Source organism: Lolium rigidum, chromosome 6 (genome assembly GCF_022539505.1).
Source record: "Lolium rigidum isolate FL_2022 chromosome 6, APGP_CSIRO_Lrig_0.1, whole genome shotgun sequence".
NCBI classification, from domain to species: domain Eukaryota; kingdom Viridiplantae; phylum Streptophyta; class Magnoliopsida; order Poales; family Poaceae; genus Lolium; species Lolium rigidum.
In genome coordinates, this window is record NC_061513.1 from 349,010,690 (window position 1) to 349,082,778 (window position 72,089).

The 72,089-nt window shown below is 45.8% G+C and overlaps 2 protein-coding genes across 2 annotated transcripts; both read right to left on the reverse strand.

Moving 5' to 3' along the window:
* Positions 1-14,122: 14,122 nt before the first annotated feature.
* LOC124664939 (protein BZR1 homolog 2-like) lies at positions 14,123-16,670 on the reverse strand. The gene is made up of 2 exons (XM_047202353.1): positions 16,407-16,670; positions 14,123-15,179 (listed from the first exon to the last, which is right to left on the reverse strand). Exons 1-2 carry the CDS (start codon positions 16,668-16,670, stop codon positions 14,367-14,369), a joined length of 1,077 nt encoding a protein of 358 aa, XP_047058309.1. The 3' UTR covers positions 14,123-14,366.
* Positions 16,671-26,944: 10,274 nt separating this feature from the next.
* Positions 26,945-30,030, reverse strand: LOC124664940. Its single transcript, XM_047202354.1, has 3 exons — positions 29,711-30,030; positions 27,523-27,640; positions 26,945-27,430 (listed from the first exon to the last, which is right to left on the reverse strand). Exons 1-3 carry the CDS (start codon positions 30,028-30,030, stop codon positions 27,227-27,229), a joined length of 642 nt encoding a protein of 213 aa, XP_047058310.1. The 3' UTR covers positions 26,945-27,226.
* Positions 30,031-72,089: the final 42,059 nt, after the last annotated feature.

Below are 72,089 nucleotides of genomic sequence, written 5' to 3' on the forward strand. Positions count from 1 at the left end.
CAGGTGGCAAACTATTATACCAAGTTTTAGCGTCATCCTTTAATGAGAATGGAAAGATTTTAGCAACAAAGTAAGTACGCTTCTTAACATCATCAGAAAACAAGCTACTCGAGTAGATAACTCAGTCATGTGTTCAACAGCACTTTCTTTTTCAGTACCACAAAAGGGTGTTTTCTCAACAATAGCTATATGAGATAGATCAAGAGAAAAATCATAATCTTTATCCCTAATGTTTATAGGAGATGTGGCAAATTTAGGATCAGGAGACAGTTTATATCTAACAGTATGTTCTGCAAGCAACTTTTTATTTTTTCTTGCATCAGTAGTAGCATTGCATTTTTCAATAAAATCATCATCAAGTTCCACATAATCTTCATCAAGATCATCACTAGAGTATTCAAGTTCAGGTGAATTAACAGGTGTAGTAACATCAGGAGTTTCAGTATTTTCAATTTGCCTAGACCTAGCAATTGTAGCATCTAGAAAAGTTCCCAATGAACCACTATCATCAAGCACAGCAGAAATATTATCAATATTATGAGAGTTTTCAGATTCAGCAGAAGTACCAGCATTTGAAGATTGTGGTGGTGAAACAAGTTTATCAATCACAGATGGTGAATCAAGAGCAGCAGAGGTACTCAGAGTTGTACCTTTTCTTGTAGTGGATGGTAATATGGCGACCTTAGTATCGCGAGGTTTACCCATGATGGAGAATTTGCAGCGAACAATATCAATCCAAGTGAACTTCCAAATAAAGCTATGCTCCCGGCAACGGCGCCGTAAAATAGTCTTGATGACCCACAAGTATAGGGGATCGCAACAGTCTTCGAGGGAAGTATTACCCAATTTATTGATTCGACACAAGGGGAGACAAAGAATACTTGAAAGCCTTAACAACGGAGTTGTCAATTCAGCTGCACCTGGAAACAGACTTGCTCGCAAGAGTTTATCAGTAGTAACAGTTTTATAGTAGTAGCAGTAGTAAAATAACAGCAGCAGAGTAACAAAGACAGCAGTAGTGATTATAGTAAATAGCAGGATTAAAATACTGTAGGCACGGGGACGGATAACGGGCGTTGCATGGATGGGAGAAACTCATGTAACAATCATAGCAGGGCATTTGCAGATAATAATAAAACGGTGTCCAAGTACAAAGCAATCAATAGGCATGTGTTCCAATTATAGTCGTGCGTGCTCGCAATGAGAAACTTGCACAACATCTTTTGTCCTACCAGCCGGTGGCAGCCGGGCCTCTAGGGAAACTATCGGATATTAAGGTACTCCTTTTAATAGAGTACCGGAGCAAAGCATTAACACTCCGTGAACACATGTGATCCTCACATCGCTACCATTCCCTCCGGTTGTCCCGATTTCGTCACTTCGGGGCCATTGGTTCCGGACAGCGACATGTGTATACAACTTGCAGGTAAGACCATAAACAATGAATATCATGATGAAATAATAACATGTTCAGATCTGAGATCATGGCACTCGGGCCCTAGTGACAAGCATTAAGCATAACAAGTTGCAACAATATCATCAAAGTACCTTCTACGGACACTAGGCACTATGCCCTAACAATCTTATGCTATTACATGACCAATCTCATCCAATCCCTACCATCCCCTTCGGCCTACAGCGGGGAATTACTCACACATGGATGGGGGAAACATGGCTGGTTGATGGAGAGGCGTTGGCGGTGATGGCGGCGATGATCTCCTCCAATTCCCCGTCCCGGCGGAGTGCCGAACGGAGACTTCGGCTCCCGAGACGGAGTTTCGCGATGTGGCGGCGTTCGGAGGGTTTCTAGCGACTTCGACTTCTCCCCGTGCGTTTTAGGTCGAGGCGAATAAGTAGTCCGAAGGAGGGCGTCGGAGGCCAGCCGAGGGGGCCACACCACATGGCCGCGCGGGCCCCCCGGGCCGCGCCGCCATATGGTGTGGGGCCCTCGGGCCTCCACCTTACTTGTCCTTCTGGCTCCGTCGCATTCCGGGAAAATAGGCCCTTTCGTCAAAATCCCGAGGTTTTTCCCGAAAGTTGGATTTCTGCACAAAAACGAGACACCGTAACAGTTCTGCTGAAAACAGCGTTAGTCCGTGTTAGTTGCATCCAAAATACACAAATTAGAGGCAAAACAATAGCAAAAGTGTTCGGGAAAGTAGATACGTTTTGGACGTATCAAGGCTTCATCGGAAGCGGTATGGATGAAGAGGTTTATTGTTGAGCTTGGTGTGGTTCCTAGTGCATTGGACCCATTAGTCATCTGTTGTGACAACATGGGTGCCATCGCCAATGCACAAGAACCAAGGTCACACAAGAAGCTAAAGCATATCAAGCTGCGTTTTCATTCGATTCGTGAGTACATCGAAGATGGTGAAGTAAAGATTTGCAAAGTGCACACAGATCTGAATGTGGCAGATCCGTTGACTAAATCTCTCCCTAGGGCAAAGCATGACCAACACCAGAATGCCATGGGTGTGAGGTACCTTACAATGTAATCTAGATTATTGACTCTAGTGCAAGTGGGAGATCGTTGGAGATATGCCCAAGAGGCAATAATAAAGTGGTTATTATAATATCTTTGTGTTTATGATAAATGTTTGCATACCATGCTATAATTGTATTAACCGAAATATTGATACATGTGTGTTATGTAAACAACAAGGAGTCCCTAGTAAGCCTCTTGTATAACTAGCTTGTTGATTAATACTCCCTCCGATCCGAAAAAAGAGTCGGACGGTCAGTACAGTTACGTTTTACATTTACACCCTTCAAAAATCATAAAACAACCCATCAGTTTGACTGGATCTGGCTAATGCCACTACAGCCATGTGCGAAGCATCTTGCACGCATCCGGCGCCGCGCTCCTCCGCCTCCCCCTCCGTCGCCGTCGCCTTGCCAAGCAGACCCACGCGCGTGCTCTCTCTCCAAGCGACTGGCGTGCCCCTGTCTCGCCCGCTCCTCGCCAAGCAGGTCGTCTTCCACCTCGCATCCCTTCGCACCGACGGCGTTGCCCCGCTCCGCTGAGACGTTGCCACCGGCGTCATGCCCCGCCTTTCTCCCATGCCCGGAGGATTCCTTAGAGTTGGCCGAACATGGTAAATCGAGCCACCCACGGTGGTGCTGCTCTGGTTTGTGAGAAGGGGGAAAATCGCGGATGGAATTGATGCGCTGTGCGGACGGCCGGACGTGCGGTTGCTGGTTTGCCTGGTTGGGTAGGACAGGGAGTGCGAGTTGTGGAGAAGAAAAAGGCAAGGTTGTTTTTGTGAAATCACCTGCCAGACACTTTTTCCGGATCGGAGGGAGTAGATGATTATGGTTTCGTGATCATGAACATTGGATGTTATTAATAACAAGGTTATGTCATTAGTTGAATGATATAATGGACACACGCCTAAATAAGCGTAGCATAAGATCAAGTCATTAAGTTCAATTTGCTATAAGCTTTCGATACATAGTTACGTAGTCCTTCGACCATGAGATCATGTAAATCACTTACACCGGAAGGATGCTTTGATTACATCAAACGCCATTGCGTAAATGGGTGGTTATAAAGATGGGATTAAGTATTCGGAAAGTGTGAGTTGAGGCATGTGGATCAACAGTGGGATTTGTCCATCCCGATGACGGATAGATACACTCTGGGCCCTCTCGGTGGAACATCGTCTGATTAGCTTGCAAGCATGTGATTAGATCACAAGAGATGACATACCACGGTACGAGTAAAGAGTACTTGTCGGTAACGAGGTTGAACAAGGTATGGAGATACCGATTCGAACCTCAGACAAGTAAAGTATCGTGTGATAAAGAGAATCGGTATCGTATGTAAATGGTTCAATCGATCACTAAGTTATCGTTGAATATGTGGGAGCCATTATGGATCTCCAGATCCCGCTATTGGTTATTGCTCGGAGAGGAGTCTCGACCATGTCTGCATAGTTCACGAACCGTAGGGTGACGCGCTTAAGGTTCGATGTCGCATAAGTAGATTCAGAATATGAGATGGAGACCGAAGTTTGTTCGGAGTCTCGGATGGGATCCAGGACATCACGAGAAGGTCCGGAATGGTCCGGAGAATAAGATTCATATAAGGGAAGTTAATTTCTAGGTTTCGAAAAAGTTTGGGATTTTCCCGGTGAAGGACCGGGAAGGTTCTAGAATGTTCCGGGGGTCCCACCAGTGGGCCCACGACTCTAGGAGGCATAGCATGGGCCGAGGGGATGCTCCCTAGCCTAATAGGCCAGGGGCACATGCCCCCGAAGGCCCAGTCGGCCAAACCCCTAGGGTTTCCCCAAAACCCTAGGGGGGATCAACTTGGGGGGAAGATTTTCCTCTTCCCCCCACTTGGCCGCCGGCCCCCACCCCTAGATGGTAAAAGGGGGCCACCCCAACCGACCTGGCCCCCTATATAAAGAGGGGAGGGGGTGGCCGGCCACTTCACCCCTTGATCAAACCCTGGCCGCCCCCTCTCTCCCTCCACCATATTGTTGTTCCGGCTTGGCGAAGCCCTGCAGCTTTTCTCCTCCACCACCACCACCACGCCGTCGTGTTGCTGGGATTCCGAGGAGATCTACCACACCTCCGCTGCCTGCTGGAACGGGGAGAGGACGGACTTCATCGACACCGTACGCACGACCGAGTACGGAAGTGATGCCGGATTGCAGCACGGACGATCGACTACATCAACAACGAGATTAATCTCGTAGGCTTTGGAATCTTCGAGGGTTAGTCTCGCGTATCTTCTCGCTGCTTCGATCTTGGTAGATTAGATCTTGCTTCTTCCTAGATTGGATCTTGGTTTTTGTTAATGTACACGGTAGAAATTTTTTGTTTTCCATGCAACGAACCCTTCAGTTAGATAGCATGTGCTCTCACCTCTTGGTCCCATGATTTTTAATTCTCACATCGGTTGGTCCATTGATTAACTTCAGGTGGTCGTGTATCATGTGCATGTCGTATATTATTACTCTGCTGCTAACTTCTTGGTTTAAGCTATTTTTAAAGTTTACCACAAGTTAAGAGGGTTGTGCTATGCATATTTTACCGTGAATTTGTGCATTGAATTGTAGTTTTCCAGCCCCCAGCACGAATGTCACATTTTTTAATTAATTTTTAGTTTGCAAGAAACAAATCATCAAACATTTTTACAACTCACTTTTGTTGCGACAATATTACATTTACCATCGTAGATCCTAGCTGCCGTACCACTGCAAATGAATGGGTTCCTAATCATGCCGAGCACCTTAAGATTTCCATTATCTAATATTTTTTCGATAAATAACATATATTAATATCGCAAAGATATCAATTACACCCAGCATCTGCAACAACGCATTGCTCTAGTAGCATTACGGATGAACATAGCTAGAAAAGGATGAAGAATTGCAATTAAAGAAGAAAGCACTAACACCACCAAAATAACACCAAAAGTTAAAAAAAGTTTTTTTTTTGTAGAACTTCAATACGTAAGAATTTTTCCTAGGGAGGCCCATATGGGCTCAAAGGAAGATGTTACATCCCCATGGGGATTTTACATTTTGTCTTGTATGAATTTCTCCTATTTAGATCGTCTTTTTGCAATCTTCATGCTTTGATTTCTTAAAGTCCTAATGACCTATAGCATACTAATCATCCTATGTTTTTCGCATACCTACATTTCAGAGAAACTTTGACGTCTACTATCCCTTTTACTTTTTGCTAAGGGCATCTCCAGCGGCGCGACGCAAACGGACGCTCAACGACCGTTTTCGTCCGCCGTGACCGGAAATGCGTCTGGGGCCTGTTCCAGCGGGGCGACGGAAAGTAACCGGGCCGTCCGCGGAGACGCAAACCTGGCCCAAATATGCGTCTCGGATGCGTCTCTGAGGACGTCCGGAAATGTCCGCTCGTGTCTGGCGGACGTTTCGGCTGGCCCTCCTGGTAGCGACCCTGCGTCGATGCGTCTTCTCAAACGCGCTAGCGACTGCAAAGCTGCGTCGCTTCGGCACTCTGCGCCGTGTTAATGGCGACGATGCCTCGGCTGCCGAGCGGCCGCCCACCTCCGCCAACCACGTCAATGGCGACGTCACGCGTCCCGCGGCCACCGCATGCCGCCGGCCTATATAAAGGGGCCGCGCGTTCTTCTTCCTCATCCACTCCTCCAAAGAAACCCTAGCCGCCACAAAGCTCGAGCGTAGCGCCGCCTAGGTGTTCTCGCGACGCAGCCAAGCCTGCGAGGAAGTCCATGGCCGATCCCGGTGGCCGGCGAGGCGGTCGAGGCCGCGGCCCCGGGCGCCCCGTGGCCGGGCGGGGGCCGCCGTGGTGGAGCAGCTACGGCCCCACGCTCGCCGTCGCCTGCGCCCTCCTCGTCCTCGCAGGAGGAGCGCTGCTTCGAGTTCCTCCTCCGCATCGACGACGACCCACTCGCCATCAAGCGGCTACCGGACAAGTTCGCCGAGTTCGTCGACGACGTCGAGCCGGCGCACTTGCAGCTACGGGAGGCCAGCTGCAACTTCTGCCGCTGGACCGCGGAGGTCCTGTTCGACGAGCAGGGCAAGATGTACCTGCACACGGGGTGGGACAAGTTCGCCCGTGACCTCGACCTCGAGCCCGGCTGCCAGCTCACCTTCCTCTACGAGGGGGACGGCGAGATGATCGACAAGGTGTTCGACGACAGAGTCTGCCGCAGGCACTACCACACCGACGACTCCGGCTCCGACACCGATAGTTAGAACGTTGAGTGTTCTTTCTTTGCAGCGAATCTAGCTACGGGCCAGACGAAGCCAGTAGTCGAGGTTTCTGGATGTTCGCTTCATCGGTAGAACCAACAAAGGCACCATCTCCTCCCGCTGGATTTTCCAGTTTGGGTGACTGGGTGCCCTTGAATGTTCTTTCTTGGCAGCGAACATACGGAAATCAACACAACTGGCTTCTTTTTTTTAAAATTTTATATTTGTGTCAACCATGGTTCAAACTATGTGTTAGTTTGTAAACCATGTTCCAAACTATGTGTTTTAAAATGTTATACTCCCTCCGGTTCATATTAATTGACTCTAAAATGGATGTATCTAGACACATTTCAGTTCTAGATACATCCATATTGGAGTCAATTAATATGAATCGGAGGAGTATTTGAAACTATGTTTAAATGGAGAAGAGGGAAAAAAGGAAAAAAAATTAAATGCGTCGCCCCGCTGGAGCAGACCCCAGACGCAAACGGACGCGCGAACAAAAACGGTCATTTTTGCGTCCGCAGCGCGACGGAAACGGGCGCTCGCGGACCGCTGGAGATGCCCTAAATCCAAAAACAATGGCCTAGGCCAAACTATTCTGGCTTCTCCTGAATGCCAAGCTAATCTAGGCTATAGGCTGACGGCGAAAAAACAAGTTGCCTGAACACTCCCGCAAATAGCGCCGCCCGCAACGGCAGGCACGGTCGGTGATCCGGCGGCGACTCTGCCGTCTTCACCACAAATACGACAAGGTGCGGTGCAGTGTGGTGTACTCATGTGCTACGGAAAACCCGAATCCCCTCCCTGGCTATCGATCGATCGAGCAATCACTTTCTGTGGCGCGGAAGCGCTCGCGCAGCGAGTCAATTCCCTTTTTATCACCTAGTGTTTAATTGCGTTCACATGTGTTCACACTAACAACTTGTATTACTACTTTGCAAGTTGCATGCAGCCAAGAGCGTTCACACTGCATGCATGCACATGCACAGATCATATCATGGATTTGCATTTAATGAGCCAACTTTTCAACACGCTTTCGTAAGTTGTTGCATGCATACACATAGCATCTCACTCTTTTTCTTCAGACGAGGCAGACTCTCAATTCTCCTTTTGCAATTCCCTTTTAGGTTTTTTCGTACGGTAATTCATGTTTAAGGTTTTTTTTTTGCAATTCCCTTTTTCGGGTCAGTGGTTTTTAAGGGGGAAAATAACGGGTGGGAAGATCCACTTGCAACTCAAATGAACTACCACTTGCTACTCAAATTAAGTATTGTTTTAAGTTGTAAGCTAATAAAAGTTGCTAAAATATTCTAAATGAAATTTACTTTTTTAGGATTGCTAGGTATTTACCGTTGATAAATAACGGGGCACCGGGTTGATAACTTGTAAACAAAAAAAGAGTCACTACATATTTTTAAATTAAATTAAATTTTTAGGGTTGATATATATTTATATTTACCATTGATAAATAGCGGGTCACCGGGTTGATAGCTTGTAAACTAAAAGAGAGTCGCTAAAATATTCTAAATGAAATAATTTTTAGGGTTATTATTTATTTATATTTACAGTTGATAAATAACGAGGCACCAGGTTGATAGCTTGTAAAATAAAAAAATGTTCGCTAAAATATTCTAAATGAAATACTTTTTAGGGTTCGTAGTTATTTATAATTACCATTGATAAATAACGGGACTCCGGGTTGATAACTTGTAAACTAAAAAGAGTCGCCAAAATATTCGAAATGAATTTAGATTTTTAGGGTTGATAGTTATTCATATTTACTGTTGATAAATATCAGGACACCGGGTTGATAGCTTCTAAAGTAAAAAAGATTCACTAAAATGTTTAAAATAAAATTAACTTTGGAGTTGATAATTTTATACATTTTACCGTTGATCACTCAAGTACGGAGGGTTGATTATTCAAAACAGAGAGGATTGATAACTTTTAGTCCGAAAAAAAGTTTCTCGAAACATATCAACATGGGTGCAAGTTTTGAAGATCTCGTCGAGACGGATCTATTGGTGAAAGCGAATCTTAATTTGGAGTTGTCGTTTGAAAGTTAAAACGTTTCGAATTTTCAAATTTGGAAAATATTCCGCTGACATCAGCAGATTCGTTTATTTGTGCATGCATGCAGAACTTTCCCTCAATAGCCTGCACCAGGTTGATAATTTTATATATTTACCGTTGATCACTTAAGTACGGAGGGTTGATTATTCAAATAGAAAGGGTTGATAACTTTTAGCCCGAAAAAAAATATCAACATGGGTGCTAGTTTTGAAGATCTCGTCGAGACGAATTTATTGGTGAAAGTGAATCTTAATTTGGAGTTGTCGTTTGAAAGTTAAAACGTTTTGAATTTTCAAATTTGGAAAAGATTTCGCTGGCATCAGCAGATTGTCTATTTGTGCATGCATGCAGAACTTTCCCTCAATACCCTGCACCAGGTTGATAATTTTATACATTTACGTTGATCACTCAAATACGGAGAGGTTGATTATTCAAATAGAGAGGCTTGATAACTTTTAGCCAGAAAAAAAGTTTGTCGAAACATATTAACATGGGTGCTAGTTTTGAAGATCTCGTCGAGACGGATTTATTGGTGAAAGCGGATCTTAATTTGGAGTTGTCGTTTGAAAGTTAAAACATTTTGAATTTTCAAATTTGGAAAAGATTCCGCTGACATCAACAGATTCGTCTATTTATGGTTGCATGCAGAACTTTCCCTCAATAGCCTGCACCAGGTTGATAATTTTATATATTTGTCGTTGATCACTCAAGTACGGAGGGGTTGATTATTCAAATAGAGAGGGTTGATAACTTTTAGCCAGAAAAAAAGTTTGGCGAAACATATTAACATGGGTGCTAGTTTTGAAGATCTCGTCGAGATGAATTTATTGGTGAAAGCGAATCTTAAATCGGAGTTATCGTTTAAAAGTTAAAACGTTTTAAACTTTCGAATTTGGAAAGATTCTCTCTTACGTCATCAGATTTGTTTCTTTTCACATGCATGCAAACGTACGACAAGCGTTTACTCCTAATCATGTCGGAAACCGATCGCTCGCTAATTTCCTAGCGATCGAGCGCCAGCTAGGGCAGCCCCGGAAAACCTGCAGTAGATTTTTCTGGGTGTTGTGAAAAGGAAAATAATTGTATTCCTCCGGAGGATTCCGTCTCCTGTGCTTCCGCTTTCGCTGCTTGACGTGTGTCCTGAACGTGGCCTGAAAAACCCACCTTATCTCATCGTTCTAGAGCCCCACCTTATCTCTAACCGTGTTCACACCCACCGCATCTTTTCTCCTCCCGTTCGTCGTCCTCTTCACAGAGAGAGAGAGAGAGAGCGCGCCATGGATTTCTTCTGTTCAATCTTTGCCGCCCGCATCCACCCTCCGGCAGCCATTGCTTCGGCGCCATTTTCTGTCGTCCGCCCGCCACCGCCCCGCCGCCATCTCGCAACTTCCTATCCCAATTTCCCGGCCCCCATCTCCCTAATCTCTGACTCCCAGCTCAGAGTACGCATACGCTGCAGAGGGCGGCGCTGTTACAGCCGTGGTAGCGGTGCTGCTCTGAGCGCTGACTTCCGGCGACAAGCCTTGCTAGAAGATCAGGCTGCGGCTGCTACAAGCACCTGCCAGTGGAGCCGCAAGCACCTGACGACAGAGCTGCAATCGACCGTCGGCTGAGCTGCAACCAGCGGCGGGCGGTGCTACAATCTTCTGCCGGTGGAGCTGCAATCGCCTGCCAGCGTTGCTGCAATCGCCTGCCAGCAGTGCTACAAGAAGCCGGCGGTGGAGCTGCGATCGCTTGCTGGCGAAGTTGTAACCAGGCCACCAGGGGCAGCGATGGTGCAATTGCATTGGCGGTGGAGGTGCAACCTGTTAGCGCGAGAGCTGCAAATGGCCGATGCCAGAGCTGCAAGTGAGCGGCGGTGTGATGCTACGACGGCCATGGTTCTCGGAGGAGAGGGGTCGTGGGGCTACCGCTGCTGTAAGCCGGAGGCCGAGCTTCCTTTCCCGGTGAACTGCTATGGCGAACGGTCGGTGGTGATGGTGGTGCTGCAAGAGACTTCCTCGCCAGCGGACGGAATCGGATGCTTCAAGAGGTGAGATGTAGAGCTACAAGCGTTGTGCGGCGCTGCTGCTAGAGGCAGGTGATGATGCGGCAAGGAACATCCTCGCCGGCGGCCGGAATCAAGTGCTTCAAGGGTTGAGGCGCGGAGCTACGAGCGTTGAGCGACGTTGCTGCTAGAGGTAGGTGGTGGTGCTGCAAGGAAATTCCTCGCTGGCGGCGGTCGTAGCTCGCCGGTGACCGGAATTAGGTGCTTCAAGGGTTGAGACGCAGAGCTACGACCGCTGTGCGACGCTGCTGCTAGGGGCAAGGGTGGTGGTGCTGCAAGAAGTTGCAAGGAACTTCGTTAGAGGCGGTGGTTGTAGCTTGATACGTCCAAAACGTATCTACTTTCCCGAACACTTTTGCTAATGTTTTGACTCTAATTTGTGTATTTTGGATGCAACTAACACGGACTAACGCTGTTTTCAGCAGAACTGTTCTGGTGTCTCGTTTTTGTGCGTAAATCCAACTTTCGGGAAAAACCTCGGGATTTTGACAAAAGGGCCTATTTTCCCGGAATACCGACGGAGCCGAAGGACAAGTAAGGTGGAGGCCCGAGGGCCCCACACCATAGGGCGGCGCGGCCCGTGGGGGCCGCGCGGCCATGTGGTGTGGCCCCTCGGCCGGCCTCCGACGCCCTCCTTCGGACTACTTATTCGCCTCGACCTAAAAACGCACGGGGCGAAGTCGAAGTCGCCGTAAACCCTCCGGAACGCCGCCACATCGCGAAACTCCGTCTCGGGAGCCGAAGTCTCCGTTCGGCACTCCGCCGGACGGGGAATTGGAGGAGATCATCACCGCCATCACCGCCAACGCCTCTCCATCAACCAGCCATGTTTTCCCCATCCATGTGTGAGTAATTCCCCGCTGTAGGCCGAAGGGGATGGTAGGGATTGGATGAGATTGGTCATGTAATAGCATAAGATTGTTAGGGCATAGTGCCTAGTGTCCGTAGATGGTACTTTTATGATATTGTTGCAACTTGTTATGCTTAATGCTTGTCACTAGGGCCCGAGTGCCATGATCTCAGATCAGAACATGTTATTATTTCATCATGATATTCATTGTTTATGGTCTTACCTGCAAGTTGTATACACATGTCGCTGTCCGGAACAAGTGGCCCCGAAGTGACAGAAATCGGGACAACCGGAGGGAATGGTAGCGATGTGAGGATCACATGTGTTCACGGAGTGTTAATGCTTTGCTCCGGTACTCTATTAAAAGGAGTACCTTAATATCCAAGTAGTTTCCCTAGAGGCCCGGCTGCCACCGTGCTGGTAGGACAAAAGATGTTGTGCAAGTTTCTCATTGCGAGCACGTACGACTATAATTGGAACACATGCCTATTGATTGATTAGTACTTGGACACCGTTTTATTATTATCTCGCAAATGCCCTGCTATGATTGTTACATGAGTTTCTCTCATCCATGCAACGCCCGTTATCCGTCCCCGTGCCTACGATATTTTAATCCTCGCTGTTTACTATAATCACTACCGCTGTCTTTGTTACTCGCTCGTTGTTATTTTACTATCGCTACTACTATAAAACAAGCTTACTATCGATAAACTCTTGCGAGCAAGTCTCGTTTCCAGGTGCAGCTGAATTGACAACTCCGTTGTTAAGGCTTTCAAGTATTCTTTGTCTCCCCTTGTGTCGAATCAATAAATTGGGTAATACTTCCCTCGAAGACTGTTGCGATCCCCTATACTTGTGGGTCATCATAGCTCGACAAGCTCGCCGGTGGAACGAATCTGGTACTTCAAGGGTTGAGCCGCGAAGATACGAGCGGTGTGTGGCGATGCTGCGACCGGTGGTGCTGCAAACCGGCGCGACCGGCAGCAGCGGTGCTGCAAGGTGGCACGATCGACGCTGCTGCAAGACGGATGTTGTGACCGGCGGTGATGGTGCTGCAAGGCGGTGCGCCCGGCGGTGGCGATAATGCTGCAAGGCGGCGCGACCGGCAATGGTGTTTCCATAGGCAGGCAAGGACCAGCAACAACGCTGCTGCAAGGCGGATGCTGCGACCGGCGGCGGTGGTGCTGCAAGGCGGCGCGCCCATCGGTGGCTATGGTGCTGCAAGGCGGTGCGACCGGGCGGCGGTGGTGCCATAGGCAGGCGACGACCGGCGTGACCTGCGGCCGCACTGCTGCAAGACGGATGCTGCGACCGGCGGCGGTAGTGCTGCAAGGAGGCGCTCCCGGCGGTGGCGTTGCAAGGCGGCGCGACCGACGGCGGTGCTGCCATAGGCAGGCGACGATGCTGCTATCGGGTGGAGGTAGTGCCGCTATGGTTAGCGGCGATGCTGCAAATGTTCACCGAAGGTGCTACCACCAGTCAGTGTTGGAGCTGCAAGAAAGTGACGATGTCACCATTCGAAGTTGGAATGCTGCCGGTGGTGCGCCGGCGAGGAGTTTCACGATATTATAAATCTTTTGCTACAAATATTTTATGGTTTTGCTACTTTAGTATATTGTTGTTGCTACAAGGACTCCGGCGATGTCTCCGGCGAGATCTATTTTTTTATTTATTTCTAGATGAACCGTTTTTTGCTTCAATGAAGTAAAAGTGGGACTTTTTTCGCTGCGACGAAACAAAATGAATAGTCATCATAGCTCTCTTCCTATTTTAATCGAACCGTTTTTTGCTTCAATGAAATAAAAGCGGGGCTTTTTTACTTCAATGAAGTAAAAGTGGGATTTTGAGACAAAATTAGACACAACAATCGATCTAACGGTCCAAATTAGTTTAATCGAGCGGTTGGGGACCCGGAGGCTGGGGCGTTTGCAGCCTCCGAACGATCCTCAGCGCTGCCCTTGTGAAAATGACCTGGACCTTCCGGGTTGTCTGGCCTCCGGACAGCAGGATTTGCGGGCGACGGCTGGGTTCTCTTTTGACTTGGCGCGGCACGACTTGACCAGTCAGTTAATGGAGAAAGCGACGGCAGTGCAGCCAGAGGTATTGACGAAGGCCCCAGTTCACCACCGCCGGCCGGCTCCGGGCAAGACACGGCTGCGACGCCGTCCACTCCTCGACCAGGAACGCCGTGTTGACGCTCCGCCAGAGGACTTTGAAGCCACCCGCCGGGCACCGGCTGCCTCCGCCGTGGCCGACCATGGCATGGACTGGAGCAAGCATCTTTTGAACAAGAACTGACCATTCAAGCCGAAAAAGCTTCGTAATCATGGTGGCATGGAGCAAGCATCTTTTGACCACGCGAGCCAAAAAGATTCGCAATCTGCATGATTTCTCACAATCTCACATGAATTTACATTTGACACATCAACTAAAACAGCGAGCTCACGAAACGGCCCAAGAGAGGTCATCAGCTGTGGAGGCTACATATATATCAGCTGTGAATTTGGCCGAGCACACAAAGCCATTCCCTCTAATTCGCACAAATAAATAATACAATTATCATGACATCAAGTAAAACTATCTGAAGGAACCACACGGTTGGTCTCTCTTTCAGAAACTAATCAACACGGTAAAAGAAATGAGCTACAGCAAGAATCCCTTCCACCCGAGTTAGGTTTTGTTAGCATCAGCAGCTCCGCTTCCTGGAGCTTCCCAGCGTGAGCTCCAGGTCGTCCGATCCAGAGTCCTCGTGGATCCTCTCGCCCTCCCACGCCCTCACCAGTCCAGGGGCCTGCTGAGCGCCGCCGTTGGTGCTGCTTCCGAACGCAAACTCATCGGAGACCACATCCATCATGTGAACGTCCGGGTGCCGCGCCATCATGCCGGGGATCACAGGAGAGCATGTGCCGCTCTGCCCAGGTGTGCACATCCTCGACGAGCCATTGCCGGGGGCAGGGATCGCTTCTTTGAAGACGCTGAATGGGTTAGATGACATGAGGCTGAAAGTAGGCGATGAAGGGCTCGTTGATGAGATCTGGATACCAGCTAGCCAAGCTGGATCAGGAACCATTTGACGCCCAGGGCTCGGTGGGGTGGAGTTGACCACGCACGGACTGTTTGAACCATGCCATGGAGGCTGGATCGGCGGCTCGTCCCAGTCGGTCTTCATGCGAGGGGTGCGCGCGGTCGGTGAGCTTAGCGGAGGAGTCACCGGGGCGCTGATAGAGCCACCGTGGATCATCAGCGGTGGAAGATGAGGGCGCTTGTTTGAATGGTTAGAAGTGGAGAAAGTTTGGAGCCAAGGTAGGATAGGGCTGGCATCGACACCGTTTACCATGCCGTTAGATTGAGGGAGGAACGGGGAAGATGCGCCGCTCGGGAACGAAGACGAAGTAGGGCTCGCGTTGTATGATGCCCGCGGGCTCGGCTGGTAAGAGGAACATGGGCTCGGTGATACGGAGCACCCTATTGCGTCCATGCGTTCTGCAGGTCTGCATCCCTGTGAAGAAAAATCAAGAGTGTGTTAGTTTTGTGTTATCACAAGAGGAACCATGCTATCTTCATCATCTAGCTGAAAGCAAATCAGATGCTATTTCGACAGATTTAGCACAGTAAGTACAAGGCACTCTGTTTGGCACCAAGATGTCCTGAACCAAAAGAAGGAGGAAGAAACGCGCCAAATGAGACGCGACAGCAAATAAACCAGCTCGTACAACACAGCACCAGTTTGCAAGTAGTAGTAGGACTCGTACCAAGTAATGTAGTACGATAGACCGAACTAAAGTAGTAAATGTAGTAGCCATGGCATGGTTCATGGCGCAATGTTAATATGCGATGTGACCGCCGTTTCCTCAAATTCGACCCATTAGATGCATTTCCCTATGATCAAATACCAAGCACAAGATGGTGAACATCATGCCTCAAATGTAGAGTTCCCCACCGCATACTCTGCAGCACACTTAACATGTGACTCTGCAAGTTGGATTACAGCAATGCAGTGCTGTGCACACTATACTAGCTTACTGGCATGAACACACACAACAAGCAATCATCGAGAAGCAAGCAATAATTGAGGAGGAGATTAGAGTAGCTTCGGTTCAGCCAGTTGCTTGCTAAGCTACACATCCTAAAGCCTGTGAATCAGGATCCACCGAGGGGTAGAACAGCAACAGGGAATGCAAGGAAGCAGCTCAGTTCATCGGCGCGCCTGTTCATCCGATCCGATAAGCCCCCAAGATTCTCAGGCAAGCAAGCATCTCAATTATAAACCCAATAGAATCTAGGTAGCTTTTTTTATTTTTTGCCCCCGACGACCGGAAATTCCACGGCCGCGCCTACCACCACCCACCCACCCAGCCAGGCCGAGTCCAGCAGGGGCACCCGTGCACGCACGTCCGGTCCAGTCTGGCGTGTCCCACCATCGGTACCCCACGTGCGACCCGCCCCCGAAAAAAAGGAAGGAAAATAAATTACTCGTAGGAAAGGTACGACCGGACGCTACACAGTTCACACCGTGCCGGCAGCTACAGGCTGAATGAGATCCACGGCGTGCGGCGCCGTTGACAAACGCCGGCGAGCGAGGTAGCTACCTAAGCCGCGGCGCCGCTGGCCTATAGGGGGTCAACCGGTTGGACCCGGAGCTGGAGATCCGGCCGGCGGTGCGGGCAGCAGAGTAGACAGCAGAGCAGAGAGGGAGCTCAGTAGTAGTAGTAGGACACGGACGAACCTTGCGGTACGTGGTGCCGTCCTGCTCGACGACCCAGCCGGCCTCGTTGCAGAGCGCCTTGAGCACCTCGTTGTTGTCGCAGTGCTTGGGCAGCTTGTACCCTCCGTGCGCGCGCAGGCCGGAGAAGATCTTGGCCGCGATGGCGCGGCGCCGGCGCTCCCTGCGCTTGTTGTTCTCGCGCTCCCGCCACGTGGGCATCCTGCCCGCCGCGCCCCCCGCCGCGCCGAACCCGCCATCGCCGCCGCCGCCTCCACCCGGGTCCATGCCCAGCTCGCCGAGGCCGCCGTCTGGAGTCGAGTGGGGAGTAGCGAGAGGGGATCACAGGGAGGGAGGGGGGAAAGAGAGGGAGGGGGTGGGTGGGGGAGCAGTGGCGTGTGCTTTGAAAAGCCCCCAGCTCGGGTGGGTACCTCACCTGCCCCTCGATTTCGTGCTATTTACACTCCTTGCCAGCATGAACTTGGAAGGAGCGCAGATCGGAGCTGGAGGGCAGGGAGGTAATTGCGCGGCCCCCGCGCAGGCAAGGCAGCTGGGTGTGGTGCGGGGGAGGGGGGCAAGCCCACGAAGCGTGTTGCGCAGCGGCGGGGGCGGTCCACGTCAACGAGCGCTGCACGTGGGCGCCCACGGGCCGTGGGACCCGCGCGCCCGGCCCGTGTGGTGGCGGGGCCCGCCGCCGGGGGGCACGTGAGCCTGCTGTTTTTCAGGGCCATGCACTCCAATATTTTTTTTCTTTATTTTCATCCTCGTACGCCCGTTCTGGATACATTTTTTATTTATTTTCCGGCGTGCTCGTGTATTTTATTATTTTAGTCCCGCATCGGCGTGCGGGGGAGCAGTAAAGCTGGCTAGTGTGGACAGAGGCGGAACGGGGTGCGACTGGGAACGCGAACGCGCGGGAATGGATCACGGGTGGGGCTCGGAGGGATCGAAACGTGGCGGCCGAGGCATCTTTTTGCCCGCGTGCGTCGCAGTGGGAGACGGGGAGTGGGAACGGAAACCAGACGGGAACGGGCTACTTTCTCTGCACGCACTCCCTCCCTGTGCGCAAAGTCAGGAGGTACAGCGTGGACTCACGCGGGCTGCACAAAAATACTCCATCGCCATGTCCATATCCATCTCCATCGGCGACCTCAGTATACCTGGGGGCATGGGCAGCCCGGCCCAACCCAACTCGGGCCGAAAATTCTGGGCTGGGCCAGGCCAAGTTTACAAGTCGGGCCAGGCTCGGGCTGCAATATCGAGCCTGACGATCGGGTCGGGGTGGGCTTCACGCAAACAAAAAAATGCAATTTTAGCCGTAGTTGGGCTGGCTTTTTTGGGCTTCGGATCAAGCTCGGGCCTGATTTTGCGGGCCAACAGTTGGGCCTAGGTTTCCAGCTTTGGGCTTTTTTAGGCTCAGCCCGAGTTTTGCCCAGGTATAGGCGTCATCGCGTGTGCCTGTCGAGATCTGTTCGACGGGCAACGCCAGATGTTCGTCCACACCGGCTAAGAGAGAGGTTCGTCCGCGCTTACAACTTGGAGGTCGGTTGTTTGCTGAGCTTCAAGTACGAATGCGCCAATGAGCTCAGGGATAAAGGTGTTCGATGGCAAATGCTTTCGCATGCACTACCACGGCAATAACACCAACGATTTGATAGCGAGGATGGCAAAGTTTAGGTTTTCGGATGTTCTTCCTTTGCAGCGAAGATGGTGAGGGCTAGCAGAAGCCTCTAGTATAAGTTTCTCGATGTTCTTCATTTGCAGCGAAGATGATGAGGGCTAGTAGAAGCCTCTAGTATAGATTTCTCGATGTTCTTACTTTGGAGCGAAGATAGTGAGGGCTAGCAGAAGCCTATAGTATAGGTTTCTCATTGTTCCTACTTTGGAGCGAAGATTTGAGGGCTAGCAGAATCCTCTAGTATAGGTCTCCAGGTGTTCTTTCTTCGCACTGAAGAAGGGAAGGGCCAGCAGAAGCCACTGGTGTAGGTTTATGGATGTTTCCTTCGCAATGAAGAAGGCAAGGGCCAACAAGAACCTTTAGTGTAAGTTTATGGATTTTTTTTCCTTCGCATCGAAGAAAACAAGGGTCGAAAGAAGTTTCTAGTGTTTAAATTTGAAAACAAGGGCTTTTTATGGCTTCGGGCCAAGCTCGGGCCCGATTTTGCAGCCCGGCAGTCGGGCCGGGCTCAGGCCTGATTTTTCGGCCCGACAGTTAGGCTGGCCTCAGGCATAGGTTTCTAGCTTCGGGCTTTTTTAGGCTCAGCCCGAGTTTTTCCTAGGTATAGGCCTCAGTGCGTGTGTGCATGTCGAGATCTGTTCAACGGGCAAGGCCAGATGTTCGTCCACACCGGCTGAAAGAGGTTCGTCCGCGCTTACAAATTGGAGGTCGGTTGCTTGCTGAAGTTCAACTACAAAGGCACCAATGAGCTCATGGGTGAAGGTGTTCGACAACAAATGCTTTCGTAGGCACTACCACGACAATAACACCAATGATGGCAAGGATGGCAAAGTTTAGGTTTTCAGATCTTCTTCCTTTGCAGCGAAGATGGTCAGGGCCAGCAGAAGCCACTAGTATAGGTTTCTCAATGTTTTTACTTTGGAGCGAAGATGGTGAGGGCTAGCAGAAGCCACTACTATAGGTTGCTCGATGTTCTTCCTTCGTACTGAAGAAGGCAAGGGCCAACCGAAGCCACTAGCGTAAGTTTCTGGATGTTTTTCCTTCGCAGTGAAGACGGCAAGGGCCAATAGGAACCTTTAGTGTAGGTTTATGGATGTTTTTTTCCTTCGCAATGAAGAAAACAAGGATCAACCGAAGTTTCTAGTGCTTAAACTTGAATGAAATATAAATAAATTTCACAATTTATTTTACTTATTCAAAAAATTTAGGGATTCTTATTAGGGTCGCCGGTGTGTAACATTTCCCAAAATTGGGGAGCAACTACCGGAGCCCACCATAGCGCACTACCGGCGCACATGTCGGTGCCCATTTGGGGCGCGCCAGCAGAGATGCTCTTAGCGCATCTCCACCGGGCCCCTTAAATAAAGTTTGCAAATAATAACAAATCAATAACGAAATTTAATTGAAATGGCGAAGTACGTGGCGAAGCTAGCCTGTAGCCATAGTGCGCAAGGACCCCTCATTTACGTCGTGCCACTCCAAGAATGTGTGGCGGTCGACGCGATCGTACCCCATCCCCTTCCCCCGTAGGGGCCATAGGTGGCAATGAGTGTCGCCAGAGAAGAGCGAATGCCAGAACGTGATGTCGGTGGCCCACTCGGTGTTCGTGTATGCCTTTTAGATAAACTCATCACATCATAGTACGATATAGTCCGTAGCTCGTTGCCCTCTTGGACAGGTGACACAACGTAACCGTCCCACGTTGCTCCAGCCATCTGGGAGGTGTTGGTTCACTAGCACGAGAACATGGTTCTCGTGGAGGACGAGCGCCTCCCAAGTATAGTGGTTGCGTGTGCAGTTGGATCCGTTGGCTTCATCGTTGTTGCACGCCAGCTCGGGGAGGCCTGGTGGTGATGCGAGAGGACAGGGACGGAAACATGAGAATGTGACTACGAGAGAGATGTGGGATGCCGCGCCATGTACCCGGGAGGTAGATGAAGAAACAATGGTGCCATTAACACCGACTCGGGGGTTTATATCGATCTCTCGCTGAATTGGCAAAGAGGTTATTTCTTATTCGTCTCTTCTAGCAACCTACAAAGCAATGGTTTTGTCTTGTTTCCCCAATTCTGTCGTGTGGTTATCAAGCAAAAGGTTTCTACGCGAATGTACGACTCCCGCAGACACTCGGGAGCTACTAATGTGGGCATACCTAATCGACTACCAACTATTACCATACCAGGTGCGGTCCAACCTAAGGCCCATTAGCCCATGGCTCAATAACCAATCGAAGCGCAGAAACGTGGCGTGCAACACAAGTGCAAGCCCAAACAAGGATAATCGAGCGTGCAACCGACCTAGACTCTTGAGACCTGATCCCCTATATAAGGATCAGGAGCGATCAACGAAGAGAGCAAGACCCAAGACGTAACCTAGATTGTGTTGTTTGCACGCTGAGGAATCCACCAGCGCATGTTTGCACGCTGACGAATCCACCAGCGCATCCTCTTTCCCAAAACCCAAATCTATAACTCATAGGGCATTGTCGTGGTACCCCACGTCAATGACATTAAGTGGTGATCGTCATTCCTCGGTTGACAAGATGGGCAAATTCAAGATAAGCATATCGAGAAGATCATATACTTAAAGTGTGCCATACGTTTGGTGATAATGACATGTTAAGACATGCTTTAATGAAGTTAACCCATAGTGGTGTATGGGAGAACAAATTACGAGTCTTCATCGAAAAAATGATCATGTGAAAGCATTCCAGTTTGAATGGAGTTTAAAGAATTGTCATCAAGATCAATCGGGACGCGCAAGGCAAAGTTATGACCTTGCTAGATTTTCATTTTACGAGTCGCGGGGTGGAATGCCCAAGACGGTGTAATTCGGCGATTTACCCAGGTTCATGTCCACCCATTGGAGGATCTCTACGTCATGCTATAAATATAGTATATGGCATAAAGTACATATTACGAAGATATGTGCTGCGCGTTGAGCTCTTGGATCGTTGCCCTAAAGGTTGTTCCCTAGCTAGTCGGCTTATATAGACGCTGGAACCTAGAGTTAGATGGAGGTAAAGATCTAACCAACTACTACAGAATCCCTTTCTATCCCGGCAAGTATGATGTATCTTGTACTTCAAGTCTTCCGTATTCCCGAACCCGAGGATTCGCGATGCACCACGTCCCGGGCCACCATACGAGACGTTTTGGACGCTTTCGTCGGGCTAGGTGGCCTCAAAAACGAGAAAAAAAAGTGACATGCACCACGGAGAGACCCAAAATCGTCGGTCATGGTGCACCAGCAACCACGGCGCGACTTCAACTTCGTCGGGCATGGCAACTTTTCTTGTAGTGCAAGTATAGTGGTTGCGTGTGCAGTTGGATCCGCTGGCTTCATTGTCGCTGCACGCCAGCTCGGGGAGTCCTGGTGGTGATGCGAGAGGACAGGGAGGGAAACAGGAGAAATGTGACTACGAGAGATGTGGGATTCCTAATCGACTACCCACTATTACCATACCAGGTGCGGTCCAACCTAAGGCCCATTAGCCCATGGCGCAGTACCAATCGAAGCCCAGAAACGTGGCGTGCAACACTAGTGCAAGCCCAAACAAGGATAGTCGAGCGTGTAACCAACCCAGACTCTTGAGACCTGACCCCCTATATAAGGATCAGGAGCGATCAAAGAAGAGGCCAAGACACAAGATACGTAACCTAGATTGTGTTGTTTGCACGCTGATGAATCCACCGGCGCATGTTTGCACGCTGACGAATCCACCAGCGCATACTCTTTCCCAAAACCAAAATCTGTAACTCATAGGGTATTGCCGTGGTACCCCACGTCAATGACATCAAGTGGTGATCGTCATTCCTCGGTTGACAAGATGGGCAAGTTCAAGATAAGCATATCGAGAAGATCGTATACTTCAAGCGTGCCATACGTTTGGTGATAATGACATGTTAGGACATGCTTTAATGAAGTTAACCCATAGTGGTGTATGGGAGAACAAATTACGAGTCTTCACCGGAAAAAAATGATCATGTGAAGCATTCCAGTTTGAATGGAGTTCAAAGCATTGTCATCGAGATCAATCGGGACGCGCAAGGAAAAGTTATGACCTTGCTAGATTTTCATTTTACGAGACACGGGGTGGAATGCCCGAGACGGTGTAATTCAGCGATTTACCCGGGTTCACGTCCACCCGTTGGAGGATCTCTACGTCAGGCTATAAATTTAGTATATGTCATAAAGTACATATTACTGAGATGTGTGCTGCGTATTGAGCTGTTGGATCGTTTCCCTAAAGGCAGTTCCCTAGGTAGTCGGCTTATATAGACGCCGGAACCTAGGGTTAGATGGATGTAATGATCTAACCGACTACAGAATCCTTGTCTATCCCTGCAAGTATGATGTGCCTTGTACTTCAAGTCTTCCGTATTCCCGGATCCTATGGAATGCGGCTTAAACCTTTATTAGTCGGCTTGGGCCTCCATCTTGTCGCAATTGGTCCTCCCGGCTTCACCGATATACATGTGCCACCCAAATGGGCCACTCTAGCTTGCTAGGTTAAACCTCTTCCATGGTGTACCCTATTCGGCATAACCCTTACAGCTTGACGACGCCTCGTGGTCGTTCTTCCCGACGATCTTCTTGGGAGCCATGGGGGCAGGAATGTCGACATAGTAGGGGTGGGCATGGGTACGTAGTGGTGTGGGGACGACGCGTCTCCCGTCTGTCACATTTAATAGGACCCGCCACGGTCGTTGGGTTGCCGACATGTGGAACAACTGGCGGACACGCCGCATGTCCATCTCCGTGCCATGCAGATTCGCGCGGACGAAATGGATTGTCGCGTTGGAGATGGCCGCGGAGAAAAATGTTTTGCTCCGGCCCTAAATTCTCGTGGCAGCGAGCATGCAGCTTGTGAAAAGCAAAAGAAGATGGAAAAAATAATAATGGGACGCAGCACCTGATAGTCGTAGGGAGCAGCGGTATGGTACGCCTAGCGCGGGCGCCCAGGCCTCCATACGCACTCCGAGACACTGTAGCGAGTCCGTCGGAGTCGGATGGTGGGCATCGGTATCCGCCACACATCGGCGCGGCGGACGCGGGGCCCGCGGAGGTGGAGGGTGACGTCGTTGGGACGGGACAGGCACGGTTGAGCGTGCGTAGCGTGGGTGGGCCCCGCGGCGACAGGGGGCCGCACAGTGCACGTGAGCCGTCCCCATCGCGCGCACGGAGCCGCACCGTTTTCCCCGCCGTGCCACCACGTGATCACGGAAACCCGGAGGACGCACGCACATCCCCTGCGGCGCCTCCTCCTGTGTCCTCCCGTGTGGCTCCTCACCTGTACTTGTACTACCAACACACAAGTGCTGGTCAGGTTCAGGAGAAAACAGAGAGCAGTAAACGGCAGACCAAAAAATACAAGTAGTTGTAGTCGTAGCAGTACAAAATACCGTTCTTTCCGCAGGCGGTACGAGCGAGCCGTTCTGCCCACGGTGGAAACAACCGCAAGGACGAACGAGAGGACCGACTGGAGTAATTTACTTGACTACAGACTGACGGTCAGTTTTTGTACCCATGGATGGAAGGACTGCGATACCAATAGCATGATCAGATCAGATCAGATCAGATGCATCCGTGGCTTAGCTTAATTCCGAGTTATTACCGAGTCATGTGATGCTCGTGTCGCGTCAGTCGCTTGCCGTCCCTTGGCTCTGGCTGACGGATCCGCAGTCGCGGCGAGGCCATGCGGACCGTATGACCCACGTCCGATCCAGTCGTTCCAAACTTCCAATCACAAGCCAGCTGGAGCTCAAGCAGCATGCATAAAAGCGCATGTTGTTTCAGCGCATCTTCAGCGACGCCCCTGAATCATAACTGCGACCCAAATTACAGTAAGTTTTATATCTGCTTAGATTAAATTTCAATCACGGTACGGACTATCAGGTCAGTGCTTCCAGCGCCTGACGCGATTCATTTCGTCCGCTTTGGCTATTTTGGCCAACGGTGATCAATTACCAATTATTTTCACGTTTGACACATTGTTATACACAAATATGTAAATCGATAGTAACTAAATAAAATGGCAAACACGTGTCATTTCCCTTCAAGCATGCTAAGGAGTGGCAAGTTTCTCCCAAATATGCAAAATGAGAAAATATCATACAATATGTTAAAAAAATGGGAAGCTTCTCCCAAATGACAATCATCTATGCCATTGCACATCAAACATCGGGAGCTCGAATGATCGCGATCCAAGCCCTTTGTTCGGGGTCGAAGTTGTGTCTAAGTCGGTGAGCATGATCCGGTTTTCCTCCGCTATGACCTTGGCTTCAACATGCAATAGCCTAGATTTGGCATCGACACCCATGAGCTTAGCCTTGGCTTTGGCCTCGAGGAGCCTAGCCTTGGCGGCTTGGCTTTGAGCTTGAGGAGCCTAGACTTGGCATTAACATCTTCCACCTCAAGAGATCTCATATGGAGATCAACAAAGCTCTTGGAGGTGGCCTCTTTCTCTTTGCGTCCCCTCTCTTCCCTCTTAGCAACGGTCCCTTCCTTCTTGACTATCAACTCCCTCGAGGTGTCTTGCAGCGCCAACGAGAAACATTGACGGTTGATGTCAGCCTTGAGGATTTGTGGTCTACATGCCGGTGGGCATGACCACCACAACCAGACCCGTCAGTTATAGGGTCGCAAAGACATTGGCCATCATCGTCAAGGTTGATGGTACCGTCCGTTGACACATTGCCATTGCCCTTATTCTTCACCTCCTTGAGTTTTTTTTCCCAAAGGGCCTAGGTAGTTTCCCACTTTTTGGTATCTTGATCAATATCCAACAATAGCTTAATGTGAAAGCCTTGTTTTCATCGACAGTCTTGAAGTCCTCCAAACCATGAACAACCTACATATATGGGCGACAATCCATGACACATGCCCAAATATATGCAAGATTGCAAGGTATATTGACGAGAGAGGAAAAAGGTTATACCATGTCAATAGCCGAGAGCCCACTTATTTTCCTTCTCATCACCGTCTCCCACGAACCTTCGAACTTGGTACACTCACTTGGATGAAGCCCCATTTATTTGAAAGGGATATATTATTTTGATTATTAATGAAGGGGTTTGGCGGCAACTTTCTATGCTCATGGAAGTACTTGCCCCACCAATAGCCAAGATGAAAATCCCTTTTGCTCGGCACCACATAGTAGATCTTGTGAAATCTCCATCCGAACGCGGCATAGCAACTTGTCCTCTTCGGTGGTGTAGCTCGCGGTACTTTGGCTCACCTTCTTTCCCTCAGCAAGTGTTGCGACTAGTGTCGCGTCTGTGGCCTGGGTGATGCCCTCACTCATGGAGACGCCTTCCTTCCCAAACAATGGCTCATTGTTAATGGAGTAGCCCTCTTGTTGAGCCCCATCTTAAGTGTACAAGCCATTGCCCACATGGCCATCGCCATTGATCATGTCAAGCATGATGCCTTTGTTATTGTTTAAGTAGGTGCTTTTTGGATGGAATAGAGTGGTTTCTGTGCCATAGCGGGAAGGGCCGGGTGATCAAGGGAAAGATGCGCGCGTTGTTTTGCACGACGCATCCACAACCGAAATTTGGTGAACGGATGAGTCAGTCCCCCGCTGCTAAAGTCCCTATCCACGCGGACCGTTTCAAAAGTTCGGACCGGTTGGGTCACGCCACAGGAGATACACCTTAGGAGGTCCAGATTAGCCGATCTCTGACCTGCATCACTCTGAAAACGATCTCTTCGCACAATTCCAGCTTCGCTAGAAAATTACTTGCACCATGACAATGTTTAAGGATACATGCAGGGAAAGAGGGAAAGCATCATGCGAGAAGAAAGGTAAGAAAGTGACGGTGCAGTGCACTGTCACCGGCCTGAAAAGGGCGCTCAACTTTTCACTGGCTCCCATTAACAAGGCAGCATGCGCATCAGGAATTCCAGATCCTGGAGGATAAGGAGATCTATGCCAATTGGAGCTTCACGAGCACATGAACGGCACCGCTTCGGATATTAAAAACGCACTGCCGGCTAAGCTCATACGTGGTCACAGATTTTTAATGACAACTGCTCACAAGGGGAGGATAAATTTGTTCAAGACTAAATTGCCTGCAGCTATTTTTAAAAGGAACATCACGTGCAGGCCAGACCGATGCTGGATTATGACTGGGTGAAGCTCTGAACCTTGCCTGATTCCTCGTGAACGCCAGGTTGAATCGCTTCAGTGTAGAGACCAGTAAACCACAGGGAATCTGGAGGTACACATAATGGAGGTGTCGGTGATGTGAATGTGGAATCTAAATGCTGTCACGGAGTCATGTTAAACAGGGCAAGGAGGTGAAGAAAACAATAGGTAATCATAGCAAATAGGAAATGGCATCGTTTAGCTTTCATTGCTAAAAGGTCAGGGAAACACTGGAGCAGGCACGGTGGGCTCGAACTGTAAACAGGTCTTAAACAAGAATGTCAGCATGTATTACCATTGACAGACATAATAAGATGCTCTAGGAGAGAAGGATCTTGACAAATGCGCAGAGCTGACCAAGGGGAACGAACCAACCATTGTGCAGTCAATTTTGTTTGATATCAGTCACTGTCAGCTGCCAGACAAATGCCTCGTGTATCATGCGGCATGTCTATGCAAACTGATTACGTTTGTCCACATCACATGCAATTTGTACTAGTACCAAATTGCCGTGTGTTGACAATGTCATGTCCACCATAAACCAGGGCAAACCATCTCAAGTAATAACACTGTTTAAACAGCGCCCATGACAAATGAAAACAACTGTTTATTGCCAAGAAAGATGTGAAATCCAGAATCCAAGATATCGCAATTTGTTTCCCTGTTTCGATAGAACGAGCATTTATTGGAGCATAACAGCCAAACAAAAACCAATTGTTATTTACACCGCCCTAATAAGATTACGAGCTTCAACATGAGCAACAAACCACATATTGTTAAAATCACACAGGGAGAAAGTTTCCATGAGCACTAGTCTAACTTTCAGGTAGTGACTGAATGAAACATGGCATCAGCTATCTGCTCCAAATAAATGTGGGCATCACTCTATTAATTGCCTGAGATCATGTAACAGGTTGAGATTCAAATGAAAAAAGAGAGCAGGAAACATGAACCTAACTTCTATCTGACATATACATAGTACCTCCAGTGATTGCAAAATACCCTTCAGAGCAATTAAGTGCTTAGATTTATGGTGTCCTTGAGAAGTTTGCAAACGCTAGCTTTTACTTCGGCGGTAACCTGAAGTGGCTGAGAACATGCATCCAGTACAAACAGAGCAAGAATTCTCATAGTATCCGACAGGATCACTTTATCATACCGAGGCACTTCCTGGTTAGCAAACTGGCATGAACTTCTTAGCTTGCAAGAGCTGCATGTCTGAAAGAGGACAACATGTAAAATAGTTAAACTCGAGAAAGTGTTGACAAGAGTTGTTCTAAAAATGTTATTCACTTGAGAGTTAAATATACTTTATCTTCTGGGATGTTGAAGAAAGCTCGTGATCTTTTTGATGCAAAAACTGTTCTTCGCTCTACAGACGGGCAGCCAAACAACGCAACCGTCTTCAAGTCACTGCCAGACAACCATCTGCAGTGACAGGCAAAATTTTAACAACACATGAGTCAAGTGATGGCAATAGTGCAGCCATGCTATTACCATTTCATTCACCTTCAGTTAACAAAGAACACATTGCTAAAAAAAGAGTTGGTCCTAGGAGGAACCAGTGAGCAAATTTATTTATCTGAAGTGAGGCTCGAACCTTGGCTGGCCAGCCCACCACCTCTTGGTGCGCCAGTGAGACCCAGGGCCTTTCTCAACAAATTGCTTTCACACACAAAATAAAGAACTGTGCAGACTTATTGATTACGAAAATTCAAACTTGGCTAGGGTCATGGCGCCTTTTCACATTTTGCACAGATATAACTACAAGGTAGCAAACATGGGGAATAAGATCAACATCTTTTAATTTCCCCCAGAAGGCCAAACCATCATTAAACTTGGCATAGCACAGTTAATGAATACAATGAGTTCCTACTAAGGAAAAAGAATTGCCTCAGCAAATAGTTCAAACACTAGTTTGTTTTAAAATGCTGCTCCCATACAAACATATGTAAGGTTAGAACATAAATGGATTAATTGCTCTCAGTTTGAGAAAATAGAAAACATGCCTGTTCTCCTCCAGCACGCTGAAGCAAGGATTATACACTCGCATAGGTGGAATTTCAAAACACATGAGTATGAATTTGCTTAATCTAGTCACTTCAACGAATCTCTCAAGACACCTACCAGTTTAGTTCACACAAAACACAAAGAACTATGCAGACTTACTGACTATGAACAGTCGAAACTTAAAGAGTGTCATGGTGCCTTTTTCATGATATACTCAAACATACAACTGAAAGTATAAATATGCAAAATGAGACCAATGCTGTTTCAGAACTGTATTATGCACCGAAAGCCAAACCCTTACTAACTACATCCTTGGCATGGCAGCATCCATAGCACAGTTAATGAATACATCAAGTTCCTACTTGAACGAATCTCTCAAGACACCTACCAGTTTAGTTCACACAAAAACACAAAGAACTATGCAGACTTACTGATTATGAACAGTCCAAACATAGCCAGTGTCATGGTGCCTTTTTCATGATATTCTCAGAGATACAAACTAAAAGTATAAACGTGCAAAATGAGACCAATGTTGTTTCAAAACTGTATTATGCACCGAAAGTCAAACCATCACTAGCTAATTCCTTGCCATACCAGCATCCATAGCACAGAAAATTGAACCCAAACAGTTCCGACTCCCAAAAAATAACCGATCCTCTGAAAATAGTAAATCCACTAGTTGGTCTTAAACTGATATCCCTATAAGAATGTGCCTAAGACTGCATCATACAAATGGAATAATATACTCAATTTGACAAATTAGGAACATGACTTTTCTCCTCCAGCACGCGAACCGCAACGGTTATAGATCTAAAGGGTTACAGATCTAGAAATATAGGTGGTATTTCGAACTAACATGAGTATGAATTTAGTTCCTGCACTATGTCTGATTAATCTAGTCACTTGAAAGGATCTGTTCTCAAGTGATGTCTACCGGTTTACAATCTACAGCTATCCACTTAAATCTTACAAGAGCAAAAGAAAGCAAATCAATTGTTAGAATCAGGTCTTGATGCCTTGCCATGACAACACTACAGCAAAGTTAAGGTTAGAAACAATGGAAGTGACACTGCAATCGACAAGATAAAAGTCATAGGTAGAACCCCCAGAGCATTCCATTACCAATTCAAGTAAGACTATGCAGTGCACACTGATACTTCACCAGGATATTTCCCCCGAAAACATACTCAGCCGAGCCAATGGAATCAGTGAATTTATACCATTTCAGGATAAACTTACTACAGCGCCCTGTTTCAAATTTTTTTACCCAGGTACCAAAATGAACTGCTAGTGACTACTGACACCCTTGAAACAGAGCCAATGAAGTCTCAGAGTCTGAAATTTTCAGGTACCAAAATGAACTGCTAGTGACTACTGACACCCTTAATACCATCGATGATCATGATCTCATTTCCATCTTATATACTGTAATTGACAAGCGCGGTGCAGACCAGTAAAGGTTAAAGCAATACGAGAAGCGGAACTCACTTGGCGACGACCTGGTGATCGTTGCCGAACCGCTCAGCGGCGGTCTTGACAACGTCGGGGGACACTACGCGCGGCGCCACCGATAGGTAGGGTCCCGGCAGGTATCGCCCCTCGTGAAGCCGCCGGAGTAGCGCCGCCGCATCCTCCCCCCACGGCTGCCTTGGTCTCGGCCTCTGCTTCCGCCGCTGCGGATCGTCGCTGGACTCCGGAGGCCGCGGCGGGCTTGGCTTAGGAAATTCTCGGCGCGTGAAGAGGGAGGAGAGTTTCGGCGCGGCGGCGGCGGCGGCAGCGGAGAGACGGCGAGAGGCGGGGAACGCCATGGGTTTAGGGCATTTGTGCCTGAGATGGGGAAGACATCTGCGTGCGTCAATCTTCACCGTCTGATCAAAAGTTTGACGTCCTAGATTAAACATACTTGAAAATTCATTATGTCCAAGGTTTTCTTGCAGAATTCAAATGTAGATTACCGCTTTCGAAATCTAAAATTTTAAATATATTTCTGGAAACGTACAATTCCCCATAAATGGAGCGAATACAGCATGTTGCCTCCTAGCATTCCTCATACAAATCAAACTAAACATGAGATTGGAGTAGGAATGCGCATAGTGTGTCACAATCAGAGATAGAGTGAACCAAGGGCTCAGGTGTATTTGGTTACACATATTATCTTAATGCATGAAATCATTACATCAACATAGAACAAAACAAGATTTCTAACATCTAACCACATATTATCTTAATGCATGAAATCATTAACTCAACTGGCGTATTGGATCCACAAGTGCACTTTTTTCTTAGAGCAGTTCAAACACAGCTGCTACATATACGCACACACACTCACTCCTATGAACAGATACATATCCTACACTTATGAGAACATTGGAAAGACTACGGCAGGTTGGGTTTCAAGATTGACGAAGTCACCACACATATCTCGCTAGACGAATTCTGCCTTTATGAGACAAACACAATGTTAAACTTGGGGTTTGAACTCTGATGAGGTAGAAGTACACCATCCCTCCTAGCCATCCAACCTTATAGCTAGATTTAAAGATATAAAATGTTCACATGTGCAAGTACAACATTAACAAGAATGGTGCATGGCCACTAGAGTGGCCATTTGAAGAGCGAACACGATGCGTTGGTTGTGATATACTAGGTAGATGGAGAACATTAGCTTATATTTATCGTAAAAATCTTAAATAGTGGATACAAAGGACTATGATCTATCCCTTCTCCTGGTTATCAAAATTGGAAACGGATGAATGGTAGTGAATATTCATTTCTAACCAAACCAGGTGTGTTTTACTTGACCGGGCACACTTTTTTCAGTCATGATGTTTACGCAGTAATATTCTTTTTTATCTAAACTAACATAAGATATACTAATAAGTTATCTAAGACTTATTTTTATTTCTCAGTCCACGATCTTAATGGTTGATTCTTTATCCAACAGAACTGTAAAAACTACGAGAACCAACACACCAAAGATCAAACTCTAGATTTAATGTTATATGTTCTTACTAAAGCATATGATTATTTTAATTGGGAACTACGTTCTCGTTAACAACTATTTTGTGCTAAATATTTATATGCATGTTTTCTAAATTACCTTTCTAATGTGCAACTAGATAAGGGCCAAGCCTGATAGGCCCATGGTGCATGGTACTAGGGTCCAAGGAAATATTTCTTGTAATTAAAATGGGCTTGTACACCACCTAGGTCCATGTATGTGCAACCCCTATTAGACAAGACCTAGGTAGTGAAAGATGGTGCACGTGCAATTACACATAGTTTATTTTATAACTGTACGCATTGAAATGATGATCAATAGAGAAACAATAATATGTCGGTTGTTCCATAAAATAGTAGATCTCATGTAACAAAAAATGGTTATGTGAACCTCATGATGAGGATCAGAGTGCTTCTCTCCTCTTCTATTTACTATTGCTTTCTTACTCATGACCATGGCCCACAATTCCATTGTATGCAAATGCAATCCTAAACCAAGCACGTAGGGTTACACTTGAGCATGTACACACCAGAACCAATATGATTTAATTGGAACAAGAATAATTCAGGACTGGTAGCCTGAATAAAAAAAAGCATACATATTTGGCCCAAAAAAATAAGTTATATTCCTAAATTGGATCTGAGAACACCATTGATAATATAGAGAATTCAATATTATTGATGATCTTGGGCATAAATGTTTTGGAGAGAGATGGTGTAGATGGATTCCCAAATTGCTGAAACTCTTGTATCTCTTCAATTCTTCTAAATGGTGTCCTAGAGAATGTTAGAGTTGTATAGTCCCTATTCTTCTATTCCCTAGTGTATGAGGGGCTTACCTGCACATTGTCACACATGTACATGTACTGGCCTATGGCCCTGTGAATACTAGTTGCTCATTCACAACATGGTATCAGAGCTCTAGGTTTAGCTCTTTGCACGCTGCAACTCCGTGCTCGATCCGTGCTGCCGCCGATGATCTTTCCGGCCCGCGCTGCTCCACCTTCTTCTTCCTCTCCCGTTCTAGTTGGGATCGATTTTCGTCGGATTTGAGCTCCAAATCGAGCTCGTCCTCCAACATCTCCGGCGGGCCACGCTCAGGCCGCTACCTACTTCGCCTGGCCTCGCCTCGGTCAACCCCGATCCAGCCGCTGCAGGCCTCGATCCAGCCGCTGCTTCCCCGATCCGGCCACTGCAGGCCCCGATCCGGCAGCTGCTGCCCCGATCCGGCCGCTGCTGTCCCGGCCCCGATCATGGCATCCTCCGCGTCTGGCTATGCCAGTATTCCTCGGTGTCCAGTGATCTTTGATGGCGCCAACTATGGGGAGCTTGTTGCCTTTATGCGCATTCACATGCGTGGTCTGTGGGGTGTTCTTACTGGCGAGGTCTCTTGTCCGCCACACCCCACTACTCCTGTGCCTCCTACCACACCATCCGTGCCACATGCCCCTGCTGAGGATGCTACTCAGGCTGATTGGACGCAGCCAAGTCTGCCGAGACTGCTGCTGATGAGGCATATGAGGAGCAGGTAATTGCCTATTCAGAGGCTCTTGGCTCCTATCGCGATAGTCTGGCTACTTTTACTCAGTGGTGTGATGAGGATGCTAGAGCTGCCGCTGTTCTTTCGCAGAGTGTTCAGCCACAGTTTGCTTCTGAGTTTATGGGCCTTGCTACTGTTGCTGAGATGTGGTCTCACCTTCGTCAGCGCTATCAGCCTTCTGGGGATTCTCTGTACTTGTCTCTGTTTCGCCAGGAGCATGATCTTCAGCAGGGTGACTCTACTGTTGATGAGTTCTACACCCAGAGTGCGGCCATCTGGCGCCAGCTTGACTCCCTTCGCAGTGTTGTCTGCGGTACTTGCCAGTGTTGCCGGACAGTACGTTCAGATATGGACTTTCGGAGGATCCATGAGTTCCTGTCTCGACTTCGTCCAGAGTTTGAGCCCCGTCGTGCTCAGTTGTTTGCTCAGGGTCGTGTTCCTATCTTAGAGGTATTGACTGAGCTTCGTGCTGAGGAGACTCGTCTGCGTGGTGCTGGACTGCTTGGGACACCTTCTGTTCTTGCTGCTTGAGTTCCCACTGCACCTGCACCGCCGCTTCTACCCACACCAGCGCCTGCTACTTCTGGAGGTGCCCCCCTTTTCGCGGTAGGGGTCACCCTTGTCCTCCTCGGTTCTGCACACACTGTCGAAGGCCTGGTCACCTTGAGTCTGACTGCTATCAGAAGCAGCGGGGTGTCCCTCCTCGTGCTCCACCTTCCGCGCCTGTCACCACCGGTTTCACTAAGTAGGATATAACAAGACTTCAGCGTCTCCTTGCCTCTTCCGGCTCTGCTTCGACGAGCACTGCTGCCTCCGCGGCTGTTTCCTCTACACAGTCAGGTACATCTTCGTGGGTTCTGGATTCTGGAGCTTCTTTCCACATGTCTCCTGATTCTTCCTCTCTTTCTTCTCTTCGTCCTCTTCCTCTTCCTGTTCGTGTTCTTACTGCCGATGGTACTTCTCTTCCTGTTGCTGGTCGTGGCACTATTTCTACTCCTTACTTTTCCGTTCCTGATGTTTCTCATGTTCCCCGTCTTACCATGAACTTGTTTTCCGCTGCTCAACTTACTGATTCGGGTTGTCGGGTCATTCTTGATGTCGATTCTTGTTCTGTCCAGGACACTCACACTCGGGCACTGGTTGGGGCTGGCCCTCGGTGCCGTGACTCCCAGGGACTTTGGGAGCTTGACTGGCTTCATGTTCCTTCTTCCACCACTTCACCGACTGCACCAAGTGTGCTTGCTGCTTCCACTACCGCCTCCTTTCAGCAGTGGCATCATCGTTTTGGTCATCTTTGTGGTTCTCGCTTGTCGTCTTTACTTCGTCGAGGTCTTCTGGGGTCTGTCTCAGGAGATGTCTCGCTTCAGGGTTGTCATGGTTGTAGGCTTGGTAAACAAAATCAGTTACCTTATCCTACTAGTGAGTCCGTATCTCAGTGTCCCTTTGATTTGGTCCACTCTGATGTATGGGGTCCCGCTCCCTTTGCTTCCAAGGGGGGCCAACGCTACTATGTTATTTTTATCGATGATTTCTCTCGCCACACTTGGATCTATTTTATGACTTCTCGCAGCGAGGTTCTCTCGATATATAAGCGTTTTGCTGCCATGGTCCATACTCAGTTTTCCACGCCTATACGTGTTTTTCGTGCTGATTCTGCTGGTGAGTATATCTCCCAGCTGTTGCGTGGTTTTCTTGCTGAGCAGGGCACTCTTGCCCAGTTCTCCTGCCCTGGCGCCCATGCCCAAAATAGCGTGGCTGAGCGCAAGCATCACCACCTGCTTGAGACGGCTCGTGCGATGATGATCGCTGCCTCTCTTCCTCCTCACTTCTGGGCTGAGGCTGTATCTATTTCCACCTATCTCATCAACCTTCAGCCCTCCACAGCCTTGCAGGGTGGTATTCCTCTTGAGCGTCTCCATCGGTCACACTCCTGATTACTCGACCCTTCGTCTTTTTGGTTGCGTTTGCTATGTTCTTCTTGCTCCACGCGAACGCACCAAACTGACTGCTCAATCTGTTGAGTGTGTCTTCCTTGGCTACAGCCCTAAGCACAAGGGATATAAGTGTTGGGATCCTATTGCTCGTCGGATGCGCATATCTCGGGATGTCACTTTTGATGAGTCCCGTCCTTTCTACCCGCGTCCCTCCTCCTCTTCCTTCTCGGTGGATGATATCTCTTTTCTCATGTTCCCTGACTCACCTCCTCCTGTGCCTCCGGTCCCTGCTCCACCGCGTCTCTCACCACCTTCTCCTCCTCCACCCGCCAGACCCCCCTCTCCTACCTCACCCCCGTCCCCACCCTCCACACCTTCCACTCAAGAATAATTCAGGACTGGTAGCCTGAATAAAAAAAAGCATACATATTTGGCCCAAAAAAATAAGTTATATTCCTAAATTGGATCTGAGAACACCATTGATAATATAGAGAATTCAATATTATTGATGATCTTGGGCATAAATGTTTTGGAGAGAGATGGTGTAGATGGATTCCCAAATTGCTGAAACTCTTGTATCTCTTCAATTCTTCTAAATGGTGTCCTAGAGAAAACTTTCAAATATAGGAGAGGGGTGATGAAAGTAGTCTCACCTTATTCAGCTTGGAACATTCCCCTCCACCTACATAGGATTTCCCTTAGGATTAACCAAACCAAATATGGAGCATTTTTAGCCTTTGGTTACAAGAATTGAAAGAAGACTCAAAATTCTCTCTGACTTCTTGACATATGGAGAAAATCTTCAAATGGTAAAGCTTGTTTTATCTTCTCTAACAACTTTCTTTATCAACACCCTAAAGGTGAAAGTGATTATTGAGCAATTTGACAAGTACATAAGGCATTTTCTTCAAAGAGAAAGGGACTTAACTAAGCATAGCATATGCTAACAACATGTATGTTGGTGTGCATACTAAAATACAAAATTTGCATTGGAATCTCGATCCCCAAGTTCAAAATGAATGTCTCCTCATGAAAAGACGTCATAATTTTTTAATGAGAACAATCTTCCATGAGTAAAACTTGTATATGAAGTCTACTATCAAAATTATCTTTCTCGTACTAAATAAATTGAATGTTCCTTTTCAATGGAGAGATTGCCTTAAGGTGCTACCTAAAATGAAGGAATTATCAGCCTACTCTATTATAGGCATCCTCAATTCTCTTGTGGCGGGATCAATTGTATCAACAAGACCTGAAGTCAAGATTTCCTTATTTGGTATCTTTTGCACTCTCCCTGAAGATATCTCTTAAGATGGCATAAATACAACACTCCTATACCTCTTTCATCTCCCTATATAGATGATGCATTTATGGAGTACAAAAAATTGATCAAATCGTTGTGAAGTAGGCATCCTAAAATGAAAGTGATAGTTTGAACTCCTTTGGGAAAATCCTCCTCCTTCGGATTTTTCTGTCAAAATCTTGTTGCCAGAAGAAACATGATGTATTTTATTTGTTGCTTCTTATGTGTAGACTGAATACCAAAGAGATGATGCAAATGCGAAAACTTTTCCTCCCACAAAATACCTGCATTATGTAGACTGAATACCAAAGAGATGATGCAAATGAGAAAACTTTTCCTCCCTCAATTTTTTTTTACAGAAGCTTGTTGGGTGCACAGCCAAGAGCTACATTATGTTCCGCCGAGTTGTCAATTAGTCATCAGGCCCGGCCTGTGAGCCAATGCTAAGCAAGCAAATCAAGCGGGAGTGCGGGACTAAACAAATCCAGCTTGCCTGTTGTAGAGAACTGTTGGCAGCAAGGAACATCCTGCTCTCATGCATTGTCGTGAGAACGGATTTTGTTCCAGGAGTGTACGTACACACAGCCACACAGGCACACGAAGAAAGGTTAGCAGACAAGCTACTCCCTCCAGCTCATCTTATCCATGCATCGCTGCAACTGTAGCTCAACTGCAAAGGCTTGGCTTGAAAGGCAGAGCCACGGTTTCCCTGATGGAGCAGACCAGACAAGAGAAGAAAACACCAGTTGCTCAAGGAAGATGCCCTTATTGGGTACTTAGTTAGTTAACTGGATTACTCTAATGCTACGAGCTGTATGGAAATTAGCATGCCCTTGATCATAGGGTTCCATGAGAAGGAAGATCACAAGGGGCGCTAGCTAGTTGGTCAGCACTCCACTGAACCTGGAGCATACATGAGAGTTGCTTGTGAGAGGAGGTTGGTTTCAGAGTTTTCCAAACAGCAACTCTCTGAAGTCTGAGTCTGAACAACGCAAAAATAAGCGGCAGCCGGCATACGTGAATCCATGTGAGTACAAATGAACGCCATTCCCTTTGCCGAACACGACAAATAAACAGATAGTTAAAAAAAGCTTCGATTTAACCACTGTCACACCGGCATGGCAGGCATATATATGATAGCTGCAAGCCTGCAACCGTGCGTGCAAAACCCTGTCCCCGAAGACTTTGTTGGATGATCAATTGCAGAAAACCAACAAATTCAGGTCAACTGGTTGCATAGTTGTAAACATGTATTCTTTACATCGCCGGCCTGGTAGTCCAGATTGTAGATTGCAGGGGTACTCGTAGAGTAGGATTCTGATCTGAAAGCAACTGCAACGTCAAGACAACAGGCAGCTGGTGTTGCACGCGCAGCTGCAGCTTGCGGCATCTCTCGCGCGTCATTCGAATCTCAGTAATTCCCAGCTGCGCGCAGCATGAATGGTTCACCCGCCGGCGGCTTCACGTTTACCTTTTCCGTGCTACGTCTACCTAGGGTTTTGCTCGCTTCCCTTCTTCTTCTTCCACGGGGCGCGCTGCCGCCGCCGGCGCGGTAGAAAGTCCTTTGATCCCGTGTCCCCATGGACATCGTACGGTTCACTACCCTGATTTTTTTGGGACCGGGGTGTGTCCGTGCGTGACAGTGATGCCTACATGTTTGTTGTATTAGCAGTTTAGCACTCTGGCACAGCAACTTGACAGGCTTTCCTTTCCAAACTAATCCCAAAATCGCTGCTCGTCAACTGGCTAGTCTATTAACCTCTCTCGACCCGGCGCCTATAAGTACGCGGCAACGTTTGCTGGCATTCTCATTGCAAAACATATCCAGCAACTTGATCTATATACCTCGACCAATCGACTATCTAGCTAATTAAAGATCCGCAGAGCTAGTTCTTGGTTGCCATGGCTTCCCCGCGCACGGTTGCGATCTTCTTCGTCTTCCTCGTCTTGGTGGCGGCGTCGTCGCCTTCCTCTGTCGTGCGAGCCAGCAGGATGATGCCGGCCGATGGTAGCCAACAAGAAGCGATCGCAGCACCTGAAGTCACCAGCGCAGACGCCGGCACATCCTCGTCCTTGCAAGAAGCGCTCGTCCAGAGGCCCCCTCTGCCTCTGCCGCTTCCGATGTCGCCGCCGAGGAAGACCAACGCCTCCGTCTTTACGCGGCGCAGCAGTAGGATGCTCGGGTCGGTGCCCAGCCCCGGCGTCGGCCACTAGCAGCTCGTTTCTTTCGTGCACATATAGAATTTGTAGTTTCATTCAGCTCGATCGTGAGAGGTTGGTTTCCACATCTAACTATACGTTTTCTGGAGTTTGTAACGTGAGGGTTGTTGTTGTGTTCTGTATAAGACTGCTTAACTGGTTGTTAAGACGACGCGATTGGAATTCTTATTAGTTCGTGGCGTCACCAGCTGGGAATTCCTTCGAGTTCGAGCAAGGGGGTACCTGACTGGACATCTGCGTTAAAATTTTCCGCGTTGCGACAAAGAATCGATCACTTGCTGTACTAGAATTCGTTGCTAAACAAAATAGGCTAATGAGCTGGCTTGCATCCTCGATTCCCGTTGCGTGCATTCCTCCCGGTGCATGCGTTTGTAGTGATTGACCTGCAATGGCAACGTGACGGCAGCATGCATCAGGTGCCAAACCACATGTAGGATTATTTACGACAACTCGACCTGTATGTATTAATTCCTCGATGTAGATATAGAGCGCACCAACCTAATGTGATTGACTTTTTGTGAGCCGATGGTTGTTTAAACTTTTGAATCGGGGAGGGTGTATGTATGCTAAAACTTTATCGCAGGTGTGAGTGAAGCCATCATATTCTCCCTTTTAGAAAGGTCTAACGAGAATGGCATAACAATTCTTTTATAGAGGAGAGCTTCTGATGTTGGAAATGGTTCTAACACACGCTTTTCGTAGAGCACTTGGCTCACACGAGTATCCATGCATTTAACTATAATATTTCTAGGAGAAAACATGTGAAGATAGAAGAATTTTGGCTTCTGCACCATTAAATGTCGCCTTTAGACGTTCGTTGATCCGAGACAAATAGACTTCTTGGTTACACTTAGTACAAAGGTTGATGAGAGATATATTGGATCGGGAGAGAGATGGATCGGTACCGATATGGAGTAGCCATGTGTGTAATACATATATATGTGTAACACGTCCAACCATCGGATAAGCCAGATATTTTTCGATACAAGTTGTATGCCACCGTGTTTTTACAGTTAAATCGTAAATCTATGTATCTTGATAAGACAAACCATGTAATTAACTTTCGCAAAAGTATATTTGAAAAATAGAAGTATCATGGAAAATAAGATCCTTTTACGACTCCTTTCCATTGGACGTAATTGTACTAAGGACAACCTAACATAATGTAGTTGGAGTAAAAACAATCACTGGTAGAAAAACAGCCTTCTGGGAAGCCCCATTAGTCGCGAAGCTATAGGAACCGCGATTAATGTGGTCTTTAGTCGCGGTTCGTGTGGCGAACCGCGACCAAAGGCCTGGGCCCAGGGCGCACTGTGGCCAGCTGGTGCACGTGGGGGGCTTTAGTCGCGGTTGGCCAGGCCAACCGCGACTAAAGGTGCCCGAAGGCCTTTAGTCGCGGTCCAGGCCAACCGGGACTAAAGCCCCTCCCCTATATATACCCATCCAGCAGCCAACACTTAGCCATTTGGAGCCATTCTCTTCACAAACTTCACAACTGAGTGTTAGGTTTGCTTTTGGTTCCTCTTATGCACATAAGGTGTTTGACGAAATGCCCCAAGAGCATGAAACAAACATGATATGAAGTGTTGGAGCCACACTTGAGCTTTCTCATTTATTTTTTCCTCCTCGATCGCGGTTAGCAACTTGAACCTTTGATGTGTCATTGATAAAATATGCATGTGTGTAGTTCATTGTTTAATTTATATTGTTTGTAGCTAGTTAGTTTAACAAATGCATGATGGTTAATTATATATTTTATATTATAATAATGCAGATGAATCGGCAATGGATGTACGGTAACCGACTCTCCGGCGAGTTCAGTACGGGTTTGAAAGATTTCCTCGTAGTGGCTAATGCGAACAAGCGAGGGGGTTTTGTTATCTCGTCCATGTGTTAACCGTAAGAATCGGAAGGGTTACTCTTCCTCAAGAGATGTTCACATGCACCGCTTCGGCACGGTTTCATGCCAAGCTATAATTGTTGGACCAAGCATGGAGAAAGAGGGGTTATAATGGAAGAAGATGAAGAAGAGGATGATTTCATCGATGAAAGCTATCTTGCTCATTTCGGTGATACTTTCATGGAGGATGCTGAAGGTGAAGGGGAAGGTGAAGGGGAAGGTGAAGAAGAGGCACGTGATGATCCCGTTGATGATCTTGGTCGGACCATTGCTGATGCACGGAGACGCTCGCGAAACTGAAAAGGAGAGGGAGAATTTGGATCGCATGTTAGAGGATCACAGGAAGGCGCTCGTACCCGGATGCGATGATGGTCTGAAAAAGCTGGGCTGCACACTCGGATTTGCTGAAATGGAAGGCACAGGCAGGTGTAGCCGACTCGGCATTTGAAAACTTGCTGAAAATGTTGAAGAATATGTTTCCAAAGAATAACGAGTTGCCCGCCGATGACGTACGAAGCAAAGAAGGTTGTCTGCCCTCTAGGTTTAGAGGTTCGAAGATACATGCATGCATCAACGACCGCATCCTCTACCGCGGTGAATACGAGAATTTGAATGAATGCCTGGTATGTACCGCATTGCGTTATAAGATCGAGGCGATGACCCCGGTGACGATGTTGAGGGCCGAAACCCAGGAAGAGGGTTCCCGCCAAGGTGATGTGGTATGCTCCTATAATACCACGGTTGAAACGTCTCGTTCGAGAACAAAGAGCATGCCAAGTTGTTGCGATGGCACAAAGAGGACCGTAAGTCGGACGGGGAGTTGAGACACCCCGCAGATGGAACGCAATGGAGAAAGATCGACAGAGAGTTCAAAGATTTTGCAGCTGACGCAAGGAACATAAGATTTGGTCTAAGTACGGATGGCATGAATCCTTTTGGCGAGCAGAGCTCCAGCCATAGCACCTGGCCCGTGACTCTATGCATCTACAACCTTCCTCCTTGGTTGTGCATGAAGCGGATGTTCATTATGATGCCAGTGCTCATCCAAGGTCCGAAGCAACCCGGCAACGACATCGATGTGTACCTAAGGCCATTAGTTGATGAACTTTTACAACTGTGGGGCAGACCTGGTGTCCGTGTGTGGGATGAGCACAAAGAAGAGGAATTTGACCTACGAGCGTTGCTTTTCGTAACCATCAACGATTGGCCCGCTCTTAGTAACCTTTCGGGACTGTCAAATAAGGGATACAATGCATGCACGCACTGCTTACATGAGACCGAAAGTGTACATTTGCCAAATTGTAAGAAGAACGTGTACCTTGGGCATCGTCGATTTCTTCCGAAAGGTCATCCAAGTAAGAAAGAAAGGCAAGCATTACAACGGCAAGGCAGATCACCGGCCGAAGCACTGCGGAACACACCGGTGCTGAGGTATTTGATATGGTCAAGGATTTGAAAGTCATCTTTGGAAAGGGTCCTCGGCGGACAATCGGTTCCGAAGGGAGCCGACGGGCACGCAGCCATGTGGAAGAAGAAATCTATATTCCGGGAGCTAGAATATTGGAAAGTCCTAGAAGTCCGCTTCCGCAATCGACGTGATGCACGTTACGAAGAATATTTGCGTGAACCTCCTAAGCTTCTTGGGCGTGTATGGGAAGTCAAATGATACAAAGGAAGCACGGCGAGACCAAGCAAATTTTGAAAGACCCCGATGACCGGCATCCGGAACGGTTTCAAGGTCGTGCCGCCTACGCTCCGACCAAAGAAGACAAGGTCATCTTTTTTGAATTCCCGAGCAGTATGAAGGTCCCGTCCGGATTCTCGTCCAATATAAAGGGAATAATAAACATGGCGGAGAAAAAGTTCCAAAACCCGAAGTCTCACGACCGCCACGTGATTATGACGCAATTGCTTCCGATTGCTTTGAGGGGCTCCTGCCGGAAAATGTTCGAGTAGCCATTGTGAAGCTATGTGCATTCCTCAATGCAATCTCTCGAAGGTAATCAATCCAGAAGTTCTACCACGGTTACAGAACGATGTGATCCAATGTCTTGTCGGTCTTCGAGTTGGTGTTCCCGCCATCCTTCTTCAATATTATGACGCACCTCCTGGTTCACCTAGTTGATGAGATTTCCATTCTCGGTCCCGTATTTCTACACAATATGTTCCCCTTCGAGAGGTTCATGGGAATATTAAAGAAATATGTCCGTAACCGTGCTAGGCCGTAAGGAAGCATCGCCAAGGGCTATGGAAATGAGGAGGTAATTGAGTTTTGTGTTGACTTTGTTCCCGACCTTAAGCCGATTGGTCTTCCTCGATCGCGGCACGAGGGGAGACTAAGTGGAAAAGGCACGATCGGAAGGAAATCAACGATATGTATGGACGGCCATTCTCCGACCGAAGCACACCACACGCTTCGACCAATTCCAGCTTGGTGGCTCCGTACTTTGAGAAACACAAGAATATTTTACGCTCGGACAACCCCGGGAAGCCCGAATCCTGGATTAGGAAGGCCCACATGGAGACTTTCGGCAGTTGGTTGAGAAAACATTTCATGAATGACGAACATGTTCTAGATCAGCTGTACATGTTGGCCAAGACACCATCTTCGACTATAACGACTTTCCAAGGGTACGAGATAAATGGGAATATATTTTACACGATCGCCCAAGATAAAAAGAGCACCAACCAAAACAGTGGTGTCCGCTTTGATGCAAAGAACCGAGAATGGGCAAAAGGTCACATATTATGGTTACATAGAGGAGATATGGGAACTTGACTATGGACCCTCCTTTAGGGTCCCTTTGTTCCGGTGCAAATGGTTCAAGCTAACAGGAGGTGGGGTAAAGGTGGACCAGCAATACGGAATGACAATGGTGGATTTCAACAATCTTGGTTACCTTGACGAACCATTCGTCCTAGCGAAAGATGTCGCTCAGGTTTTCTATGTGAAGGACATGAGTAGCAAACCGAGGAAACGGAAAGATAAGAAAACAATCAAGTACATCATGCGATGATCCAAAGCGCCACATTGTTCTTTCAGTGGAAAAGAAACATCGTGGGAGTGGAGGACAAGACAGACATGTCAGAAGATTATAATATGTTTGCTGAAATTCCGCCCTTCAAAGTGAACACCGACCCAAGCATTAAGTTAAATGATGAGGATGCTCCATGGATACGGCACAATCGTAAGCAAGCATGGACACAAGAAAAGAAATGATGTGTAATAATTTATTGTACCAAACTTTGTTGAATGGATCATGTGAATTATATTACCCGTGATGTGTTTGGTGTCCTTTTTCGAATGATTCAATTGACTCGAGATAGCACTGATGATACATGAAATTTGGAGTGACTAAGTCATACTCCCGCATACATGAAATTTGGAGTGATTTAGTCATACTCCCGCCTAGGCGTCTAATATGCATACTCGTAGTCTTCATAGCCGCCGTCGTTGTACCGGTAGTCGTCGCCTTCTAAGTTGCCGCCGTCGTCATCGCTGCTCTCGTCGGGCGGCGCTCGTGGCTCGAACTGAGGGTAGCGCAGGCGGGGGATATCGCCGGCCGTGATGTAGTCCATGACGCTCTGCAGAGTCCGGCCGTACCACCATAGCCGACGGCCGGCCTCGTGGAAGTTTCCGTGAGGCGGACCGTCCTCCTCATACTCCGGCGAGCGCCCTCTCACGCCGATTGATGAAGAAGGCGTCCCAAGTATGCTGGTTATCGGGATGCCAGCGGGGATTCATCCGCTGCTCCGGCGTGAGGTCGAGGTAGTAGTGGTTCGTGATGGCCGCCCGACGCGCAGTACCCTGAGGGACGGGAGGGACCGGCATGCCGCCGGCGCTTAGGCTCTAGCCGACGGGGACGCGGTAGCCCGGTGGGCAAGGGTAGTTCGAGGCGCAAAGCTCCTCCACCTGCTGGTAGGTTAGAGTGGGTGCGGTGGAAGCCATGAGAGAGTGATGAGAGATTTGTAGAGATGTGATAATGCTGGCCAAGCCGGGCTACATATATGTAGTGACAAATGGCGGGAAAAATGGGAGCGGGAAGACAGGAGGCGGGAAGAAAGTGGTGGGAAGAAAGAGGCGGAAAGAAAGAGGCGGGAAGAAAGTGGCGGGAAGAAATTGGCGGGAAGAAAGTGGCGGGAAGAAGAAGGCGGGAAGAAAAAGGCGGGAAGAGGGGGTCGGCGGAGACAGAGGCGGGAAGAGGGGGCCAACGAGAAGACAGAGGCGGCCGGGAAGAACTGAATTGAATTGAATTAGTTTTATTTTTCTGAATTTTTTGATATATTATTTGTATTTTCAACATTTTGAATTGAATTAGTTTTATTTTTCTGAATTTTTTGATATATTATTTGTATTTTTAAAATTTTGAATTCAATTAGTTTTATTTTTCTGAATTTTTTGATATATTATTTGTATTTTTAAAATTTTGAATTGAATTAGTTTTATTTTTCTTAATTTATTGATGTATTATTTGTATTTTTAAGAATTTGAATTGAATTAGTTTTATTTTTCTGATTTTTTGATATATTATTTGTATTTTTAAGAATTTGAATTGAATTATTTTTATTTTTCTGATTTTTTTGATATATTATTTGTATTTTTAAGAATTTGAATTGAATTAGTTTTATTTTTCTGATTTTTTTGATATATTATTTGTATTTTTAAGAATTTGAATTGAATTAGTTTTATTTTTCTGAATTTTTTGATATATTATTTGTATTTTATGATTCTGAAATGAATTAGTTTTATTTTTCTGAATTGAAAAAGGAAAGTAATTTGAAAAAAGACCTTTAGTCGCGGTTGGCCTCGCCAACCGCGACTAAAGGGTCCTTCAGCGCGGGAACGAAAACCCGGCGAAAAAACCCTTTAGTCGCGGTTGGTCTGGCAAACCGCGACTAAAGGGTATCCTTTAGTCGCGGGTCGCCCCCAACCGCGACTAAAGGTCGCTGAGTATAAATTTGAGCACCGAACCGCCGCTGCCCGGCCATTCTCTTCTTCTCCGCGCGCGAAGGAACTGCAGATCGAGGAGGACGCCGTCACGCTGCTCCATCGCCGACCGCCGCCCTCGCCGCCCTCGCCGACGACTGTGCCGCCGCGCGCGCCGCCCCTCGCCGCCGCGCCCTCGCCGACCGCCGCCACGCGCGCCCGAACCACCGTACCGTACGCTCCCCGCCCGCCCGTACCCGCCGCGTCGTCGTCCTTCCCCGCGCCGGCGCCGGCGCCGCCGCGCGCGCGCCACACAGACAGGGAGAGGCCGCTCTCGCCGCCCCTGGCCCCCCCGCGCGCGCCGGCCGCCGGAGAGACGTGCGCGCCGGCCGCCGGAGAGAGAGAGGAGAGAGAGAGATCGAGAGGGAGGGAGAGGAGAAGGAGAGAGGGAGAGAGGGCCGGCCGGTTTTTTTCTTTTTTTTGTGTTTTTTTGTTCTTTGTAATTTTAAATAGTTAATTAGTTTAACAAAAACGGTAAAATAACTTAAAACTTGTATAACTTAATAAGTTTTTTTTGTAACTAATTAAAGTTTAAATTTGTAACTAATTAATTAAAGTGGTAAATTTGTAACCGTCCGTGCTCCTCGCCGCCCTCCCTCTCCCCTTCCCGCGCGCCGCCGGCCGGCCCTCTCTCTCTCACCGCGCACGCGCACGCGCCGGCCTCGCTCTCTCTCACCGCATGCGCACACGCGCTCGTCCTCGCCTCCCTCTTCCGCGACATCCTCTCCCACCCCCTTCCTCGCCCCCTCCTTTTGCCACCGCTATTTCACCACCGCCCTCGCCTCCCTCGTCGCCCTCTCTGTTTATATGTAGAGAAGAGAATGTGATAATGCATATACACAATTAATTTGTTTTTACTACATGTTTTCAGGACTGACATATGGCGGACGATAGAGATGACCCAATTATGGACAACTATGATCCGGACGCTGAAGAACATATCTTCGACATCATAAAAGGCGATGTTCTATATGTGCCGACCGGACAAGAAGAAGATGATATCGATTCTTATCTGAACCTTCACGGTGAAGATGAAGGGCATGGTCAGCAAGATGGTGCCGAAGAAACGTCGATAAACGACGATCTTCAATTGAAAGTAGCAACCACCTCCGGCGCCGAGGTATATATATACATTGAGCCTCTGGTGATACAAACTAACTGATTTGAATAAATATGTGTGTACTAACGCGCGCGACTCTCTTTCTTATTTTAGCCCTCGGCCGGATCGTCGAAACAATCGAGTACGTCGTCGTCAAAGCGTGGCGCAACCAAGACGATGAAATCAGGAGAAACATGCACCATCGATTTTGTCGAGGAAGCAACCGGCAGGCCGCTGGAGCCCAGCAAGAACGCCACCAAGTTTATCAGCCAATGCGGAGCCGTTGTTAGAGACAACGTCTCGATCACCGTCCGAGAGTGGAATGAGCCAAAGAAGGCACGTGTTGGTTTCACTTTTGTCGATAAGAGAACAAAAAAAGATTGCTTCAAAAAGTTTATGGAACATTTCGTTCTACCTCCGGAATACCGCAAATACGATGAGGAGGGTAACAAGATTGCGGAAAACAAGGAGAGGTGCAAGCTAGTCAAACAGTTCGCTCTTTCTAAGATGTCCAACGCATTCCGGAAATACAAGCAAAATCTAGCCCATGACTTTGTCAAGCAGGGCAAGACTCCGGATTTCAAAGGACAATATGAGAAACCGCAACATGATTGGCCAGAATTTGTGAAGCAAAAGAAATCGGAGCAGTTCCTTGAAATATCGAAAAAAATAAGGATAATGCGGCCAAGAAGGAGTACAATCATAAAATGGGGCCAGGAGGGTATCGCTTTTGGCAGCCTAGGTGGGAGAAGATGGAGAACGAGCTGAGGACGCGAGGAATCCGTCCAGGTACGGAGGGATGGGACCCAAGGGCCAAAAGCCGGTGGTACGGGCATGGGGGATCGCCGAACCCGGAGACGGGGAGTGTGTTTACCAGGGCAAAATAATTACACCCACCCAAAAGCTTATTGAGGCAATGAGGGATGCTCAAGAGGGGAGGATCAAGTTCAACAGAGAGAATGACGCCCTGACAAAAGCCCTCGGGAATCCTGAACACGGAGGACGTGTACGAGGCATGGGGCCCATTCCGTGGAAAATAGGGTTCCCCGAACGATGACCCATACGGTTACGAAGCCGTAAGAGAAAGATGGATCGGGAAGCGAGATGTTGTGGCGCGGTTGGCATCGGAAATGGATGTCATGAAGAAAACCGTGAGTGTACTAGTAGCCGAAAGAGATGCAGCTCGGGCGCAAGCATGAAGATCATCCATTGGATCTCGGAAGCCAGCCGCGGAGAAGCAGCGTGGCTTCCACGGAGGCCCCATCGGCCGGTGCACCGACGATCGAAATTACCGCACCGGAGCCTCCGGTGGTCGAAATTACTGCACCGGAGCCTCCTCGCTACCCCGTGGACGATATAAAGGAGATGAAAGCATGTCATCTCGTATTATCCTATCGGGAACATGTCCATGAAGGTAGCCATCGGCAGTGCTTTACCACCTGGAGCACTCCACCACAACAACCCCATTCAAGATGGCTATGCTCGTGTCACGGTGGAGGACATAGTCCAAGGGTTTGAGGACCTGGATATTGACATTGCTACATGATACGTCTCCGACGTATCGATAATTTCTTATGTTCTATGCCATATTATTGATGATACCTACATGTTTTATGCACACTTTATGTCATATTCGTGCATTTTCTGGAACTAACCTATTAACAAGATGCCGAAGTGCCGCTCTCGTTTTCTCGCTGTTTTTGGTTTCGAAATCCTAGTAACGAAATATTCTCGGAATTGGACGAAACGAAGACCCGTGGGCCTATTTTTCCACCGGAGCTTCCGGAAGACCGAAGAACATACGAAGTGGGGCCACGAGGTGGCCAAACCACATGGCGGCGCGGCCAAGGGGGGCCCGCGCCGCCCTGTGGTGTGGGCCCCTCGTCTGGCCCCCGACTCTGCCCTTCCGCCTACTTAAAGCCTCCGTCGCGAAACCCCTGATGCGAAAAACCACGATACGGAAAACCTCACTGAGACGCCGCCGCCGCCGATCCCATCTCGGGGGATTCTGGAGATCTCCTCCGGCACTCCCGCCGGAGAGGGGATTCATCTCCCGGAGGACTCTACACCGCCATGGTCGCCTCCGGAGTGATGAGTGAGTAGTTCACCCCTGGACTATGGGTCCATAGCAGTAGCTAGATGGTTGTCTTCTCCTCATTATGCTTCATTGTTGGATCTTGTGAGCTGCCTAACATGATCAAGATCATCTATCCGTAATTCTATATGTTGTGTTTGTCGGGATCCGATGGATAGAGAATACCATGTCATGTTAATTATCAAGTTATTACATATGTGTTGTTTATGATCTTGCATGCTCTCCGTTTCTAGTAGAGGCTCTGGCCAAGTTTTTACTTTTAACTCCAAGAGGGGGTACTTATGCTCGATAGTGGGTTCATGCTCGCATTGACACCTGGGGAGTGACGAAACCCCTAAGGTTGTGTTGTGCTCGTTGCCACTAGGGATAAAACATTGGCGCTATGTCCGAGGATATAGTTGTTGATTACATTACGCACCATACTTAATGCAATTGTCCGTTGCTTTGCAACTTAATACCGGAGGGGTTCGGACGATAACCTCGAAGGTGGACTTTTTAGGCATAGATGCAGTTGGATGGCGGTCTATGTACTTTGTCGTAATGCCCAATTAAATCTCACTATACTTATCATGTCATGTATGTGCATTGTTATGCCCTCTCTATTTGTCAATTGCCCGACTGTAATTTGTTCACCCAACATGCTTTTATCTTATGGGAGAGACACCTCTAGTGAACTGTGGACCCCGGTCCATTCTTTAATACCGAAATACAAATCTGCTCGCAATACTTGTTTTACTATTTTCTCTCGCAAACAATCATCTTCCACACAATACGGTTAATCCTTTGTTACGAGCAAGCCGGTGAGATTGACAACCTCACCGTTTCGTTGGGGCAAAGTACTTTGGTTGTGTTGTGCAGGTTCCACGTTGGCGCCGGAATCTCGGTGTTGCGCCGCACTACATCCCGCCGCCATCAACCTTCAACGTGCTTCTTGGCTCCTCCCGGTTCGATAAACCTTGGTTTCTTTCTGAGGGAAAACTTGCTCGCTGTGCGCATCATACCTTCCTCTTGGGGTTGCCCAACGAACGTGTGGAATACACGCCATCACTACACCTCGAAGGGGCGACAAGACTTGGAGATGTCAAGCGCTAGTTCATTCTATGGCAGAAGAAGTTTATCAAGTTTCCAGGCGAGGCGCCAACAAGTCCACCCCCCTACGGTGGTGGTGGTGGCGACGGAGGCGGCGGTGGTGGTGGTGCTTCACCTACACCTCCTTCACGAGGGCCGACGCCGCCCCCCAATTCACCTCCGACGGGTAGCGGCCGCCGCCCCTAGTCCGCCCCGGGCGGGTAAGCGTACGCCGCCCCCAATCCACCTCCGGCGAAGAAGCGAAGCAGCAGTCCTGGATTATTAACCCGGACCCTTACGTACCTAAGAAAACAAAGGTACCGGAGCCATCACTGAAGCCTCTCCCCACGAGGCCTTGGGAAAGTAGTGCCGAGGAAGTCGAGGCGGGCGCGGCTGCTGATTTAGAGAAATGGAAGGCGAGCTGCAAGAAGAAAATAGAGGGCGTGCCCAAGCCAGTATTTTCTGATGAGCAAAAAAAGTGGGCTAAGTCATTTTTGAACACACCGTCCCAAGCCGCAAAGAATCTGCTCGACGACTATGCACGTGAACTTCGTAGGCAAGCACTCGCGTTCAAGAGGAACCAAGAGTTGGCGGAGAAGCGGAGAAGAAAGCCTTGGAGGAGGCCGAGAAAAATTAGAAAGGGGGAAAGAAGTTGCCCAGCTCGGGGAACAAAGTAAACAATCGATCGCCCCGCTCATAGTGCAAGCCGCCGGTCCGGATGCCCCCGATATCATAGCAGCCTGCGGCAGCACATGGATTGACCGTAACGAATGCCGAGAGAACAAGCGGCCACCTTAGGTATCACTCTTCGTGCACCGTTAGGCCTTGATGAGGCGCCAATGAAGGACGTAGTATTTACATATGTGAAGAATGGCCCTCTCGTCGAGCCTGCGCAGGAAGAGGATCTACCTCGACAAATGAAAGGTCTGCTAAATTGGTACAAGGGTTACATAAAACATAAAAACGCCAAAGACTATATTTATGCGGAAGTTAGATATGAGCATCACTTCAAACATTACTATATAACAATTCATCGGAGTGAATTGTTCCAGCTGTTCAATCGCGCGAGCTCGACAAATCTATCATCGGTTGCTACGTTCGTAAGTGATTTATTAATTTCTACCCCATCTCGTTCATTGCCTCGCACTATATATTGTCCTAACTATCTTGTTGTGTACGCTATTATGCGGAATGAAGAAGCGGGAAATGCAAATAAGGAACATCCATGATGTTGGGTTCATTGACCCACACATCGTTAATTCATATGTGTTAGAACACCACCCCGCCGACGTGGAGGAAGACTCGTGGCGGTTTCTTAGAAAACAGGAACTCAAAAGTGATATTCTATTTCCTTACCATTTTGGGTGAGTGTTTCTGTCTTGAGCACATTCTCTTTTGTTTACTCCATGCATGGTATGTGGCTAATCGATGAGTTATATATGCATGACTGTGCATGTATCGTGTCCGCAGGTTCCACTGGATTCTGGCCAAGTTTTTACTTTTAACTCCAAGAGGGGGTACTTATGCTCGATAGTGGGTTCATGCCTGCATTGACACCTGGGGGAGTGACAGAAACCCCTAAGGTTGTGTTGTGCTGTTGCCACTAGGGATAAAACATTGGCGCTATGTCCGAGGATATAGTTGTTGATTACATTACGCACCATACTTAATGCAATTGTCTGTTGCTTTGCAACTTAATACTCGGAGGGGGTTCGGACGATAACCTCGAAGGTGGACTTTTTAGGCATAGATGCGGTTGGATGGCGGTCTATGTACTTTGTCGTAATGCCCAATTAAATCTCACTATACTTATCATGTCATGTATGTGCATTGTTATGCCCTCTCTATTTGTCAATTGCCCGACCGTAATTTGTTCACCCAACATGCTTTTATCTTATGGGAGAGACACCTCTAGTGAACTGTGGACCCCGGTCCATTCTTTAATACTCGAAATACAAATCTGCTCGCAATACTTGTTTTACTATTTTCTCTGCAAACAATCATCTTCCACACAATACGGTTAATCCTTTGTTACGAGCAAGCCGGTGAGATTGACAACCTCACTCGTTTCGTTGGGGCAAAGTACTTTGGTTGTGTTGTGCGGGTTCCACGTTGGCGCCGGAATCTCCGGTGTTGCGCCGCACTACATCCCGCCGCCATCAACCTTCAACGTGCTTCTTGGCTCCTCCTGGTTCGATAAACCTTGGTTTCTTTCCGAGGGAAAACTTGCTGCTGTGCGCATCATACCTTCCTCTTGGGGTTGCCCAACGAACGTGTGAAATACACGCCATCAAGCTCTTTTTCCGGCGCCGTTGCCGGGGAGATCAAGACACGCCGCAAGGGGAGTCTCCACTTCCCAATCTCTTTACTTTGTTTTTGTCTTGCTTTATTTTATTTACTACTTTGTTTGCTGCACTTATATCAAAACACAAAAAAATTAGTTGCTAGCTTTACTTTATTTGCTATCTTGTTTGCTATATCAAAAACACAAAAAAATTAGTTTACTTGCATTTACTTTATCTAGTTTGCTTTATTTACTATTGCTAAAATGGCCAACCCTGAAAATACTAAGTTGTGTGACTTCACTAGCACAAATAATAATGATTTCTTATGCACACCTATTGCTCCACCTGCTACTACAAGCAGAATTCTTTGAAATTAAACCCGCTTTACTTAATCTTGTCATGAGAGAGCAATTTTCCGGTGTTAGTTCTGATGATGCTGCTGCCCATCTCAATAATTTTTTGAATTGTGTGAAATGCAAAAATATAAAGATGTAGATGGTGACATTATAAAATTAAAATTGTTCCCTTTCTCATTAAGAGGAAGAGCTAAAGATTGGTTGCTATCTCTGCCTAAGAATAGTATTGATTCCTGGACTAAATGCAAGGATGCTTTTATTGGTAGATATTATCCCCCTGCTAAAATTATATCTTTGAGGAGTAGCATAATGAATTTTAAACAATTGGATAATGAACATGTTGCTCAAGCTTGGGAAAGAATGAAATCTTTGGTTAAAAATTGCCCAACCCATGGATCGACTACTTGGATGATCATCCAAACCTTCTATGCAGGACTAAATTTTTCTTCGCGAAATTTATTGGATTCAGCTGCTGGAGGTACCTTTATGTCCATCACTCTTGGTGAAGCAACAAAGCTTCTTGATAATATGATGGTTAATTACTCTGAATGGCACACGGAAAGAGCTCCACAAGGTAAGAAGGTAAATTCTGTTGAAGAAACCTCTTCCTTGAGTGATAAAGTTGATGCTATTATGTCTATGCTTGCGAATGATAGGACTAATGTTGATCCTAATAATGTTCCATTAGCTTCATTGGTTGCCCAAGAAGAACATGTTGATGTAAACTTCATTAAAAATAATAATTTCAACAACAATGCTTATCGGAACAATTCTAGTAATAACTATAGGCCATACCCTTATAATAATGGTAACGGTTATGCTAATTCTTATGGGAATTCTTACAACAATAATAGGAATACACCCCCTGGACTTGAAGCCATGCTTAAAGAATTTATTAGTACACAAACTGCCTTTAACAAATCTGTTGAGGAAAAGCTCAATAAAATTGATATTCTTGTTTCTAGAGTTGATAGTCTTGCCTCCGATGTTGATCTTTTGAAATCGAAAGTTATGCCTAATAGGGATATTGAAAATAAAATTGTTACTACAGCAAATGCCATCCAAGTTAGAATTAATGAGAATATAAGATTAATGGCTGAACTGCGAGCTAGGTGGGATAGAGAAGAAAATGAAAAACTAGCTAAAAAGGAAAATGTAGCTAAAGTTTGGACTATTACCACCACAAGTAATGTTGATTCTTCATATGTTGCTGCACCTCCTACTATCAATGGTAAAATAATTGGTGTTGGCAATGCTTCTACTCCTAGTGCAAAGCGCGCGAAATTACTCGAAACTCGCTAAAGCTGCTGAAACCGCTCGTGATAAAACTGCTGAAATTTTTTCCAACCTTGGGGATGATAATCCCATTGCTTTAGATTGTAATGATTTAGATTTTGATGATTGCCACATCTATGAAGTTATAAAGTTCTTACAAAAACTTGCTAAAAGTCCCAATGCTAGTGCTATAAATTTGGCTTTCACAAAACATATTACAAATGCTCTCATAAAAGCTAGAGAAGAGAAACTAAAATTTGAAACTTCTATTCCTAGAAAGCTAGAGGATGGTTGGGAGCCCATCATTAAAATGAGAATCAAAGATTTTGATTGTAATGCTTTATGTGATCTTGGTGCAAGTATTTCGTTATGCCTAAGAAAGTCTATGATATGCTTGACTTGCCACCATTGAAAAATTGTTATTTGGATGTTAATCTCGTTGATAATGCTAAAAAGAAACCTTTGGGGAAAGTTGATAATGTTCATATTATGGTTAACAATAACCTTGTCCCCGTTGATTTTGTTGTCTTGGATATTGAATGCAATGCATCTTGCCCCATTATATTGGGAAGACCTTTTCTTCGAACCGTTGGTGCTACTATTGATATGAAGGAAGGTAATATTAAATATCAATTTCCTCTCAAGAAAGGTATGGAACACTTCCCTAGAAAGAGAATGAAGTTACCTTATGATTCTATTATTAGAACAAATTATGATGTTGATGCTTCATCTCTCGATGTTACTTGAGTTACACTTTCTGCGCCTAGCTGAAAGGCGTTAAAGAAAAGCGCTTATGGGAGACAACCCATGTTTTTACTCCAGTATTTTTGTTTTATATTTGTGTCTTGGAAGTTGTTTACTACTGTAGCAACCTCTCCTTATCTTAGTTTTATGTTTTGTTGTGCCAAGTAAAGTCTTTGATAGTAAAGTAAGTACTAGATTTGGATTACTGCGCAGTTACAGATTTCTTTGCTGTCACGAATATGGGTCTATCTCCCTGTAGGTAGCTCAGAAAATTACGCCAATTTACGAGCATGATCCTCAGATATGTACGCAAATTTCATTCAATTTGAGAATTTTCGTTTGAGCAAGTCTGGTGGCCTAATAAAATCCATCTTTACGGACTGTTCTGTTTTGATAGATTCTGTCTTTTATTTCGCATTGCCTCTTTTGCTATGTTGGATGAATTTCTTTGATCCACTAATGTCCAAGTAGCTTTATGCAATGTCCAGAAGTGTTAAGAATGATTGTGTCACCTCTGAACATGTGAATTTTTATTATGCACTAACCCTCTAATGAGTTGTTTCGAGTTTGGTGTGGAGGAAGTTTTCAAGGGGTCAAGAGAGGAGTATGATGCAATATGATCAAGGAGAGTGAAAGCTCTAAGCTTGGGGATGCCCCGGTGGTTCACCCCTGCATATATTAAGAAGACTCAAGCGTCTAAGCTTGGGGATGCCCAAGGCATCCCCTTCTTCATCGACAACATTATCAGGTTCCTCCCCTGAAACTATATTTTTATTCCGTCACATCTTATGCACTTTGCTTGGAGCGTCGGTTTGTTTTTGTTTTTTGTTTTGTTTGAATAAAATGGATCCTAGCATTCACTTTATGGGAGAGAGACACGCTCCGCTGTAGCATATGGACAAATATGTCCTTAGGCTCTACTCATAGTATTCATGGCGAAGTTTCTTCTTCGTTAAATTGTTATATGGTTGGAATTGGAAAATGCTACATGTAGTAACTCTAAAATGTCTTGGATAATTTGATACTTGGCAATTGTTGTGCTCATGTTTAAGCTCTTGCATCATATACTTTGCACCCATTAATGAAGAAATACTTAGAGCTTGCTAATTTGGTTTGCATATTTGGTTTCTCTAGAGTCTAGATAACATCTAGTATTGAGTTTTGAACAACAAGGAAGACGGTATGGAGTCTTATAATGTTTACCATATGTCTTTTATGTGAGTTTTGTCTGTACCGTTCATCCTTGTGTTTGTTTCAAATAACCTTGCTAGCCTAAACCTTGTATCGAGAGGGAATACTTCTCATGCATCCAAAATCCTTGAGCCAACCACTATGCCATTTGTGTCCACCATACCTACCTACTACATGGTATTTATCCGCCATTCCAAAGTAAATTGCTTGAGTGCTACCTTTAAAATTCCATCATTCACCTTTGCAATATATAGCTCATGGGACAAATAGCTTAAAAACTATTGTAGTATTGAATATGTACTTATGCACTTTATCTCTTATTAAGTTGCTTGTTGAGCGATAACCATGTTTCGGGGACGCCATCAACTATTCTTTGTTGAATATCATGTGAGTTGCTATGCATGTCCGTCTTGTCCGAAGCAAGAGAGATCTACCACCTTCATGGTTGGAGCATGCATGTTGTTAGAGAAGAACTTTGGGCCGCTAACTAAAGCCATGATTCATGGTGGAAGTTTCAGTTTGGACATATATCCTCAATCTCATATGAGAATAATAATTGTTGCCACATGCTTATGCATTAAAGAGGAGTCCATTATCTCGTTGTCCATGTTGTCCCGGTATGGATGTCTAAGTTGAGAATAATCAAAAGCGAGAAATCCAAAATGCGAGCTTTCTCCTTAGACCTTTGTACAGAGCGGCATGGAGGTACCCCATTGTGACACTTGGTCAAAACATGTGCATTGCAAAGATCCGGTAGTCCAAGTTAATTAGGACAAGGTGCGGGCACTATTAGTATACTATGCATGAGACTTGCAACTTGTAAGATATAACGTACATAACTCATATGCTTTATTACTACCGTTGACAAAATTGTTTCATGTTTTCAAAATAAAAGCTCTAGCACAAATATAGCAATCGATGCTTTCCTCTTTGAAGGACCATTCTCTTTACTTTTATGTTGAGTCAGTTCACCTATTTCTCTCCACCTCAAGAAGCAAACACTTGTGTGAACTGTGCATTGATTCCTACATATTTGCATATTGTACTTGTTATATTACTCTATGTTGACAATTATCCATGAGATATACATGTTACAAGTTGAAAACAACCGCTGAAACTTAATCTTCCTTTGTGTTGCTTCAATACCTTTACTTTGATTTATTGCTTTATGAGTTAACTCTTATGCAAGACTTATTAATACTTGTCTTGAAGTACTATTCATGAAAAGTCTTTGCTATATGATTCACTTGTTTACTCATGTCATCACCATTGTTTTGATCGCTGCATCCACTACATATGTTTACAAATAGTATGATCAAGGTTATGATGGCATATCACTTCAGAAATTATCTTTGTTATCGTTTTACCTCGCTCGGGACGAGCAGTAACTAAGCTTGGGGATGCTTGATACGTCTCCGACGTATCGATAATTTCTTATGTTCTATGCCATATTATTGATGATACCTACATGTTTTATGCACACTTTATGTCATATTCGTGCATTTTCTCGGAACTAACCTATTAACAAGATGCCGAAGTGCCGTTCCTCGTTTTCTGCTGTTTTTGGTTTCGAAATCCTAGTAACGAAATATTCTCGGAATTGGACGAAACGAAGACCCGTGGGCCTATTTTTCCACGGAGCTTCCGGAAGACCGAAGAACATACGAAGTGGGGCCACGAGGTGGCCAAACCACATGGCGGCGCGGCCAAGGGGGCCCGCGCCGCCCGTGGTGTGGGCCCCTCGTTTGGCCCCCGACTCGCCCTTCCGCCTACTTAAAGCCTCCGTCGCGAAACCCCCGATGCGAAAAACCACGATACGGAAAACCCTACTGAGACGCCGCCGCCGCCGATCCCATCTCGGGGGATTCTGGAGATCTCCTCCGGCACCCTGCCGGAGAGGGGATTCATCTCCCGGAGGACTCTACACCGCCATGGTCGCCTCCGGAGTGATGAGTGAGTAGTTCACCCCTCGACTATGGGTCCATAGCAGTAGCTAGATGGTTGTCTTCTCCTCATTGTGCTTCATTGTTGGATCTTGTGAGCTGCCTAACATGATCAAGATCATCTATCCGTAATTCTATATGTTGTGTTTGTCGGGATCCGATGGATAGAGAATACCATGTCATGTTAATTATCAAGTTATTACATATGTGTTGTTTATGATCTTGCATGCTCTCCGTTTCTAGTAGAGGCTCCGGCCAAGTTTTTACTTTTAACTCCAAGAGGGGGTACTTATGCTCGATAGTGGGTTCATGCCCGCATTGACACCGGGGAGTGACGAAACCCCTAAGGTTGTGTTGTGCTCGTTGCCACTAGGGATAAAACATTGGCGCTATGTCCGAGGATATAGTTGTTGATTACATTACGCACCATACTTAATGCAATTGTCCTGTTGCTTTGCAACTTAATACCGGAGGGGTTCGGACGATAACCTCGAAGGTGGACTTTTTAGGCATAGATGCGGTTGGATGGCGGTCTATGTACTTTGTCGTAATGCCCAATTAAATCTCACTATACTTATCATGTCATGTATGTGCATTGTTATGCCCTCTCTATTTGTCAATTGCCCGACTGTAATTTGTTCACCCAACATGCTTTTATCTTATGGGAGAGACACCTCTAGTGAACTGTGGACCCCGGTCCATTCTTTAATACTAAAATACAAATCTGCTGCAATACTTGTTTTACTATTTTCTCTGCAAACAATCATCTTCCACACAATACGGTTAATCCTTTGTTACAGCAAGCCGGTGAGATTGACAACCTCACTGTTTCGTTGGGGCAAAGTACTTTGGTTGTGTTGTGCAGGTTCCACGTTGGCGCCGGAATCTCCGGTGTTGCGCCGCACTACATCCCGCCGCCATCAACCTTCAACGTGCTTCTTGGCTCCTCCTGGTTCGATAAACCTTGGTTTCTTTCTGAGGGAAAACTTGCTGCTGTGCGCATCATACCTTCCTCTTGGGGTTGCCCAACGAACGTGTGGAATACACGCCATCACTACACCTGAAGGGGCGACAAGACTTGGAGATGTCAAGCGCTAGTTCATTCTATGGCAGAAGAAGTTTATCAAGTTTCCAGGCGAGGCGCCAACAAGTCCACCCCCCTACGGTGGTGGTGGTGGCGACGGAGGCGGCGGTGGTGGTGGTGCTTCACCTACACCTCCTTCACGAGGGCCGACGCCGCCCCCCAATTCACCTCCGGCGGGTAAGCAGCCGCCGCCCCCTAGTCCGCCCCGGCGGGTGCGCACGCCGCCCCCAATCCACCTCCGGCGAAGAAGCAGAAGCAGCAGTCCTGGATTATTAACCCGGACCCTTACGTACCTAAGAAAACAAAGGTACCGGAGCCATCACTGAAGCCTCTCCCCAGGAGGCCTTGGGAAAGTAGTGCCGAGGAAGTCGAGGCGGGCGCGGCTGCTGATTTAGAGAAATGGAAGGCGAGCTGCAAGAAGAAAATAGAGGGCGTGCCCAAGCCGCATTTTCTCGATGAGCAAAAAAAGTGGGCTAAGTCATTTTTGAACACACCGTCCCAAGCCGCAAAGAATCTGCTCGACGACTATGCACGTGAACTTCGTAGGCAAGCACTCGCGTTCAAGAGGAACCAAGAGTTGGCGGAGAAGCAGGAGAAGAAAGCCTTGGAGGAGGCCGAGAAAAAATTAGAAAGGGGGAAAGAAGTTGCCCAGCTCGGGGAACAAAGTAAACAATCGATCGCCCCGCTCATAGTGCAAGCCGCCGGTCCGGATGCCCCCGATATCATAGCAGCTGCGGCAGCACATGGATTGACTGTAACGAATGCCAGAGAACAAGCGGCCACCTTAGGTATCACTCTTCGTGCACTGTTAGGCCTTGATGAGGCGCCAATGAAGAACGTAGTATTTACATATGTGAAGAATGGCCCTCTCGTCGAGCCTGCGCAGGAAGAGGATCTACCTCGACAAATGAAAGGTCTGGCTAAATTGGTACAAGGGTTACATAAAACATAAAAACGCCAAAGACTATATTTATGCGGAAGTTAGATATGAGCATCACTTCAAACATTACTATATAACAATTCATCGGAGTGAACTGTTCCAGCTGTTCAATCTGCGCGAGCTCGACAAATCTATCATCGCTTGCTACGTTCGTAAGTGATTTATTAATTTCTACCCCATCTCGTTCATTGCCTCGCACTATATATTGTCCTAACTATCTTGTTGTGTACGCTATTATGCATAATGAAGAAGCGGGAAATGAAAATAAGGAACATCCATGATGTTGGGTTCATTGACCCACACATCGTTAATTCATATGTGTTAGAACACCACCCCGCCGACGTGGAGGAAGACTCCGTGGCGGTTTCTTAGAAAACAGGAACTCAAAAGTGATATTCTATTTCCTTACCATTTTGGGTGAGTGTTTCTGTCTTGAGCACATTCTCTTTTGTTTACTCCATGCATGGTATGTGGCTAATCGATGAGTTATATATGCATGACTCGTGCATGTATCGTGTCCGTAGGTTCCACTGGATTCCGATGGTAATTCAATTTCACACCTCCACAGCTCTCGTCCACGACTCTCCGAATATGGATGCGGCGCTTTGGGCCGACATGAGAAAAATGATGCAAAAGTAATTGTTTTCATTCATTTGCGCTCTATATCGATCGGCCTATTTCGTTCATCATTTCCTAATATCAAGTAACTAATTAATAACTCTCTTGTTCATTTAATTTTCTTTGCCTCGTAGGGTTTGGAGACGGTTCGTAGATGAAAAGGTCGGTGAATTCAATAAAGAGCTACATTTTAAAAGGGCAGTGCGGACGATCGGGGATATTCAGCCACCGGGGACCAATCTATGTGGATACTATGTTTGTGAGAGGATCCGGAGATACACCAATGAGCGGGACCAGTCGTCCGAGATCAACATCAAGAGGAATAACCTCCGGAAGACGCTTAGTCCGGAAGCTCGCTTCCGACCACTTCAAGAGGAACTAGCTGGATGGTTCGCGAGGGAAGTCATCGATCCTACAGGACAACACTACGTAGAGGACGTAGAACTATACATGCATTAAATTATGTATGAAAACTTGTTCAAACTTGTATATGGTCATCCGATGATATTGAATATATATTGTATATTCCTCTTGAATTCTTTTTGGTTCTAATTTCAAATTTGTTTGAAATTGTACATTCATATGCATGCATGTATGTAGTACCGTAGAATATGTGAAACTCCTTCAAAATTACAATAAAGCACAAAAGAAATAAAACAATACAAATTAAACAGAAAACAGGTTTAGGGGGGGCAGGTTTAGGGGGGGCCTAAAACCCTAAACCTGCGGCGGCCTTTAGTCGCGGTCGGCCGGAAGAACCGCGACTAAAGGGCCTCCGCCCCGACGGTCGCCTGGCGCCCACGTGGACGGGCCTTTAGTCGCGGTTCGTAAGCAACCGCGACTAAAGGGTGGGGGCTTTAGTCGCGCCTATTTGGTCGCGGTTGCGCAACCGCGACTAATGGCAGTTGCGAACCGCGACCAAAGGCCCTTTTTCCACCAGTGAATGTTGCTTTTGTGATGACGATGAAAAAATATGACACCCCTGGCTAGGGTTGCAAATAGGTTAGCGAATTAGATGGGTGAGCTTAGTAAAAAACTTTGGGCTTAAATCCGGGTAGAGGCATCCACTTTATGTTGGGCTATCTGGAATTACTGCAACGATATCATTTTTTAACAATAAGTAAGTTTACATTTTTTTGAAGGTTATCCTTATGACCAAATATTTGGTCCGTACATGGTCGTTACTTCAGTGTGTGGACGAGCGAGCTATAATGAATCTAGGTGCAGCCATCTCGAGACGGTTGCATAGAGTATTCAGGCAGCATAACAATATGATTAACGATGCATATGTAATGGATGGAGTCTTGTATAAGGTTTTGTTTCCTCTAGTGAGTGCACTCTGTTTGTAATGAATAGTAGTTTGCAATAATGAATGGCTGGGTGCGCCAGTCAGTGTAGGGGTTGGACTGGAGGGCTACCATCTTCTTTGAAAACAATTGAATACTCACCGCCCAAAAAAAATTCATACCAAAATATTGAAACCACTTTTGTATACCAAAAATATGTGTTTTACTAGGAAAACAAGCTAAAATGGATTCATACGATTTGAATCTCCTTATAATGCTAAACGTGCATAGCTACCCATATGGGTAGAAAATCCACTCTCTTTGGTTGAGTAATATAGTTCCCGTGATCGTAAATACACGACTCCTTGACAAGCATACATTTTCGGAAAAAATCTAATTTCAGTCTATAGCGTATACAAACAATATATTTGTAAGATAAACTTACGATGCCCCTACATTTCCATGAAAATATTTCATAAACAAACTTTCACGATCTCGTCTAAACATATAAGTGCAGAAATTAAGAATCAATCGTACTTGGTGGAGACCATACCAATTTGAGTATAATTTTTTTTATAAGAACTGTAGATAAACTAGTTTGTGTTATTTAGCTATATGCTGTGAAATTACTTATAAACCATTGCAGGAAAAAGACTACCCTTTAATCTCTTCAGCATGACAGTGAGATATAGTGTTTTCCTTTATTATTTTATTTCTTTTAATTAATTTGTTTGTGTGCATCCTTGCCTTACTCTTGATATTGAGTTGTTGCAGAGGTTAGATATACTTGATATTAATATATTGCTCTTTATCGGAAATAATTGCGCGGAGACTATCATTCCGGTTTGTAAAATCAGAGTATAAACTTCCAAATTGTCTCACAATATAAATATATCTCTTTTGGTTGTGACCGTACGTCGGGTAATGGACGTATGAACCTATATATGTTGTTGGGAATCCTTCATACATTTTTGTTTCGTATTTAAGTGCTAGAATCACGTGTGAAAAGGAAGACCTGCCATGACATACGGAGAAAGGGAGATAGTGGAGAGTTTTTGTTACCCGCAAAAAAGGAAGATAGTGAAGAATCAAAAAAAATCTAGTCAATATACGAATAAAGCGGTTTGATTAGGGAGTAATTTTTCTTATGATTAAGATTTAGTTCCTAGTTATCAACTTAACCTCCGACCTTGAGATGGATGGATGATGACAATTGAAGGTCAAATTACAACTTGTGATTTGCATATTGGTACATATATTTTTGTTGGCAATGGCTCATCTTTACTCTTCTCGCTAAGGAGTCATATATTTACAAGATATGAAAGTAAGCATTATTTTCATATTAAATGTGATTTAGTAAGCAATAAGCCATGGTTTTAACTATGTCTCAGCCCCTTAGTAAATACGTAACTTAAACATGTATTACCTCTGTTTCATGATATAAACATTTTGGTGGATACATTTGCCTACCAAAACATCTTATATTTAGGATCAGAGGTAGTACAATACAACACAGTTCAATAATCCTGAAATAGAACCTTGTGAATAGAAGAAACGGCAAATAATTTTGTTTTAGGTAGCTTTATTAAATGATGGTGAGATGGTTCACCAGCGAAGGTACATATTACAATGTCATGAGGTGTTCGTTTGTCCCTTTTTCTTTCAAGAGTCAAACCTTTGATAATAAAGACACATATCCTTTGAAACAACATAATGTCAAAATCGAATTGAAAGTCCTCTGCCATAAGTAGAGCTTAGCTGAGTTCATAGGCTACTTTCTTGGCGTCTCTAGAGCAGTAATATGGAATACTTCACAGCTTTGGAGACCTATGCAAAAGCCAAGGCCCACGCCGATGCTGGGTGAGATGGTGGTCATGCTTAATTCAGAAGTTCTCAGCTGAGACCTGCTCACCGTCGCAGCCCGCGTACTTCAAGTACATACTCCTTCCGTTATGGATTATAAGGCTATATTGAGCTTTTTATTTGTTAGGGATTACAAGCCCCTTTATTTATACACTGGGACGACGCCAACCTTCTCTTGGAGTCGCCACATTGGATTTTTGTTGAGTTGGAGAAGAGAGAACGAAGAAATGAAGGTTGTCTTCTCTTAGCTAAGAGATGATCTATTATAAAATAAGGAAAAACTATTTGCTCCATTGTACCATACATCTTCACTTAGCGATCTGTTTTCCTACTATAAATTAACTAATTCTCATTAATTGTAAGAGATGATGCATTGTTTGACTTATATCTTTTGCCTTTTCAAGATGATACGGAGGACAAAGAGAGACATGTGTTCTCTATCATTGTACATGCCCTAACGGAGGGAGAGCTCTTTATGTTGTGGTGTGTGGCTGTCCTGTGGTGTTTGTTAATCTATTTTCTAGGTGAAGTTAAAACATTGTTTTGTTGGCCTGTGCAAACAAAAATGCCAATAATTGGAACTCTAGCCAACATTGGCTGCTCATGGTGCTCAAATAAATTAACCCATCCGATTTTTGTGTGTGAATATAACCCGTCGGAATTTAGTGCAAGATATTTACATCAATCATCATCTCCCAGTTGAAGCAAAAGCACACATGTACAAATGTCCCCATCTCAATCTTTTTCCACACACAAATAGACAATCCTGAGTGGATAAACATGGTAAGAATTACGAAAGTAGTACTATTATCTAGCACTAGGAAAGTGCCCAAGGCAAGGTGGTACCGATAATATGTATGGATCGAGCCGCCAGGTCTTCCACGAGGATGTCCACGTCGAATTTTGTCACGAGCTCTTCAAACAATTTCGAGCCATCCAAGTTTGGTTCTTCCGCGTTTAATTTGATCCTCCGTATCGCTTTACGTGCATGTACTGTGCAAAGTGCGTTCTGTAAAGAGAACTTGTTTGCGCGTTCGATCCCCCTTTGCAAGATATTAATGCCAGTCTACTATCACTGTACCAAGATACGATCCCAATATCTAATAAGCCTCTGCCGTGGTTAGGGATTAGTCAAACAAAATCTCAGTCGACAGTGAGCCTCTCATACTGTAAAAAATAAAGATTTACTGTTAGTCTTAGACCCAAAGACGAATATCCATAGGCTGATCCCATGGATTAACTAAACCTCAGCCCCGAGCGTCCATCAAAAGCTGACCCTAGTGCAAAACTATGGGTTGTTTCTTATAAACTTTCGTGGCAGATACAAATTATCCGAAGTATGTGCAGGACCTATTTATGCAATAAAAATGACTGTGCGTATTGAACTATTGATTGATGTAAAAGCGGAGGTAATGCCCCTTTTCAAAAATGAATAAATTGGGGACCTTCTTATCGATGGTGCGTAACAAAAGCAAACAACAGACAAATGACATGTGCGAAAACATGCTTATATGGTGGAACTGACCGAACATCGTCCGTTTTACAATTAGCGTCAATTGTCATATTGGGGTGTTAATACCTATTCTAAATCGTGTTGGCACAAAACCACTGGATTGTCACATTGCACATTAGACGGAGCTCGGCATCGTGATCTCCCATGCCGAGGCTCCGAAACAAAAAAAAATCCTCAAATCTCAAGAGGTGATGAGAACCGAAGGCGATCTTGTGGTGATGTTGGGCGATTTTGCGGTTGTGTTTTTTTTTCCTCTAGCTTTGTGAGGGCGCTCTCTCCACTTCAAGGTGTTGTGGTGTTAGAAAGGAAGATCATAATCACTTGGTTGAAGCCTTGGGACATGGTGTTGAGAGGTGTGCTATATAGTTTCTTTGGCTGAAAACCAAAGGGAATAATATTCTCAAAAAATGTGATATATAAAAGCACATGTCAAAACTCAATTCAAACTCATTCCATCACCTATCCGACAACCCACTCCAATTTTTAACATGTCCCTTCCTTCAGCCTCACAACTTTTGAGGTGATTACCTACTCCTTTCATTTTGCCGTAAGAGCCTTGCCTTTTCCTACGTCCAATACCTACATGTTATCGCCTCTCCTCCTTTTTATCGATGGCATCCTCGTTCCCCTGCACTCATATTTATTGTCTTTTAACCCATCCACCAACACTTTCCCGATTTCAATCACATCCATTGCCATCCTCGCTCCTGTACCCAACCCAGCGTTGTTTGTGCGGTCTGGTTGGCAATGAACGATGGCAATGGATGGTTGCATCTAAATGCATGGTCCGAGAACAGAGCATCGCTCCGGTGGTTAGTTGTGTGGGTGCGCACACAGCCTGTCCTGGTTCGAGTCGTGGACTCAGGTGCGCTCACAGAGCCTCTTCTATAAAACAAAGCCGCCAAGGACTAGACCTTGGGCGGCCTCTTTTTTTCTTTTATAAATGCACGGTCTATTTGGGCATGTCGTTGATGAATATCCACAATCTCACATTTATTAGCTGGATCAACCAACGCTATAGACCTCATCCAATCTCCTTATTGAAGGCACTGCTTTGGAAAAAGAATATGACTACTTCAAATTTGAGGGTCAGTGCATGCTATATGCCTATGTGTTTGTAACTTTTTTTCTCTTAATTAGTCAATCATGGCTACATGTACACGATTTATCTTCCAAAGGAAACAAATTATGAACATGTACATCATCTAGATGGAAAGGCCGAAAGATAACAAATTCTTTCTCAACAACGACAGAGACAAAGATAAGATACCGCTACGTCAAGTGGTCAACCTCGTCGTACACGGACGTGTGTGCGTGTCGTTGTAACGCCACTGACGCACCAGCTGCATGAAGGACCACTATATACGTTTACACTTTTAGAAAGGACAGGTAAAAGGTGCACTTGAAAAGTTTCATACCACTTTCAACTCTCCGAGGAAGTGACACACTTGGACTATACCAGAAAGGCAGAGAGTATTTCTCTACAAATCCTAGCTTTAACTAGTCGTGGTCATTTTTTACGCTTGGACTTTTGGGCACGATGAGCCATACATGGCTGCGCCTCACAAGTGGAAGTGTGGTGTTGACCTGCTTTACACTGTCTACAGTGCAGAATAGTCTGTTGCGAAACAAGTGCAGCAAATTGCACTACCTTATTAGAAGAAAAAAAACTATTTGCTCAAATGTTATAGACACAACCGGACCATTGGTGTCAAAGAAAGTATCAAACATCTTAAAAGGCTTTGATAGTTCGTAGGGGCAAGTTCGCACAACCAGTGGCGGAGCTGGCCCAAAAAAATTAGACGGGCCAAATGCACTGAAGGAGGATAAATAGAATATTTACTGGCGGAAACTTAAAACTGATCCAACAAACACATCACAAAAAGTTAAAATATTTAGGAAAAAAATTGCATGTGGAGGTACATGTTCTATATCCGCACGTAAAGTTTTATATAAAACCGATATTTTTCTACCATGTGTAAAAATGCAAAAAATGTCTCGAGAAATGAATAATTTTAGCACCATTTTTTTTACACAGGGCACAAAACATGTTGGTTTTTTTTAAACCAACTTTTTGAGCATGTAACATGTCAAGATATACATGAGATTTTTTTGTATTTATTTGACATTTTTAAATATGTTCAAAATGCATTTAAAAAAAGGCGCATATGCACTCGGGTGGAGAAACACTTTGTCCTATTATTGGGCTAAATTTTACTAGTCTGTAGACTAAAATCTCTTGGGTTGGGCGGGCCAAAGCCCAGTTTTCCCCCAACATAGCTCCACCACTGCGCACAGCGGTCCATGCATCATGTTGGAACAAATCAATCTTTTGATCAATGATGGCAGTGCCCGTTGCTTAGGGAACTCAGCGACACTAGGGACCTACATCCAGGTTTGCGGCTGGTGGAGGTAGATTTTAACGAAATTGTGGATGCGGCAGGTGAGAACTATGCAAATCTAAATATTCACATGATGGGTAAGTTTCATAGGACCCTTGCATAGCTCGAGCTCAAAGAGATGTACCTCAATGACAGAAATAGACATGGTGATACCCAGACGCATGAAAGTTGGCCAGGTGTTCACAAAATCACAGTGGAGGATTGGGAAGCCATATATCCTTCCTCCTTGATTTCTTGACAATGTGATCCTCTGCCTCTCATCATTGCCTGTTGCTCCTAAAACTGCTTAAAGTGGATCGAAGATTTCATTCAAGCCTTTTTGTCGTAGACAGTTTCACAAGAATGATCTAGCATGTGTGGTCTTCTACGCCAAGCATAGGAAACTCTTATTTTTCACATAGAAGGCTCTCGCTAGTAGGAACAAATGCTTTAGTGGGAACAAGATGCTCTAGGTCCTACTACATAGCTTATTTTGTGGCTCAACTTTGCAATGGAGACTAGGGATCTCTCGAGAGAGGAACGGGGATGAGATGGATGCTCAAGCATAAGCTGCTAGAACTCGCCTCATTGAAGAGGACACTTGCATATGATAGAGGCCGAGGATTTTTTTTGTTCAAAGAGGGTGATGCTTGGACCCGTTTCTTCCACTCTCACGCAAGTCACATGGCTCACAAGAACTATATCCATCATCTGAAAGTGGGTGGAGTGGTGGTCTCTGATCCCGCTGACAAAGCTCATGTAGTGGAGTATTTATATGAGTATCTACTTGGGTAGGCTCATGATCGAGTGTTTGCCTTGCACCTAGATTTCGAGGAATTTTTTGTCACGCCATGTGTAACATCCCATGATTTGGGGTTACAAAAATAGAGGAAACAGATGTGTGCAATGCATTCATGCATAGAAAATCCGGGAAATTTTTGAGCTTTCAAATAAAACTTGCCACACAAACTGAAGTTTCACTTCAGTTGATGGAACTGAAGTAGATCATCAAGTCAAGCGCTATAAACTTCAATGTAAGCTTGCTAAAACCTTGCTTTGGGTAGAAGTGATTTGATATGTAGGTTAGATAAAAGGGAACTAGATATATTTCAACAACACCTTAGGTGAGGATTATATTAAATACCAGATCTTTTAAAGGATCATAACAAGGTATTCCTTTCAACCACATAGTGATATATACTCAATCATAAGTAAAAGAGTAAGGAAGAATTAGGAAACCATTCTTGTATTATCTTTTCTTTGCTCTTTACTAAATCATGATCCTCATGGTATATTTTAAACTCAAGTCTTGGAACTCCTGACCAGGACAACCACACAAGATCTATTATCAAGATATATCCATCATACTTTTCTTAATCTAAATATATCTTCACCAATTCTTAAAGTAAGGGTATAACAACCCACATATGAAAATGATCACATCATTATCTCTTGAGTTAGAACCCTAAGATGGAATGCATATCATTGAGAAGTGGTGAAGTAACATAAGAACCACATCCTTGACATTAAGAAGTAAATAAGAAACTAATCCAAGGTAAAGCTAGCCAAGTGGAACCCAAGCCTGTATACTAAGGAGATCTTGTGAGCACTCCATAAACCCTAGAGTAATCGTGCCTATATAAGAGAACTCAAGCTAAAGTGTTATACTCAAGTTACTAGAGCAAGCACTTTATCTTGGAGATGAGAACCATATCTCACTAGTGATGCCCTAGCTAGGAGGCCAATACCATGATCATCAAAACTTGATAACGATCATAAACCCTAAGAACTTGAAGTAACAAGTTATTTAGAATAAGTTGATCATGTGGAATACATGATTAAGCTTTGGAGATATAGAAGTACATGCTAAACCCTAAGATGATAAGCTGATATCATCCATCAAAAGAAATAGGTAGTAAGCAATCATAACAATTCTCAACAATTGTAGTAATCAAGGAAATGCATTACACCAAAACCTTGTCTAAGCAAACACCTGCGTCAACCCTAGTGATATTCAAAACAACCATCCCATCAATGGTGAGAAAGAGTAACCCTATGCCCACATATCAACTTTAAATTATGTATCACTTGGGTGATCAACGGTAAAACCCTAAGATCATACCCTAAACTCAAATATGAGTGAAGGGATTAGTTAATCAACCAGAACATGAATCAAGATATCAACTCAACCTACCTTTCAAACCATGCCTATGTAGGTGCACCCAACTATTGTTCCCAAACAATTAAAAGTCTCATGGGAGGAACAAGATCTACCTTAATCATTTCAAACCAAGGTTTTAGAAAATAATATCAATATTTTTGGGATAAACCAAACCTAATCTCCAAGTAATTAGAAATAATAAGGTACATAAAAAAGTCATGCCCATAAGAACATCTTCTCAAATAAAAACCGACTAATAAAATTTTACGCTGTAAATTATTTCTTGGATAGTAACACAAAATAAAACCCTTACTATCACTAGGTACTTTTACAAGTATAGGAAAAATACTTTAATCCTCAAAAGAATAAACATTAAGAAAATTAATACTAAGATACCTATTTGAAATTTTGAATAAAGCTCACAATAATATTTAAAATATAGCCAAATCTAGAATACTTCAAGACAGGGAAATTACTTAAGCATCATCTCTACTAAACTTTGTATACAATTACACACTCTAAATAATACATAACAAAATTGTATTCAAATATAAATTGAAACAGAAAATAGAAAAAGAAAATAGAAATAAAGAAAGGGAGGGGGACTTACCGGGTAGGCCGCAGCAGCCCAACTCCATCACTGCACCAGCCCAACCCACGATACGGTTTCAGTATTAAACGGCCTTATTCATCCTCTGCGAGGCCGACACCGTGACGGCACCGTCATCATCGTCGTTTTTTACTTCCCCCGGATGCCAGCGACCATCCCAAAGACATATACACGCTCCGGTATGTCCGAGTCTATCCGAAAACATCCATATTCGTGCTCATTCGCCGTGCCGACATTGTTGTTCTATCCCGACCGTCGCCAACAATGAAGTTACGCTAGAGACCTCAGTGGCAGCTATTAAACTACCCACAACTCCACCGTAGAACCCTAGTTCTTCGTCACCCTTTCACTTCCTCTCTATTTCTCTAAATCCCTCGAAAACCACTGAACCACCTCGCCGGAGCTCATCACCTTGCCCACAATTGGAGCCAACCAGGAGTCCATAGAGTAGCTCACCTGATGCGCCGTATTGCGTAAGCCATTCTGGTGCAGTCAAGTCTAGAGGGGGAGCTCGGAGGAAGACAAATCAAGCCATTTTATGTCACCGGTGATCGCCGGAATCTGCGAAATAGAGGTTCTACCATCGTCAATCATCATCGGTGAGTCTCGTCAAAGCTTCACGGTGAGCTTATACTTCACCAGAGCCTTTTATTGCAACCTAGGATCATTTGTAGCCCGGTTTCGAGATCTCGTCGGAGTTCACCGCCGCAACACGTCACCGTCACTATTTCGGTGGCCATTTTAGAAAAGCACCACCATCATGGAGTTCATTGTTTCATGCCGATTACATTGAGCTCAGTAGCACGTCTTCGGGGACCCTAAATCAGCGGCGATGTCCTCGACTGGCCGCCAGCGTTGAGCTGCCTGCGTGAGTGACGTGGTCGTGGGTCCCGTTGAAAAGTTGACCGGGTCTTCATCTGTGTGGCAATCGACGTGGACCAAGGTCCCACTAGTCAGTGACAAGGGCTAGGTCCGTGTCAGTACGTTTAGTATTTGATATTTAATTTCTAATTCCATAAAATGTACAAAGTTTCAAATTCATACTAAATTCATTTCATCTCAGAAAAATTCAAATAAGATACCAAAATATTCAGAAAATTAAACTCTATCTACTAAAAATAAAATATCAAATTTGTTTTAGAAATATAAATCAATTACTTAAATCCTGTTATTTAAGCATTTTTCTTTTATCCAAAATCCAAGAAAATTCAATAATTAGTAAAACGTCTAAAATAATAAAAATCATTAAGGAAATAAAGAAAAAAACTAAAATTAATTGTATTTATCATGTTAACATTAAGATTAACATTTAAAACCAAAATGGTATCAATCGCAATTATCATTATAAATAATAAAAATAAGAACAATGCTAAACCTATTCTTACTTTAACTTTATAAGTTGTGTAAACTTTGCTCAACAAATTATCACTTTAAAAGTGTATAACAAATAGGAAACCCTAATTCTATCATGTGTGAAACCCTAATTCCATGATGAATAAAGCTATAACTTCATAATTTCATGTGAAACCCTAAAACCCTAGAAGAATATAAGGGTAACCATCTTAGAAACTACTTTTAGATGTTTGCCAAGTAAATATATGCTCATACCCTACTAGAGTTATATAAGTCCGTAATGAAAATGAGATTGTCATTTCATGTACTCAAATTATATAACCTTCTAGGATCAAGAAATGGTAAACACTAACTTGCTAATAGCATGTCATCAACCCTAACCCCTTTTCTTTAGTATCGCACCATTGTGATCAACCATAATAGAAACCTATGTAGTAATTCACTTTAGGTGTTCGTTCTCAACTAAATCCTACAAATACTAGAGGATGATTAAACCATCTTGTTTAGGAAACCCTTATCTCGTAAGAAACCCGAATTCAAGTATCACTTAGTTACAATTCTAAAACCCTAGAAAATATGAAAAGGTGCTCATATTGTATTAGCAATTACAATTCAAGAAAGGCCACTTGCTCATGCCATTTGATTATTTTTATCAAATTAGTTGCAAAGTACTACACTTATCACTCCTACATTGAAAATCAAAAGATTACTTTTACAATTATGAATATGACTATGTGGTGGGCAATGGAACCATGGATTGAGTTGAAGGTGGAGGTTCCATTGCAACTGGAAATACATTCACATAGGATTAACAACAAATATCGTCAAGTGATTCTTGCACCGTAAATCTCGTGTTAACCATAAGATCCGAAGTGGTACGGATAAGTCAGCTATATCTTTTCCGTTTCGCATATCAACGGGCCATTAAGAAGGGTTGGTATGGGTCAACTATCTATAGGATACAGGGCAAGGCATGTAGCTTGTCCAGAACGGTCTACCAGGTAAAGGGGAGGACACATGCCTAGGCCGATCGATATGCCTATGAATAAAGGACATGGCAGTCATATTAGAGGTCTATGACGAATTGTAAGGGTTGGTACGGGTCGTGCTATCTATAG

Coding starts and splice junctions, on each gene's coding strand:
- LOC124664939 (XM_047202353.1), bottom strand. CDS start 16,670: ATGGACCCGGGTGGAGGCGGCGGCGGCGATGGCGGGTTCGGCGCGGCG. Junction 15,180..16,406: donor ACGGCACCACGTACCGCAAG/GTTCGTCCGTGT, acceptor TTTTCTTCACAG/GGATGCAGACCTGCAGAACG.
- LOC124664940 (XM_047202354.1), bottom strand. CDS start 30,030: ATGGCGTTCCCCGCCTCTCGCCGTCTCTCCGCTGCCGCCGCCGCCGCC. Junction 27,641..29,710: donor GATCACCAGGTCGTCGCCAA/GTGAGTTCCGCT, acceptor CTGTCACTGCAG/ATGGTTGTCTGGCAGTGACT. Junction 27,431..27,522: donor TCAACATCCCAGAAGATAAA/GTATATTTAACT, acceptor GTCCTCTTTCAG/ACATGCAGCTCTTGCAAGCT.